Source organism: Pristis pectinata, chromosome 28 (assembly GCF_009764475.1).
Source record: "Pristis pectinata isolate sPriPec2 chromosome 28, sPriPec2.1.pri, whole genome shotgun sequence".
Lineage (NCBI taxonomy): Eukaryota > Metazoa > Chordata > Chondrichthyes > Rhinopristiformes > Pristidae > Pristis > Pristis pectinata.
The window spans coordinates 25,494,286-25,566,374 of record NC_067432.1 but is presented as its reverse complement, the minus strand read 5'-3'; the positions used below and the strand labels follow the sequence as shown (position 1 = coordinate 25,566,374).

The following is a 72,089-nucleotide window of genomic DNA, read 5'->3' as shown; positions in this document are numbered from 1 at the left end:
GTGGTTTTCCAATCCAAAAAGAGACACAGAAGACCGCAGATGCTGGCATCTAGAGCAACACACAATCTGCTGGGGTCAGACAGCATCTGTGGAGGGAAATGGACAGTCGACGTTTCGGGTCGAGACCCTTTAACTTTGGAAGATCACAACCAATGCAAGCATCCTTTTCAACACTCCAAGATGGAAATCACCGGGTCCAGTGTACTTGCCAGCCTTTGGTCCCATTAGTCTGCTAAACTCTTTACTCTGGTAACAATGATAGGTCTAAGTTCCACGGTCCCTTCTGCTCTTGAATTTCTGCTACTATTCCGATGCTTTTAATGTCCTACCAAGAAAAGAGTTGAAAATATTGCTCAAGCTCGCTACCATTTCCTTATCTCCCATTATTAATTCCCCAGTTTTATCCTCTAGGGACCAATGTGTACCTGAGTTACCTTATCCTTTTTTTATACCATGGAAGCTCTCACTAACTGTCTATATATTTTTTGTTTCTCTTCCTTGCAGTCTATTTTCCCTCCTCTTTCTTATTTTTAGTCATCACCTGCTGGTTTCTGAAATGTTACCCATCTTCTGGCCTATTTGTCCCTTCTTTCAATTTGATACCATCTGTAACTTGCTTGGTTAACCACAGATCACCCTTCTCTAACCTTTATTTCTCAATGGAAAATACCTTTACTGAGAATTGTGAAATACCTCCTTCAATGTCTACTACTGCTTTCCTTGCACCCGAACTTTTGTTTCATTTTCCCACTTCACTTTAGCCTAATTCTAGTTCCATAACTTTGTAATTGAGCTTAAATAGATCTACACCCTGCAGTGAGTGGAAGTTCTTTAGAGGATAGATTGGTTTACAAAAATAAAAAATTACAGTGCTTGAAGCATTTATCCGGAATGGCATTTCACTTATTAAAATAAATACAGTAGCCTCCAATTTATAAGCCCAACAAAACCTTTTAATTTTCTTCCAATTAATTTTTTACAGAAGGACTTCATTATCAGATTTCTGCATAAGTTCTCATGCTGTGTTAAAACCATGCACTGCTGAACAGTGGCGATGTCGCCCACACTTTCTCAGGCAGTCCTGAGGCTGGTCATGCTGCAGGTGTCATTTTGAAATTGTGTTTTCAATTCTTGAGCCATTTTTTTCCTGCAAATTGTGAACCACTAACCCCTGCACTCCAGCCAGACTGAGTTCTTACATTTATCACCTGCTCTCTGCTTCTCTGTTGCAGCCAGCTTGTTATCTGTTTGACTAATTGTACCCCCGATGAGAATTATTAGCACATAGACTCATATGAAAAGCAGAAACCCAAAACTGATGTTGTATTGATGAGATCGACAGAGAGAATAAACATAATAGGAATAGAGAGAGAGAGAGAGAGAGAGAGAGAGAGAGAGAGAGAGATGAGAGGGAGAGAGGAAGAGGGAGATGAGAGAGAGAGAAAGAGGGAGATGAGAGAGAGAGAAAGAGGCAGATGAGAGAGATAAAGAGGGAGATAAGAAAGAGGGAGAGGGAGATAAAAGAGAGAAAGAGGGAGATAGATAGAGAGATGAGAAAGAGAGGGAGATGAGAGAGAGAGGATGAGAGAGAGAGAGAGAGAGAGGATGAGAGAGAGAGAAAGAGGGCGATGAGAGAGAGAGGGAGATGAGAGGGAGAGAGAGGGATATGAGAGAGAGGATGAGAGAAGGATGAGAGAGAGATGAGAGAGGGAGATGAGAGAGCGAGAAAGAGGGAGATGAGCGAGAGAGAGAGAGAGGGAGATGAGAGGGAGAGAGAGGGAGATAAGAGAGAGAGAGGGGAGAGAGAGAAAGAGAGACAGTGGCGGTATGGCAAACACAACAGATGGAAGGAATGAATGAGGGAAGTGAAAGAATGGTGCAATAATCTGGAAGCAGGCTCCCTCTGACAGATGAGTCGTCCACACCACTCTTCAGCAGAACACTCTTTTATGTTCTTATCATAAGTAGAAATATGATGAAACTCTCCCCAAAGGAATTTGTTTGATGAAAGTTAACTGCTTTTTTGAGATTGTAAACTGGAAGCTCCTGTAATGACTTTATCTAATGGAATGTCAAGTTCAGGATTAAAGCAAAGCACTTCAAGCACTGCAGATGTTTTAGCCCTGTAAAGCAATCTATCCTCTGTCACTAGTTCCTTCTCCAAGGACAATCTCTGAGAATGTATTATGCACTGAAGACCAACGACTGACTCAGGAACACTTCTCTATGACTAACTCCACACTCACCCAAGGCTGAAAATATTTTGTTTTAAGAACAAAGAAATCCACTGCAGAAGTTACAGGCCACCTCATACTGCTGGCTGGCCAGTTGTCCAAGGGGAACCACCAGCTGGCTGCAGTGAGGGTGTCAGCGAATTCCTGAATCCCATGCGTGTGCATTGAGACGTGCAAGGTCAGGAAGATGCTGGAGATCAGATACCAGAGCATCTGTGCTCCTCTGCACTCCTGGATGCACAACTGTCTTTCTGCTCTACCCCAGCCACGTCTGGTGAATCTGGCAAGCTCCCTCTTATGTTAATGTGGGCACTGATCTGGCTGCAAAAGGTGTGTTTTTTCTTCTTTTTATTTTAATTAATTTAGACAAGATAAATAAGCTTTGAAATATTTTTATTATATTTTTAAAAATTATTTAAATCTACTTCAATGGTTTTTAATTGTCTCCAGTTGTCAGAGAAAACTAGAAAAAGTCTTTGACCTGTCCTGTCAAAGGGTCATCGGTACAGTCTGGGGCAGAACACTGAGCTCCACCTCAGGCCAAGTCACCACCAGTGAACCACTCTCCTTCGCAGGGCGACCATAGTAACAAGGTCTTGAATTTGCTTGGATCTACACAGTTGGAAAAGGTTAAGGCAGCTGTGGTAAAAGCATGGGGGTTTGGGGGTGAGCTTAGGGTGGGAGCTGGATCGAGTAAGATCCATCTCATTAAACTGTAACTGTGGGAAAGTCTCCTTGTCTAGGTTTCTAACAATATCAGAAGAGACACAGACAGATGATTTGGACTAACTGGATTAAAGAGATCTTGTTTTAAGAATCTTTAGAAATACTAATAAAAGCCCTCAAATTTGCACTGTTTGTGATTGCTTTTAATGCATCTGAACCCAGTGGCTGACAACTTACACCACATAGTGGCTGTTTGCACACATGGAGGAGTGCTTCAGGTCCTCATTGGTCTGAGGCATGTACGGTACACTGACACACTCTGCATGCTAAACCAATCAGATTCCCCTCAAGGAGACCCATTGCCAGCACAACTGGAAACCTGACACCTGGCGTTGAATTGCAATTAGTGGCTGCTTGCAGTGTGCAACCTGAGGCCACTATCCCAGGCAAACAGCAGCCAAACCAGAAATCTACAAAGGGCCACTGGAAGCGACCTGTAAAAACATAAATACAAGTGTGTTTTGACACTGTGTGCCCTTGTCCAACCTGTAAATACAGATGACGGATTCGCTTGCTCCATTAATGATGTTTAATTCTGCATCTTCTGTGTCACCAACCTGCTGTCTGGTGGATGCACTGGAGTTCCCAGTCTGCCTGTCCTTTCTGGGAGTGCACTGGTGTTTCCAGTGTGCCTGTCCTCTCTGGGGGTGCACTGGTGTTCCCAATGTGCCTGTCCTCTCTGGGGGTGCACTGGTGTTCCCAATGTGCCTGTCCTCTCTGGGGATGCACTGGTGTTTCCAGTGTGCCGGATCTCTCTTGGGGTGCACTAGTTTTTCCAGTGCACTGGCCCTCGCTGGGGGCGCACTGGTGTTTCCAGTGTGCTCGTTCTGTCTGGTGCTTCAACAGCATCACTTTTGTGCAGTCTGTTTGCTGGTCGGCTGTTGGCTGTTGGGTTTGTGCCCAAGGTTAGACACCAATGAATTCCAAGGTCAATGTTTTAGTGAGGATCATTTCAACCAAATCATTGTGTTTCACAGACCATACCCCAATCACTCTGCTCAGTTCTCACCAACAACTTTTTCTTCTCCAGCCCTGACACGGTCCAATTTTCTCTGCAGCTGAACACCAGCTGAATTTGAAACAGGATGATAGCGTCACAGCTTGAATGCTCGGTTAATGAACGCAAGTTTCCCTGACAGTGGAACATTTCTGATCTATGTTAAAAACCTGACAGCCAGTAAATATCTTCAGAATGATTAAAGTGTGAAAAGTGTAAAATGTATTTATTTACAGAAGAAACTGCAAATGAGGATTGTTGAAAAGCTTGTTTGTTTCGAGCTTTTCCTCCAGGCGGGAGCTATTGCATCAACACATTTAAATGTTGCTGTTGATATTCTGCCTGTGTGTTTCTGAATGCTTCAGGCTGGATGGGAATCATTAGGAGTTTCCCAATGGGTTCCAGAGTTGAAAGAATTCCTACCCTGCAGCCGGTACTCAGGTTGGAAATGTACTTGGAACTGTCAGGAACGGTCAAACTGATCAGGAACGGTCAAACTGATCAGGAGGAATATGGGGGAGCCAGGGTTTATGGGTGGCCTGGAAGTTCTAATAAGTACCCATTTATTTCTACAGAAGGAAATTGCTATTCTCAGACTGTACTGTGTGAGGCTGAGACCGAGAGTGGGTGCTCACATTACTCTCTGGCAGATCGTTGATGGGTGTGATACACATGGTGCCCATCCCCACTGCCGTTGCTTCTACTTTCCCCTGCTGCCCCTTACGTTATTGGAGTGTTGGAGGCTGAGGGGTGACCTTATAGAGACACAGAGTTCTACAGCATGGAAACAGACCCTTCAGCCCAACTTGTCCATGCTGACCAATTTGCCTACCTGAGCTAGTCCCATTTGCCTACATTTGACCTGTAGCTCTCTAAAACTTTCCTATCCATGTATCTATCCAAATATTTTTTCAATGTTGTAATTGTACCTGCCTCTACCACTTCCTCTGGTGGCTCGTTCCACATACCCACTGCCCTCTGTGTGGAAAAACTTGCCCCTCAGGTCACTTCTAAGCTTCTCCCCTCTCACCGTATACAGTATCTATGCTGAGGTTCATAATATTATAAAGGGCATAGGTAGTCAACGGCAAGGGAGTCTAGAACTACAGGGGACAGGTTTAAGGTGAGGGGGGAGAAATTTAAAGGAGATCTGAGGGACAAGTTTTTCACACCGAGGGTGATGGTTATCTGGAACGAGCTGCCAGGGGAAGTGGTAGAGACGGGTACAATTATAATATTTCAAAGGCATTTGGGCAGGTACATAGATAAGAAAGGCAGAGAATGATATGGGCCAAATGCAGACGAATGGAACCAGTGTGAATCGCCATCACAGTCGGCGTGGGTGAGGTGGGCCAAGAGGGCCTGTTTCCGTGCTGTATGATTCTACCACTCTATGATTCAAATGGACGTAGGAAGAGGCCACCCTACTCCCTCCCTTTAGCCCCGTGCTTGCCCTGATGTGTCTGAGACCTGATAAGGAAAGTCTGATGTGATTCAATACAAATGTTGGATTTGTCTTTCTCAGAATAATTGCAATCCTCCCAGTTATCAGACTTGAAGCACTCAGCAATCAGGCAGCACTTATGCAAACATTCATTGTTTCTGGTCAAAGACCCTTTCTCACGAGCAAAGACCCTTCCTCACAAGGGTCTTTGACCTGAAACATTAATGCTGCTTCTCTCTCCACAGATGCTGCCTGACCTGCTGTGTATTCCCAGCACTTACTGTTTTTATTTCAGATTTTCAGCATCTGCAGTTCTTTCTTTAGTTTTTCACCTTCTATTCCCAATCTCCCCTCACCCCCAATTAAACCACCCAGCAGTTTATCCCATTGGAGTCATATAACAGGGAAACAGGCCCTCCAGCCCATCGAGTCTACATTGACCATCAAACTACCATTTACGCTAATCACATTTTATTCTCCCCACTTTCCCATCATCTCGCCCTAGATTTGACCACTCACCCACCACCATTCTCTTACCACTCCACAGAAGCTTCCTAGCCCATCCAGAATATCACCACCCTTCTCTCAATCTCCATACCCATTCATATCTCACATAATTCAATCCCACTCTCCGCCTCGCTTTATTCCTCAGTATCCCACACTGACTTCCTATTGTGCCATCACTCACAATGCCTCTCACTCAATGGACCCTTCAATATCCCATCCAGTCTAATTGCACCCTCCCTTCCTTCCCTTTCATTGTAGTATCCATTCTGGTATAATTCCAGTCCCAGTGTCCAATCACCCACGTACCTTTCAATATCCTGCCCAGACTAATCCCTTGAGCCCAAATCCTTCAGTTGCTCACCCAATCTTATCCCAGTCACCACTCACATGTCTTTGCTGCCACATTATTTAATACACCAGTGATTTCACTCTTCCTTCACCCTCCATCTCGTTTAATATCCCACCCAGTTTATTCCCAATCTCTGCTCACCCTCTCTAATATTTCAGCAGTCCAATCCCACTGTCCCCTCAAACCCTGCATCCTTCAATATCCCACCCAGTCTAATTGCACTGTCTCCTCGCTCCCCACTCCATCCAATCTCACAGACTTCCTACCACCCACAGGATGCCTAATCCAACTCTCCCCTCAACCCCAGACCCTTGAATATTCCACCCCATCTAATCCAACTTTTCCCTCACCCCTTGCACCTTTTAATAACCAATCCAGTGTAGCTCCACACTCTCTCCCACGAACCCTGCCATATCCCACCCACTCTCATCTCATTATCCCCCCATACCCATTAGAATCACTCTGAATGTAATCCTGGGCACTGCTCACTCCTGATGTTCTATGATATCCCATCGTCCAATCTCTCACACTCTCATTCCATGTACCCTCTGGTACACCATCCAGACCAAACAGATCAGGAGAGATTTCTGGAGTGGTGAGCCTGTGGAAGTCTCTATCAGGGGGGGCACAGGAGGACAAATCATTAAGTGTATCCAAGGCAGAGGTCAGCCTATTTCTTAAAGCCAAACGGATCAAAGGACGTGGGAGAAGGTGGGAACAGGGAACTGAAGTGGATGATCAGCCATGATTGTGCTGAATGGTGCAGCAGGACAGAAGGGCTGAATGGTCTTCTCCTGTTCCTATCTTGTATGTTCCTAAACCCACTGTCTGTTCCCTACCGTATCCCACCCAGTTTAATCCCACTTTTCTCCGACTCCCCCTTCCCTTCACTGTCCCACCCAATCTAATTCCAGTCTCCCTCCCTCTATGCATCCCTCCCATTTCCCATCCAGTCTCAATGCACTTCCCCTTTTACTCCCTTTAATATCACACCCAGTTTAAATCTACTCTTCCTTCACTCCCCACTCACTCCAATATCCCACCCAGTCTCCCGTCATTCTCCACACAGTCTAATCCCTCCTGTCCTTGCTCTCTCCATACAGTTTGAGATGAGAGGAGGCAGTTCCTTCATCTCACAGGAGCCTCTAAGGTCCTAGCGCAGCCTCCCAACCCCTGCTCCTACTGCAGCTGCTTCTTACAACAACGACTATAAGGCTTCATTGATCCACACTCAACTATTTCTGAACAGGTTCTTCCCCTCCACCATCAGATTTCTGAGCAGTCCATGAACCCATGAACACTACCTAATTTTTCTTTTTTTTTGCACTATTTATTTATTTTGTAATTTACAGTAATTTTTGTCTTTGCACTGTACTGCTGCCACAAAACAACAAATTTCGCATCATAGAAGTCAGTGATAATGAACCTGATTCTGATTCTGGCACCTTGGGATGTCCAGGGATTGTGACTGTACCACTCAACCTTCCCTTGCTCTCCATCATCTAACTAGTTACAGCATCTGTGCTGTGAATGAGGTCTCAGGGCTCAGCACCTCGGACAAATGGAGAGTACCCTGTCCTGGAACCCACAGGCGAGTGGGGACAAACTTCTGTCCCACTGTAACTGTAAAGCAAAGAAACTGCTGGAAATCTGATCCCACAAGCAAGGCTTCAGTGATCTGACTGGTGCAATGGTGGATTGAGGTGGATCTCAGGGGCAAATCTCACTATTGAATTCTATTGCATAAACTTTGCAATAGGGAGAGCTGGCTGGATGACTGATCTCACTAACCATTGCTCAACTGCTAACACACTTCCCTCTGAGTTGTGACATTGTGAGTTCATGTGCAGTTCCATGAGCTTAAACCTTGGCAGTTCTGAAGAAGTGCTGCACTGCGGGAGATGTGGTGTCAGGAGTGATGCTAAGATAGATACAAAGAATCCCATGAAACCATGTCGAATAAGAGCAAGGAAGATAGCTACAGTGCCCTGACAGCACTAATACAAAAAGCTTTTTGCTGCTTATGGAAGTTTGCCCTGAAGCTTGGTTGATACATTTCTACTTACAAAACGGATCTGCCTTTGGTTGTGTTAATTGGCCATGGTGCACCACCATCCACCATTGCACCAATTTAGATCACAGGAGCTTTGTTTGAGAGATCAAAGTCCATAGGACAGAAATAATAACCAGAAATTTCTGGGGACATTCAGGCTGTAGAGCTAATCTTTTCACACAGAGAGTGGTTGATATCTGGTACACACTGCCAAAGGAGGGGGTGGAATCAGATACAATTAGTACATTTAAGAGGCATTTAGACAGACTAAGGCAAGGACCTATCCAGGTAAATGGGATTAATGTAGAAGGGCAGAAAGGTCGGCATGGACGTAGAGGACCAAAGGGCTCATTTGTACTGTACGACTCCATGACTTTACAGTAGTCTGGGACTCACTGGCATCATGAAAGGTTCAATAGGATAATATAAAGTTGGGTGCCAATGTGGGCTGTGAGGATGATGAAGAGAGGATTGGGAAGATATAGAGAGGTTAAGTGAATGGGCACTGACATGACAGATGATTGCATTGTGGAAACATCTGAGGTTATCCACGAGAGGAGAAAAAATAGAAAGGCAGAGTGCTTTTTAAGTGGTGAGAGAACGAAAGATTCAGAGGGGTCCAGCTGCCCGTGTTTACGAATCACTGAAAATTAGAATGCAAATTCAGCAAATAATTAGGAAGGCAAATGGTGTGTTGGTGCAAGTGAACTTGAATATAAGAGCAGAGACGTCTTACTGAATTATTAAAGGGCCAGTGGCGTGATCACACCCGGCATATGTGCACAGGTCTGGTCATCCTACCTAAAGAAGGGTGTACGGAATACAAGGAGTGCAACAAAGGATACCGCATTAATTCTTGTGATGAAATGCAAAAATATAGCTGCTAGGAATCCTCAGCAGGTCAGGCAGCATCTGTGGATGGGGAAACAGAAAGGCTCTGATAATGCACTAACTCTGTATTTCTCTCTCCACAGTTGCTGCCTGACCGGCTGAGGACTTCCAAGATTTTCTGATTCCTGGCACTGGGGTTGATGGTGGTGGGGGAGGGGCTGGTGGTGATTGAGCAGAATGGGCCCAAACTCTCACTTTACAAAGTGATCTTGTTGTTACAAAATCCCTGCGGTGCTTGACAAATTACTTGCTGAGAAGATGTTTTCCTGAGCTAGGGTATCCAGAACCAGGGGCCATGGGCTCACATAAGGTTTTTGTTTAATTTACTTTTTGGATCTGGCAACCATGCCAAAGCCAACATTTGTTGCCCATCCAAATTGGGGACGTGCCACCTTCTTGAAACCGCTGCAGTCCTTTTGATGGAAGTGTCCCATAGTGCTCTCAGGGAAGGGACTTCTAAGATTTAGACCCAGTGATGATGAAGGAATGGTGATATATTTCCAAGTCAGGATGGTGTGTGACTTGGAGGGGAACCTGCAGATGGTGGGTCTCCCATGCCCTGCAGCCCTTGTCTTTCTTGGCGGGATAGATCACAGGTTTGGAAAATTCTGTAGGAATAGCCTAGGCAAGAAGCTACAGTGCATTTTGTAGATGGTTACACTTCAACCACTGTGCAGAGTTTGGAGGGAATGATTGGGAGGTTGAAGGGATGCTAGTTAAGCAGTCTGTTTTGTCCTGGATGGTATCAAGTTTTTGAGCGTTGATGGTGCTGCTCTCAAACTCTGATTTGTGTCATGTGGTGAAATACTTTAGGGTGCTAGGGGATTAAGTCAGTCACCACATGGTATCCAGCTTCTGACCTGGTCTTATAACCGTGACATTTGTGTGGCTGGTTTAGTTCTGGCCAACGATGACCAGTAGAATGTGCAGGACTCAAGTGCTGGTCGTACCATTAAATGTCAAGGGTAGGTGGTTAGCACTCACTCTCAGTGGAGATGTCATAGAACAGTATAGCACACAACAGGCCCTTCCGCCCACAATGCTGTGCCAACATAGCTAATCCCTCTTACCTACACAATGCCCATATCTCACTATTTTCCTCTCATTCATGTGCCCATTCAAAGCCCCTCTTCAATGCCCCCAATGTACTTGCCACTTATCAACCCATGCCCAAATGTTGTCTAGGTCTTGTTGCATGCAGGCATGGACTGCTTCACTTACTGAGGAGTTGCAAATGGAATTGAGTACTGTGCAATCATCAGGAAACATCCAAGACCATTCAGGCTAATGAGGCTTTGCAGCATGCAGTGAATCAATGGTAACTGACATTTGTAACTTGTTCCTCATCTCCAACTGCAGTACTACGCTGTTCATCCAGCACACTTGGGAATTTGGTGGTACCAGACTTACAGATTTTATTTTATTAATACTCCAAAACATTTTAATTCACATTTATTACATATTAAACAGAAACATTCCAATGAACTGGAAAGTCTCAAGTGAGAATGGGAACTGGGACTGCAGCTAGTGGACAAAGAATGTGGCAAACATTGGCTAGTGAGCCAGATTCCGAACCATTGGTTAAGTGGTAATTACTTGATAAGGACAGTGATATTATCAGAGACAAACTCCATTTTCTACTAAGCTAAGGTTGGTCTCAGCAAAGAAAACAAACATTGTTGAGTCGTCATCAGATACTTCGTCAGAGCTGTTTCTGGACTGGTAGGAGAAGAGGTGGGAAGGGGGATGTTCGTATTTATGCAACAATGATCTGGCTTCAATAGTAAATTTTAAAATAATCAGGACATTGCAGAGCTGGACATCTGAAATAAAGACAGAAAATGCTGGAAACACTGTTCTGTTGAAACATTAACTGTTTCTCTCTCCACAGATGCTGCCTGGCCTGTTGAATGCTTGCAGGATTTTCTCCTTTTATTGAAATTACATTAGGACCCTGGTAGATTGACAGGACCTTGTCTGAGGTGCTGACTTGAGGGGTGGTGTCAGTGCTGTTGTTGGGAATTTACATGGGATGGAAGGAGGTGTTGTGGCAGCTGGGAAAGAATCCTCCAAAGGGCTTCTGCGGTGCCTGCAGGAACAGCATTAACTAAATTAACTAGGGCAGTGTTAACTAGGGCAGGCACGGTAGTGTAGCGGTTAGCGTAACGCTATTACAGTGCCAGTGACCCGGGTTTAATTCTGGGTGCTGTCTGTAAGGAGTTTGTACATTCTCCCCGTGTCTCCATGGGTTTCCTCTGGGTGCTCCGGTTTCCTCCCACATTCCAAAGACGTACGGGTTAGGAAGTTGTGGGCATGCTATGTTGGCGCCGGAAGTGTGGCGACTCTTGCGGGCTGCCCCCAGAGCACTCTACGCAAAAAGATGCATTTCACTGTGTGTTTCAATGTACATGTGACTAATAAAGATATCTTAAATGTATCCAGGGAGGATGTGGGGCATTTTCCCAATCTGCTCTGTACCTATCCTGTGGATCTGCAAATTTACAGGTGCTCTGCTGGAGTGAAGTAGTTGGTTTTAGTTAGTTAGCTCAGGAACAGCCCCGTGCATACCTCATGGTCCCAAGACTTAGAGTCATAGAGGCACAGAGCATGGAAACAGGCCCTTTGGCCCATTGTCCATGCTGACCGTCAAGCACCAAGCTTCTCTGGTTTAACTGTAAACTCGCTGGATTAAGTCAAGAAAACTTAGTGTGAGCTTTCAGGGCCAAGGCTTCATCGTGGAGGTGATATCTACAGAGGTTTGAATTGTGAGCCTTCAGAAGCAAAATAGTATACCAGAGTTACCACCTATCAACTCTCTTAAGTGTAAATATGTACAGCAATAGCATTAGCAAGTAATTCTCTTAAAATAATCCAGAAGGTAAAGTATGAAAAGATCAGAAATATTTCCTCCCGTGATGCTGTCACTGCCCATTGATAACAGAGGTGTGCAGGTTGGGGAAGTGCTCTCCATCATCAATGGACTCCACCAATGCATCCACTGGAGTCTTGCAGTCCCATGGTCCAAGAGAGTTTGTTAATGTTTCTTCTTGGGATGCTGCCACTGTCCATTAATATCAGAGGTGTAAACGTTGGAGAGGTTGAAAAACAATGTTCCCCTAAAGATAAAGCATGTACTGGGAAGAAATACGACAACTTGTGAAGCTCTCAAATCAGGAAAATAAATCGCATTAGTTTCTTTCCAAAATGACATTTTTACTTCTGGTTTTCTGCATACGGGGGAATGGGGATAGAAATTAACCCATATCACATCACCGTGTAGAGATAAGTATGTTTCTTTGGAGATTGATTCTTTGAGGGAAATTATTTCAGGTTAATAGTATCAGTTCTTCTCCCCTGATGCTGATTGTTATCTAACTGGAGCAAAACTGCAAATGAGTGGCATACAGAGGGATACAGTTGTTCTTGTGGATGAATCACAGGAGGATGGCAGGCAGGTGCAGGTGAGAGGGCAATTGCCATCCTGACCTTCATTGCAAAGGGGTTGGAGTTATGAAATAGGGAAGTATTGTTCCATTTGTACAGGGTGTTGGTGAAGCCACACCTGGAGTACTGCACACAGTTTTGGTCCCCTTAGTGAGAAAGAATATAGTCACATTGGACAAAGTCTAAGGGAAATTCACTAGGCTCGTTCTTGGGATGAGAGGGTTATCCTATCAAGAGAGACTAAACAGGTCACATCTATATTCTTTGGAATTATGGTGAATGAGGGTGATCTCATTGAAACAGCACATTCTAGGGACCATGGTAGAGTAAATGTCTCCATATCTACCTTAGCATGGCCCCTGGAATATGCTGTTTCAATGAGGTCACCCTCATTCAAATGATGGGATAGCCTCAAATGAGGGCACAGAGTTACAAGGCTGGTCATAGAAATTTCCTTTTGCAGAGGATGGTGAGTCTCTGGAATTCTCTGTCCTAGATGAGTGTGGAGGCTAGATAATTGGAAGTATTTAAAGTGAAGGAAGATACAATTTTGAAAGATCAGGGAATTGAGGGCTATTGGGAACCGGCAGAGAAGAAGAACTGAGGCCAGTGTGGATCAGCCATGATGATATTGAAAGATTGGGCAGACTTAAGGGCGCAGGTGGCCAACTCCTGCTCCCATTTTCTTGTGTGTTCTTGATGTGCTGGACATCAAGACCTTGCTGATTTGACAAGGTGATCAGTAGCAGCAGGCCCTTGGAAACAATAGCAGTCGGGGGGAGAGAAGAGTGGATGGAAAAGAATCAGGACTGTAGCTGCATTGCCTGAGCTCCTGCAGAATTCCCAGCCTCAGGATGTCCCTGGCCATTAAATGCAGAGTTATCTGTGGAGACACCACCATGATCAAATCAGTCATGGGAACAGAGGCAGCAGTTTCCCTGAAAAATCTGTACCTGGCATCATAAGCAGACAGAATGTCCATCAAAGTTTCAGGATTTCGACCTGAAAGATACAGGGTTTCAAGCTGAAATGTCAGCAGTTCCTTTCCTCCCACAGATGCTGCTTGACCCGCTGAGATCCTCCAGCAGATTGTATGTTGCCCCTTCAAAGTTGGAAAACTGTAAATCACACTAATTAAGAAGAAAGATTGATTTGCAAAATGAAAGATACCGGCACGTGTGCCCAGAAATTCTATCATGTAACACCATTTCTTTCAGTGCTCTGTGACTTAGCATTGACTTTATCCCTGGGAAACACAATAACAGCTATTTCTGGGTTGTTCCACATCACTCTGGAAATCTGACAAGACACTTCCTCACACATCAAATATGATTTCCATATCATTCAAGATGACATCACTCCCAAGGCAACTAACCTTTCTGGACCATTGTGGGAAAAATTACACCAAGCTGCTTTGGAAATGGCTAACGTTGGGCACTCCCTGTACAACTGGTTTTCAATACTGTCTAAAGATCCCTCAGGGCCCAGGCAAGATTCCCAACCCTCTGATTCAGTCTGATGGTCCAAATTTTGACTGCAGGCTATGACCCTGAAGAGCCTGATCAATCTCCAAGACCACCAACCCATCCACCAGCTACCTAACTGATCACTGCCCCTAACTCTTGGCCTTGATCCTTCCAGCAGGCCCTCTCAGTAGCTCCTACCCTCTTTGCAGATCTCGCCCATTTCCCTGCCACCAAGCTTGCTTGCCGATCTGATCCCAGCACCTATTCCCAGCTGGAGATGTCTCTGTCCTGCTGAAGACCCAGACTTGGCTGGTGCTGGCCAGCACACTTTCAGCAGCTCCCTGGTGCACCACCCATTGAGGGTAGGTGTTTGGGTTCACAGGAATGTCTGTCTATCTTTATGGTCTTCTTAATTGCAGTGAGACTGACAATGGAGGCCTATAAGGTCTAAGGCAGCCTGGAAGGTCACCTTCTCACCAAGGGCACTGGAAGTGAGGCAGGTGTGGGAGCATGACTGCTGTCACTCTGAGGGACTACAGTTGATTTGTGCTCTGCATTGTCTCTGCCATCTGTGGCATTCTCAAAACCCTTTGGATGCTGGTATCCAAATCCATTTTCAGCTGAGCTGAATTCTCTGCATCCGACCAAATAATTACTGATTGTTTAGTGTCGCCAGGCAGCAGACAATCAGAGCAAGAGCCAAGCCTGCAGGAAAATCCTGCAGTGTCCAGGAATGCAAGACTAACTTCTGGAATGCTGCAGAGAGAAATCCATGGGGAAAATAACAGAGCGTTAAAATGCCATCCACTACTTTTCCATTGTCCTTGAATATTACATTAACCAAAATAATATTGGTGAGGAGGAGGGGCTGTTTGATTAAGTTGGACGTGAATGAGGTCTCCATAATTAAATCCAATCCAATTGGTGACTCTCCTTCAGAACCCAGCTGGCACACTCATTTGGAGTTGATTCCCTGTGTAATTTTACATAAAATAACCACTTAACTCTTTTCACATTCAAACCATAGAAAAGCTGCTGCCGTTGAGGTCTCAATACAGGACTACTGGCAAGCATGTTCTGGAATAGACCCCAATCCAAACCACTGGAGTTGGGACTGGGTCACAGTACATCCAGGAGAGTGGAGGGGAGTGCTGGGTGGTGCTCACTGATCTGAAGGGGAGCCTCAAACTCCAGGAAGGGAAACGCTTTGGTTCTGCTCCTCTGGGAGCTCTGGGTTCCCGACCTTGACCCTTTCATCCCCACCATTCCGGGACTTTCCAATGTCCTAGTGCAGTGTGTAGAGTCACCTGCTGAATCTGTTGGATGGGTGTCCCAGGATCATCCCTGGACACACCCTAGGTCTGGCCGGGGTGGGGAGGGGTGGAGGACTCTCTCTGCCCCACCCAGCCAGGAAAGATCCCACCCCTCACACCACACACACTCCAGCCCATTCTGCACTGCCCCCAGAGGTTGCCTCAGAGGAGGTACGCCCTCACTAAGCTTCCCACTTCCAGCTAGGCAGGGCAGGGCGGGGTGGCGTAACCCTGGGGTACATTTCCACAGCTGATGACCGGACACAGCGTCTTCGGCACCCTGAGTTCCTGTCCCAGCAACAGAAGGAATTACAAACTGGCATTCTTCCTGTTTTGTTACTGGGTAGTGTGAGTCCTGATGTAGGGTACTAGGCTGACCCACATTCCCCTTTTCCATGCTGGGTTGCAGGGTAACCTTGTGGGGTTATCCCCTGAGCCAGAAGTCTGTGGGAACCACCAGCACAATGGACATTCCCATCTGCTCCGGGCTCCCAGGTTTGCTCCACACACTTGTTTGAATCCTCAAGGCTGATGCTTGTTGCTGAGGGCAGGTGGAACGTTCACCCTGGCAAGTAATGGAACTCACGTTGATCTCAGCTGAGGGACAGTTGGGTGTGCAGGGTGCAGCTTCACCTGAGCCACACTGCCCCAGAGCACAGGTTTACCCAGGCCCATTCCCGGCCATGCTCAATTGTGCCAAAGTGCTGTTCATCTTTCTTGGAAGAGTTGGATCTTTCCAACCAGTGTAGAGTTTGAATTGGAATATAACTAATATTTCAGCGCATTGTCAGTTTAGCTATCCTAGAGCAACATGACTGGTGATAGAATTTCCTTCAAGTTTGCTTGACAGACTAATTTGCTCCTTTTATCAGCCTGTCACCTATTACTCTGATGTTTTGCACAGATAACATACAATTTCAGAGAGGCAGTTGGCATAATTTTATACACTTTAATGCCCAAAGTGATATTACATTCAGCTGTTTATTTTATGATTATATACAAAATTATTCATTTTAATTGTAATAGATCACAGTTTTCACATGTGGGATTGCAGGACCGAACACACTTTATAGTTCACAGCTAATGATCAATAATTATGACGTATGCATTTATTCTGTGTTTGCACATATTAAAGGGGCAATTTCACAAACCCCGTACTGATGACATGAAGTCTCCCTCTCCATGTCACGTTGATCCAGTCATAAATGAGATAGGACTCAGAACTGACGTATTTCAGGTGGGATGTCCAGGTGATAAAGGATGACTTTAGTCCTTGGGTCAAGAGGTTACCAAAGCTCTCCTGTCGGTCCCAACTCAGTTGTAGACTGACCGATGAAGAGTAATTGCCAGCTTTGGTCAGCTTGCCTTTTATCCTTGAAACTCATGATCACCAGGACAGTGCAAGTCGAACCAACTGGACTTGTTTCTTCTATTCAGTTATTCTTATATTCCTCAGGTTCTACGTTTCCATGGTCCTTTTGTTCTCATACTTCCTGCAGCAGATTCTGGAAATTCTAGTACTCTCCCCATAATTTTATGGCCAAATGGTGGATGTTGCCTGGACCAGTCAGTGGAAGTTAAGAGTACTGGCACGGACAAAATGTGGGAATGCTGGAGCAGCCCGAATGTAACCAATGGACTATCCTTCTGTCCTTAACTTTAATGGCAGGAGGAACGGACACACTTTGTTACAGTTGCCCCACCAGTTCTCCTCTGGTTGCTCCACCCATTCCAGGAAATAGAGTCATAGAGTCAAGTAGTCATGGGGAGATACAGCAGATACACAGGCCCTTCAGCCCATCAATCTGTGCCGACCATCAACCACCAATTTACACCAATCTTACACTAATAAACTTCTCCTAGATCCTGCCACTCTAGGGGTAAGTTACACTGGCCGAGTAACCTACCAATCTGCATGCCTTTGGGATGTGGGAGGGAACCAGAGCATCCAGAGGAAACCCATGCTGTCACAGGGAGATCGTGCAAACTCCACACAGGCAGCATCCGAGGCCAAGATTGAACCTGGGTTGCTTGCAGTGGCTCTACAAGCTCAGCCACTCTGCTGCTTGTCACCGTGGACCAGACTGCACCGAGGAACCAAAAGGCAGAGGCTGAAGCTGCTGAGGTCGCCGACCAGTGTCAGACCTGGTGCGGGGGTGGAGTCGCTGTTCAGTTTAAATCAGGATCCCCAACAGGAAGATCAAGTAAAAGCCCAGTTAAGTCATTTATTTGACATCCTTCTTTTTTAGTCATTTATTAGGGTTTTAATATGTTTTGATTTTACTCTTTATTAAACTTTCTATTAAAAAGATTATTTATAGCAATCATAGAGTCACACAGCACGGAAACAGGCCCTTTGGCCCAACTCATCCATGCCGACCAAGATGCCAATCTAAACTAGTCTCACTTGCCCGGCTTTTGGCCTATATCCCTCTAAGCCATAATATTTTTAACATATCTGTGAACTTGTTTAAAAACTGTTACAAAGCCCCGACATGTTGGCAGGAGACGAGGCTTTGCTCCGGCCTTGCTTCCAGTCTGAGGCTCTCGGGGCATCTAGGAGGGTGAGGAGGGATGGAGGGAGGGCGCGTGGCTTCGCTGCATCTCGCAGGAGCTCACCCTCGGGTGTGGAGGTCAGCTTGCCTGGTGCACTGCTCCCAAACCACGTGAGCACGGGTGGCATGGGACTGCAGCACACTGAATTCAGCCTATAATCTTCTATCATATAGTTTCCTTTTCCTTTTCCCCCTTAATTATTTTAATTTAGCCTTTCTCTCCATTTATTTGTTTTTATTTAATGTGTCTCTAATTCATTGGTTTTCATCCTTTCCGTTTTCACTTCACCTTTGCTTAAGTTTCATTGGTAACGGAAACAGAACCTTGGACCCAGCAGGTCTCGGGTTTGTCCAGGTACCAGCTACACTCCCAGGTACCAGCTACACTCCCAGGTACCAGCTACTCTCCCAGGTACAGCCACACTCCCAGGTACCTCAGGTGCCATAACAATCTGAAAGAGCAGGTAACAAGTCCTGTTTTATGTCCACCTCAACAAGTTCAGTATGTCTGGATATCGGGGGTGTATAACAAACAGTTCTGTTCCTTTGCAGCTATTACCAGTGGAATGTAATGGTCTGGCAAGAGGGAACACAATTTAATGGTTTTATTGTCAGATTAATTTCTCTCTGTGTGACAGGTCCACTGTTTTCACTAATGTGCACAAACTGGCCCCATGAAGTCTAACTCCATTAGCACTTAAACCAGGTGTGTCTGTGGTTGATGCACAGTTCTGGAAACCAAATAAATCCCGGCCTCATGCCCCATCATCATGGGAAGTGAGCTGCAGAGTGACTGCACTTTATTGTCCTTCAAGATCAGCCTGTGGAGAATGGTGGTTAGTCCACACTGAGGTTTGTAGGGGCTGCTCCCACCAGGGCAGGTCAACTCAACTCCCATCATCAGAAGAAATACCCAGAAAAGATAAATATGAAATATGGAGGCTCTGCTTCAATTCCTAACATTTGCAGAACAAGCAAAAGGCAGCCAAATACATTCTGCTTTAAATTCTGGTGCCAAATCATAACTGAGCTCAAACACTGCTATATGTCGCAGTTATCAGCACTTTGTTATTTTTCCAGTAACCTGTTTCACTTTCATCAGGTTCATTTTAACATCCCATAAACATTTTGACACTCAGCCTGCAGACTGGGTAACTCCTTCCAGCACAGTGCTGGCATACATTGTTTGATGGAGTCATCTGTCTGTATGTTTTCAGTAATTGAAGTAAAACACTGCACAGAGGAAGATTATGCAAACATTTTAACTTGTTGCTCACTGGTGAAGATTAAAACCTTAGGGTCTGATCCTGTGAACCCATTTATAGAGCACACAGAAGGTCAAAACAGTGATAAATATCAGTCCCAAATGCACGTACTGATCTGAGACTTTTGACATTTATTCAGACTCTTTGATACAAGTATTATAAAAGCATTAGGATTTCATAGTGCAAATTGGGACCACAATGACCAAAACCACAGTGCAGACTGCTGCTACAATTAAGGCAGCGATCTTACAGATTTTTGCCCTCCTGAATTCTGCCTCTTTCCGTTTCAGCAAGGAGTCGTATCCTGGGGTGTAAATATCCTCCATCCAGTATTCTAAGTTATTAGGATTCAAAGATTCTTGATTCTGTAAGGAGACAGAAAGTCCTCTTAATGTCATCTCCAGCTGACTGTACAAAGCAGAGAAGTTTGCCTCAAACAATAGCAACTCAATTCCACTAAATCCAAATGAAGATAAATCCTGATGGATTAATGGCAGTTATATTGTTTCTCTGGCGATGAGTCAGTAACCTCAGGACAATGGGAAGCAGGGGTAGAAGTGGCCTACTCCGGTATTCAGTCTTCTAACTTGCTCGCATTCCCCCTCCCTGCTTGTAGACATGCTTGTCATTTTCTCTGACTTCATTAACATAAAACAATCAGTTCCTTCCTTGACTGAGCAGCCATCACCCTCTTAGGAGACAATTCCAAGGATTTACAACCCCTGGCATGAAGAAATCTCTAAAAGCAAAAAATCAAAGCTGCTGGAATATAAATATAAAAAAATATAAGGAACAGGAGAAGGCCATTTGGCCCTATCAGCCTGATCAGAAAGGCTGTGGCTGACCCTGGGCCATTCCCCAGTACTATGCCCACATCCCTCCATTCCCCTATGTCCACATATCCATCGAGTGAAGTCGGTGACTGAGCAGCCACAGGTCCCAGGAGGTAGAGAATTCCGAAGGTTCACCACCCTCTGAGGGGAGAAATATCACCCCATCTCAGTCCTAGATTGCCTGCCCCTTGCTCTGAGACTGTCATGCCTAGTCCTAGTCTCACCAGTCAGGGGAGACACCCTCCCTGCATCCAGCCTGTCAAACCCTGTAAGAATTTTGTAAGATTCAATTAGATTATGTCTCATTGTTCTAAACTCTGGAGGATACAGGCCAAGGTAACTCAGTCTCTCCTCATTTGGCAGACCTGTCATCACTGGAACCAAACATGTCAATCTTTGCTGAGCTCCACCTACGGTAAGGGACAGAAACTGTATAAAACATCCAGCGTGGTTTCACCGAATTGCAGTAAATACTGTAATCTGAAAGGGAACAGAAAATGTTGGAGCTGCTCAGCAGATCAGGCAGCATCTCTGGAGAGAATGTGCCAGGTCCGTGGCCGTTCTGATGAAAGTTTCTGCTCATCTCCCTCCTGAACGGTTGACCCCCACGTTTGGAAACTACACCCCCCCAATTCTCGGCTCCTCAGCCAACAGTTCCTCAATATCACCCTGGCAACCCTCTCAGATTCTTGCTCATCTCAATGACACCATCTCGTTCATACTTGGCAAAGAGGTAGGTGGCAAATGGAGGTGAATAATTTCAGACAAGGGTAACATCTGGAATGCCCTCTTCTGAAAACGTGGTGGGATTGGATTTCACAGAATCATCTAAAGGGAGACAGGCTTGAAAAGAACTTAGATATCAGTGACCCCCGATTTACAGCTGTTTGTTTTACAGAAATTCGCCCTTACAGAATTCACAAATCGCTACATAATGACTACGTAAAACTTATGTGAGAAAAGTAATTAAACACAAAATTTATTTCTTTTCAACTCGCATTTCTTGGCACATGTGTAGGTAATATGGCTTTGCGTTACAGAAAATCGTGATACAGACCGCTTGCTAGGCATGCAACCCTCTCTTAACGTGGAGGTTGCCTCTACTGGAGAGAGGGATTACATCGGGGAAATGGGACAGACATAATGGGTGAATGGCCTCCCACATTACAGTCCTACAACACAGAAACAGGCCCTTCAGCCCATCTAGTCCATGCCAACTTGATCTTCTGCCTAGTCCCATCTACCTGCACCCGGACCATATCCCTCCAAACCCCTCCCATCCATGTACCTATCCAAATTTCTATTAAATGTTACAAATGAACCCGCATCCACCACTTCCTCTGGCAGCTCGTTCCACACTCGCACCACCCTCTGAGTGAAGAAGTTTCCCCTCAGATTCCCCTTAAATATTTTACCTTTCACCCTAAACCTATGACTTCTGGTTCTAGTCTCACCCAACCTAAGGGGAAAAAGCCTGGATGCATTCACCCCTCATAATTTTGTATACCTCTATAAGATCTCCCCTCATTTTCCTGCACTCCAGGGAATAAATTCCTAACTTATTCAACCTTTCCCTATAACTCAGGTACTCAAATCCCAGCAACATCCGTGTAAATTTTCTCTGTAGTCTTTCAAGCTTATTGATATCTTTCCTGTAGGTAAGTGACCAGAACTGCACACAATACTCCAAATTCGGCCTCACCAATGTCTTGTACAACTTCAGCATAACATCCCAGCTCCTGTACTCAGTGCCCTGATTTATGAAGGCTAATGTGCCAAAGTGCATTCTGTAAGATTCTAGGATTCAATTCAATAAATTCCGTTGATAATGAGTTTCATTTTCTCATTCGTATGAAGATCTCTTCAGCTGGAAATAAGAAGTATAAATTCCGTAAGATAGTTTTGTCAAGGAAGTGATGGTGAGCAATAACACCAAGCAAGGATGCTCACAGTAAAGGATACTGGTGGCTGAGGAATGGGAAGGTGGTCAGACTGAATGTATTCCTCAAATCCACCAGCAAGTCGCCCTCTGGAGACAGGGGTTGTGCTGGGGTGGTCGGATTTGATGACTTCATGCCAAATTCCATCTGGAGTTTAGAGTTGATTTTTTGAATCCTTTTGAAAATTGAGGCAGAGAGGGTAGAGGAGGTTTGGGAGGAGTGTTGTGTAAACTGGTGCTCACAAGAGTTGTGAAGGAAGGCAACTTTTGTAACTGCCAGCAATGTGAAACCAGCAGGAACTTGCCCTGACCAAGGGAGAGGAGACACAGGAACACGATTAATACAAAAAAAACTCATGTTCCATTGTGTAGGCCCGTCAATGAGTCGCACATTTTCCACTCCCATTCCTGGTCCATATACCTGCAGTGATCGCCTCCTCGACATGGGTCAGGCATTGTCAGCCCTGGGTGCCAGGAACTGCAACACTTTAAGAATTAACTCTGTTGTTTATAAACTTGTTTCAGAGTAGAGGGCACCAGAAAAAATGAGTACCCCTGTAGAAGATTCCAGAAGCTGTCTGCCTCTGTAGAGAAGGCCACTGTCAGAAATGCTGCTTACCACAATGTAAGTTATTTTATAATAAAGCACATATACTGTATTTTGTTAGCTTAAATTACCAGCTATCCTTCAGTACCTTACAGAGAGAGGCACTGGGACATGGTGTCAGGAATATGGTCAATGAAACTAGGAGTTTAAACACTATGCCTGAGTTGAAATGTGACACACCAGCTGGGATCCCTCCTAAATGCAATAATATGCAAACGTGCTTGGTGAGACAGCGAGCTGTGTGATTCAATTAAATAAATAAGATGGTCTGAGCTACCGGACTTCCAATTTGTCTACAGACTGGAGACAGTGAAGGAAGAGTTTGTGCTGTATTGACTACAGCCAATTAACCAGGACAGATGAAAGTTAACATGTACCTCATTGGTGTCACGGGAAGAGGATCGTACAATAAAACCCTCAAATGAGCTGCCAGGTAATGTTGCAGATCTATAAAACTCTGGTTAGCCCACACTTAGAGAATTGTGTTCAGTTTTGGTTGCCTCATTATAGGAAGGGTGTGGAAGCTTTAGAGAGGATGCAGAGGAGATCTACCAGGATGCTGCCTGGATTGGAGAGCATGTCTTATGAAGATAGGTTGAGCGAGCTAGGGCTTTTCTCTTTGGAGAGAAGGAGGATGAGAGGTGACCTGATAGAGGTGCACAAGATGATAAGAGGCATAGATCGAATGGACAGTCAGAGACTTTTTGCCAGGGTGGAAATGGCTAACATGAGGGGACATAATTTTAAAGTGATTGGAGGAAGGTATAGGGGGGATGTCAGAGATAAGTTATTTACACAGAGAGTGGTGGAGGCAGATACATAAAGGACATTTAAGAAACTGTTAGATAGGCACATGAGTGATAGAGAAATGGAGGGCTATATAGATCTTAGAACAGGATAAAATGTCAGCACAACAGCATGGGCCAAAGGGCCTGTACTGTGCTGTAATGTTCTATGTTCCATGTTCTAAATGAGACCCTGGAGAAGACATAAGGTGCATTTCACACACCCTGCATCCTGCCTAGAACTGAAAGAGTTGTTCATTACCTGTTCTTTATAAAGAATCAGGAGCAGGAGAAATCCTTTGACACTTTCTGGTAGCTGACCATTAGCAGATAAGTACAGGTTTGGAGATTTGAAGGATTTGCTCATCAGAGATGGATTGTTTGTGGAATTTGGGGGTCCAACCTGGGGGAAAAGCTACAGCACCAGACAGATTTGACTCTGGAAAAGTGCACATGGACCTGCAAAGTGTGGGAGGTATCCACAGCTAGGTGAAAAATGTCAGATGTCAAACCTAGGCTGTGAAGTGCAAGGCAAAAGGCAAAATGGGGAAAGGAGAGCCATGGTGCATAGTTGTTACCAATATTGGGATGGAGGAGTGGGTATCTTTGAGCTTCTGCTCTCCTTCCACCATTGACGTTGGTCTTTGTGCCTTCCCAATACACAGTTTCAAGGTTCTCAGTGCTGTTTCTTCTCCACTCTGAGCAAGGGATTCCCCAACGGTCAGTAGGAGTGTCGCAGGTTTTCAAGGGGGATTTGAGGACATTCTTGAATCTTTGCCTCTGCCCATCTGATAAGCTTTTCTCATGGCAGCGTTCAGAAGAGAGCCCCTGTTGCAGAAGTCTGGTGTCAGACAAGTTGTTGGCCTGTGTAAGGACACTGGTGTTGTTCTCATCTTTCCAGTGGATTTTGAGGTTTTTGCAGAGAAGCATGTGAGGTATCATTCCTGAGGTCCAAGTCTCAGACCTGTATAGGAGGGCAGGGATCATTGCTGCCCAGTCAACCATGAACAGTGTTTGAGATCTTGGTTTTCCATAGATAGCCAGAGGCTGCTTTGCCACACTGAAGCCAGTGGTAACTTTAATCATTGATGTTTGCCTTTGTGAAAGGTGGCTCCCTAGGTTTGGAAAATAGTCCATATTTTCCAGGGTGTCACCATAAACCTTTATTGTTGGCGTACAGTGTTGCATGACTGGGGCAGATCAGTAGAGGACCCTAACCAGAGAACAAATCGCAGATGTTGAGTGTAAGGTCTATCCACTCATATGCTTCAGATAACTTGAAGCTTGGCCTCCCAACGTGTGCAAACACAAGAAGCATTTGCATACTATAGCTCTACTACTGTGTTTAAGCTGGCCTTTGCATTGCTGTAGAGGTGATGTCGGTTGAACAGGTTCCCTTTAATCCTACAGATTAGCACAATTGCAGGAGGAAGTTGATTGGAGGTGAGGTGCAGCATTGCAGTGAGACAGGTTGAAAATAGTGTTGGGGTGATGATGCAGGCTTTGCTTGGCATTTATCTGCATCGAGATTTGTTCTGTTGTAGACCCACTAGTTAGGATCATGGCTTGCATGTGGCCTCCAAACATAAAATGGAGGCAAATTTTTGAAAGCAAACAAATTTGAGGAGGGTGTTCCACATTTGGTGAGTGTAAAGTTGGAAAAGGCTGTGTATAGTGGCTGGTGATGCTCCACACACTTTGCTTGGAGTTGTCACATGATGAAGATGATGACTATACATCCACGATTCATAGTGCAGCTCTTTGGTCAGTGGGAAACTGTTGAGGAGGACACTGCCGATGACTTTCCCTGTGGAGGCAGCAGGGAGACTCCTCTGGTTGCAAATTCATGACTGAAGTTGCTCAGTAGCTGTGAGCCAGAGTGGGCAAGGAGCAGGGACACATCTGTTGCCAGAGCACATCCATGTACAGAGCCAGATGTGTGACCAGAACACGCAAGTTCATACACAAAGCAGCTGAAGATAACTGGGCCTAGGACCTACAGTGATGTCCTGGGGCTGGGATGACTGATCTCCAAGAACAATAACTACTTTCCTTCAGCTGGGGGAGGTATTTCTGCTTTATGCCCATTGACAAGGGTATCAAAAGCAAATAACTGCACCTCACCTCTGGATTTCAGGGCCTTTGTCCACGTTGGAACTAAAACCGTGACAAGCTCTGGAGTCGAGGGATTCTGGCACAAAACTGAATTGAGCAGGGGTGGGGAGGTTATTGGTGAGTCAGTGGTTCTGGCAATACTTCCAATATTATACACAATCACAACCAGGCACACCATCAAACACGCCATCATCTGCCCAGTGTGGCCCTGGCAGTGGTGAAGTGGGGTGGCAGTGGGTTGGTGGGTTTTCAGCCTGCAGTGACCTGGGGTTTGTTGCTGTGACCCTAGGTCTCCAGTAACTATCAATAACCAAATTTAAATTTAAATTTTTATTTTTATTTACAGCGTGGTAACAGGCCCTTCCGGCCCAATGAGTCCGCGCCGCCCATTTTAAATCCCCAAATTAACCTACCTGTACATCTTTAGAGTGTGGGAGGAAACTGGAACACCCGCAGGAAACCCACGCAGACACGGGAGAACGCACAAACTCCTTACAGACAGCGACGGGAATCGAACCCCGATCGCTGGCACTGTAATGCTGTTGCACTAACCGCTACGCTACCAGAGACTGCCCTGGTTCCTTGATATATCAGTGGTGGGGAGCCTGAACTCTGCAGTCTAGAGTCTGTAATAGGTACTTGGCATCTGCTACTGATGTTCCCCGGCCCTTCTCTCTCCCCGGTGAGCTCCCCAACCAGGGACCACTTCATAAGTGTTACTTAAGATGAGCCTGAAAGATTGGCAGGGGCCAGCACTAGACCAGACTCAAAGCCTGTGTGACACCGCTGGACTGCCACCGAACTGAAATTCCCTGTGATTTAAATCATGGACAAGCAGGAAAAAGGTTGAATTATTTGAATTATACTGAAATGGATGGCAATGAGCAGAGATTTTCAGGTGGTTTTCAGCCGCATATGTTAACATAATAAATGCTTAGAACATCAATGAGCATTTTATTTTGAAACGTAATGTAACGTAATGTAAACGTAATGTTGGTTGGCTGAATGTGAGTTTTTTGGGCAAAAACATAAACTGCAAGCTTGCAAGGTCTGAGATCACTTGAGCTTTGCACAGGCTTGGGACAGTGAAGGGCAATGGGACTAATTGATAGCTCTTTCAATGGGACAAATGGATTGGATCATCAGCTACAAACAATGTCATTGCTGCAAGGAATCAGATGAATTTCTCAGTGGCTCCATTTTGTGAATAATTGTTACCTCTCTCTACATTTTCCCAGAGTAATTGATGTGAATGAGAGGTAGTTGAGACTGAATGAGAGTGAAGTCTGGATCATCCAATTAGCATTATTTTAAGAAGTGTGAATGAAAAATCTGCCAGTAGTTTGATAGTTTGCTGTTCAGTCTGGTCTTCACAGTCTGTCTGTAATTAACTTTATGTAATAAACCTAAAAATTGTTGTGGCCAAAACTTAAACAGAAACTTCCAGACTGACGTTGATAGATTTTTGTTAGGGAAGATTTTTAAAGTTACAGACACAAGGCGGATGGACGGAGACACAGATCATCCATTATGTAAGGGTGAACAAGCTCAACAGCCTCCTCCAAGTCTGATGTTCCTAGATTTGATGGACCTCTTTAAACCCAGTCCTACTAATCCTCTGCAGGCTGAGCCTGACTTCAGAAGAATTTAAAAGAAGCTTAAAGGGCAATAGCAGAATGAAGCCACTAACACTGGAGCTTACCTGGATTTCCAGAGTTGTTAACTTTACCTTTTCACTGGTGTTCCTGTTGTACTCCTCAATAGCCCATGATGGCTGAGGCTGCTTCTGCTCCAGGACCTCAGTCAGCCGGAGATCTGTGTACAGAGGGTTATTCTTCATGTGGGATTTCATGGAATTGGGGTACACATGAGGGCTGAAGACTTGTTCAATTAAAAGGGAATCTTTCCCGGGCTTTGATGGCCGATGTGATTGTGAGATGATGCAGTGACGATCTGCCTAGAAAAGAATTTAAAGGATTGAAGTCCAATGCAAAGAAAAGTCGTAGTGACTCAAATAAAAACAAGACCATGCCATAAGTAGAATATCTAATAGCCCCAAAAAGCTGAAGTGAGTTCCGTGGGGTCTTTGTTTCCAGACAATCAGGTGAAGGCCCAATGGAAGATTTGGACTGACTTCAGTTTCCCTGGGTGAAGGGTGAAAGATTTTAAGATTGTTACATTAAAGTCTTGAAAAGACATGTGGGTGTACAGAACTGCAGAATTCATTCTGAGCTACTTTACAAACTGTGTTCAACCAGAATCATTCAGTCTGTTGAAATTGGAAAAATAAATTGAGTTCATGATGCACATTATTGATGCAAATCGAGCAACAGGTTCAGGGCATGAAGGGGTGCACTGTGAGTTGTTGATGATCAACCAAAATTGGTGCACTATTTGCTTTGGAAATGTTGGGCAAAGATTATCTCTAACAAAAAAGAGCCTAATCACCTACCCCTGAGCTTCAATGGCATTACCTTCACCAAATCCCCTACCCTTTAACATCATTGACCAGAAACTCAGCTGGACTTGCCACATAAACACCATGGCTGCAAGAATAGGTCAGAGGCTGGGTAATAACATCTCCTAATACACCAAAGGGTTTTCAAAACCTACAAGTAAAGAGCATGATAGAATAGTCTCCACAAGCCTGGATGTGTGCAGTTCCAATAATACTCAAGAAGCTTGACACCATTCAGGACAAAGCAGCCTGCTTGACTGACATCCCATCGACCGTCCTAAATGTTCATTCCCTTCACTGCCTGCACACAGTGGCAGCATTATGTACCTTCCACAAAATGTCATGCAGTTACTTGCTTTGGCCACTCACAAACCCATGATCTCCACCACCAAGAAGGACGAGGACAGCAGATGTATGAGAACCTGTAGGCTCCTCTCCAAGACCCACACCTTTCTGACTTGGAAGTACATTGTCGTTCCTTCATCATCGCTGGTTCTAAATGTTGGCACTCCCAATCTGACAACTCTGTGGGAGGACCTTCACCAGAAGGACTGCAAGGGTTCAGGAAGGTGACTCAGCACCACCTCCTCAAGGACTGTTAGGGATGGGCAATAAATGCTGGCCTTGCCAGCGAGGCACACCATCTTGAATAAGGACAATTGCTTCTTGCCCTTGATCTTCCCTTTATTTTTAAGATTATGATGGATTATCAGATTAAATCCCAGTTAAATTTGCAACAGGAAGTTAACACTAATAATTTGCTACATCTTGACCACTCCATTGACGGAGTGATAGTTGTTAATGCAATGCCAATCAAGCTTTCTTATTGAGAAAAGGAACAATTTAAACTTGGATGCAATATTATTCTTACAAAGTTTAAGCACTTCTAATTTTAACAGGTTTACCCCCTTACTCTTACTCTCTCTCCTCTCCCTTAACCCAATCTTTCCTTTTTTCTCTATTCTCCTTTCTGTGTCTGATTTGAATCCCACTTGCCCTCGTACTTCATTGCATTAAATTTCTTTTCCATTGGTGAAGGAGATAGGCTGCTTTTCACTGAGTTTCCACGGCCCCTTGCTTGTAATCAGATCAAGTTTGTGTCACCCTGTATCACTGTTCAGTTTGAGTGGTTATCCCTTTCATAAATGCTGTGCCCATTGGAACCAGGGATGCTCAGGTACCAATCCAGTCCCAGGACTGATACTATTGGTTTGGAGTTCTGAATAATACTCTTGTGAACATGGTGACAATATAAAGAACAATCAGTACATCCATCAGTGTGCAGAAGCTTGGATGTAAGGAACAGCAACCTTGTATGACCTGGCAGTGTGTTAGTTTGTGCTTCACACCAGTTGTCACTATATGTGGCAATGAGTACATATTATCTCACGTGACATAGAAGGAGGCTGTTTGGCCCTTTCGAGTCTATGCTGTTAACTCATCCCACCAGGAAATCAGTTCCCCCACACCAGGCTAACAACATTGGCCAATGATTACTGGCCTTTCAGGAAATGAATACGTCTACAAAAGTAGAAAATGCTGGAAATACACAGCAGGCCAGACAGCATCTGTGGAGAGAGAAAGCGGATTACTGCTTTGAATCAAAGACCACAGAGCGAAAGGTCTGCATGTTTCCAGAGTTTTCTGGTTTTATTTCAGATTTTCAGCATTTCCAGTTTGTTGACTTTCATTTACTGGCCATTTCTTACAGCTGTATTTTTGTGTGTTATAATCTAAATTCAGAATCTGGGCTTTTTTCTCTGGCCGAGTTTGTTTGTAGACGAAAGGTCAACATGAATGTGGAGAGTCCACTTATCCCAAGGGTTACACTTCTGTGTAAGTGCAGCAAGAGCAGCCAATGAATGGCCTGTTCCGTGATCTGCTTCATTTCCATTGGCCAGGTACAGATTTAATGGTCCGTCTGTTTAGATAAAGAGTAATGGACCAATAATGAGACTACTTTGAGAGCTGGCAGAGACCTGATGGGCTGAATGGCCTCCTTCTATGTTATTAGAAAATAGGTAATATGGGGGTAAATCAATCCACCAGGGTTTAGGATATCTTCATCAGAATGTTCTTTTATGCAGTCTATTAATCTCACAGGTGTGGTGATCAGCATGAGCTATGCAAACAGTCTTCCTTAAGCATCTCATTCTGATGTTTGTATAAAAATGAGGCAATAGGTAATTATAAGTGGCACACAGTGCCAATTAAAATGAAGCAATAGCCAATCAATAAAAATGAGGTGATTCCATTCTATGGAATGGAGCTCTCAATTTGAAGTCTGAGGAACAATTCTTAGAACGTGTACAAGACCATGGATATCCGTAGATGGGTTTACTGACTTTCGATGAAACTTACACAATAGCCCATTACATGGTATATTAATGAGCAATTTGACACAATCTTAGTGTGTGCCTTACGTGTTCATAACTTAGGAACTGTGTGCTTGAACTACTAGCAACGAAAGGCAACTCCTATCTGGATGGCCCATATCCCACAGGCAGCCAGTCACTGCTTTGAAGTTGAACAGAAAAAGACTATTTCCAATGTAATTCTATCAGCCTCAAGGCTGATTTTTGTTTCATGATTCGAATCTGTCTCTAAAGTATTGTGAATGAGCGCCGATCTCACATGAATAGTAATGTCTTAATCACAAACAATTTTGCCGGCTTATATCATTTCAATAATTATTCTCAGTCGAAATGGGAAGAGTGAGAGAACATTTTTCAGTGACCATGACAAACTAAAATATACAGTCGAGGCAGTTACATTTTACAGTGTTGTGAGTCAATCAACAGTGTTTACCAGGACTAATGAGAGGGGCTGGGTAATGATTGGAAAATGAATGGAATGGCTCTACGCACGAGTGAGGGTACAGCTTATTGGGTGGAGGGATGGGTCTACAGGTGAGTGATGGGTTCAGGAATGGATGTACGGATGGATCTATGGTTGAGTGATTAGGGAGCTCACTAGTGTCGGGATTTGTAGAGGTGGTCTGGTGTGGTATGTGTGCATGGGCATCATTCTCAGGTACCTGTTGCGCTGTAGAGCAGAGATTTCCAGGATTGCCAGCACCAATCTGAGGTGGTCACCGAGAAGCCAGAGTGACAGGTGGAGGTCTTGTCCAGTGTTTCTACCTTACATGATGAGTTTATATAATTTACCTTTTGATGCCATGTGTAACCAGCACATGGCATCAAATAGCACAAAACCCACCAAAGCAAACGGATAATTATTTTTGCATGATTAGCTAAGCCAGCTGGTGAACGATTATCCCTTCTTTCAAGAAAAGCCTCAGAATTTAACAGCTCGCTGGCCGACTGGTAGAGCATTGATGGAACGTTTTCAACAACGCAACATTCCTCAAAAAACGTCAGGATGTCAAATGTTCCCTTAACCTCTGCATTAAGAAAAATAATTTCACTTCACCTGCTCTCTCCATGTAACTGACATCCTCATCCTGGTAAAATTCTGGTAAATCTCCTCTGCTTCCGAAACCCTCCTAAAGCATCGTGCCCACAATTGGACAAAATGTAGTCAGTGGTTTATTAAGGAATCCCAATATTGAATCCTAAAAATTTGTTTTCTCACTGCATGCCTCTAAATTAAGTCAGTGACTAGAGATCCCGTCTGCTTATCAAAAGCTTCATAAGCTTCTATCACCTTCAAGTCTTGATTGTGTACACCTCCAGGATGCTCTGCTCCTCTAGATGTATAAAATTGTAGTACTTAATTTATGTTTTCCACTCAAATTCTTTCCTCCAACGCACATCACTTCTTTGTACAATATTACGCTTCCAATTTAGTACAAGGCTGATGTGGTAATGGGTCAGTGATTGGAAACGTAACTTTCTAACTCAGATTAGGAGCATTATGGAGCCAAGCTGATATTTGGTGGCAATTATCATTGAAGGTCACGATAGCTCGGAAAGCAGCTCTGTGAATTCTGCTGGCTAGCTGTCTTAGCCTCATATTAAACAGAAGCTTAGTTTTGCACAATGTGTGTTGGAAGAATTAATTTGAGTAGAAGATATAGATTAAATATTACAATTTTAAATGTCTAGACAACCAGAGTGTCCTGGAGTTGTACACAATCAAGACCTTGAAGGTGGTGGAAGCTGATGAAGCTTTCAAAAAGCAGAGGGGATCTTCAGTTAGTGACTTTAGTTAGGGGCATGCAGTGAGAAAGCAAATAAGTTATGGAATTCCTTAATAAACCAATGACTACATTTTGTCCAATTCAGGTCACAATACTTTAGGAGGGTTTTGGAAGCAGAGGAGATTTACCAGAATTTTACCAGGATAAGAATGTCAATTGCATGGAGAGACCAGGTGAAATGAGATTATTTTTTCTTAAAGCAGAAGTTAAGGAAACATTAGATAGAGAACTGTTTTCATTGGTTGGAGGGTCAATAATAAAGGGTCCTAGTTCTGAGATTCTATGAACCAGGGAATGAAGAAGAGAATTTCTTTTTTTTTACTTACAGCGTGGTAACAGGCCCTTCCGGCCCAACGAGTCCGCGCCGCCCATTTTAAACCCAAATTAAGCTACCCGTACATCTTTGCAATGTGGGGGGAGACCGGAGCACCCAGAGGAAACCCACACGGGAGAACGTACAAACTCCTTACAGACAGTGATGGGAATTGAAACCCGATTGCTGGTGCTGTAATAGTGTTGCGCTAACCGCTACGCTACCATGCCGCCCTATTCATTGCAGTGCAGATTGTTTTTGTCGGGAATGCATTGCCTAAAAGAGTGGAGGCTGCAGAATAGAAGTAACTTTTGAAAGAAAGTTTGATATATACAGTACGTGTAAAAGATGGAATTGCCAGAGCTATGGGCAACAGCAGGGGAGTGGGACAAGTTGTACAGCCCTTACACTGAGTCAGTGCAGGCACTTTGAAAATGCATCACTTCACATTTTTCCGCCTTCAATTTCATCTGCCATCTGTCTGTCAATTCACCAGTGTGTTTATATTCTCCTCAAACCTGCTCTTGTTTTTCTGTCTGGTGCATTATTGTGTCATCTTCAAACTCCTGCTTTTGCCATTAATATTGATGAGAAGACCAGTGACGTGAACACCAATCCCAGAAATACTTCTCTGCAGTCAGAGAAAACAACTGCTTACTACTCCTCTGCTTTCTGCCGATCCGTCATTCACAGTGCCCCTTTCAATCCACTGACTTCAATTTTGCTGACTTCATCAGATGTCTTATTGAAGTTCATACACACAAAAAATCTTACTAACCTCGTCAACCCTCTCCATTAATTCATCAAGTAACTCACTCAAGTTTGTCAGATGCAATTTGTGTTCAATAAATCTCTGCTTGTTGTCAGTTATTAATCCATGCTACTACAAATCACAATTAATTTAGTTTCAGATTATGAGCACTAAAACTTTCCCCACCACTACTCAAAGATCAAATTCACCTTATTCATCTCTTTTTTTTCGACAGAAGTGTAATACTTGCAAAATTCCTTGGAAAGATAACCAGGACACTGTAGCCAGAACCTCTGCTGTTTCTCACTTCCCTCCCTCAATAATCCCATCCACATTGGGTAACTTCTTCTTGAAGGACTGCCCACCTTTTAAATATTTCCTCTTTATTGTTGCCTCTGCAAAATTTTTTTTTGTTGTGACATAAAGACAAAAGCAATACAAAAGCCATTCAGCCTCTCAAATCTGCCAGGCATTCAATAAGATCGGGTCTATTCCATTAGTTACATTACCCAACGGTGTGGAAAATGTGGAATATTGCCCAGAGATATCCAGTTCACAAAAAGCAGGATAAATCCAATCTGAGAGACACAAGAGACCGCAGATGCTGGAATCTGCAGTAACAAACAATCTGCTGGAGGAACTCATTGGGTTAAGCAGTATCTGTGGGAGGAAAGGAATTGTCGATGTTTCAGGTCGAAACCCTGCATCAGGACTCAATCTAATCTGGCTGATTACCACCCAATCAGCCAACTCTCAGTGACGGAAGGTGACATTGACAATGCTAATAAATGGAATTTACTCACCATAACTGCTCACTGATGCACAGGTTGGGCTTCACACAGCACCAGGTCTTACCACAGCCTTGGTCCCAAAAGAGCTGAGTTCTGGAGGTGAGGTGAGAGCAACTGCCCTTGACCTCAGGGCAACGGTTGACTTCATGTGCATCAAGAGCTCCTGAGGACTGGGTATCAAGGGGGAAATACTCCAATAGTTGCAGTCATTCCTCACACAAAGGAAGGTGGTTCAGGATGCTGGAGGTCAACCATCCCAGCCCCAGGATGTCCCTGCAGGAGTTCCTCACGGCAGCGTCCGATGTGCAACCATCTTCAGAGGCTTCACAATGGTCTTCCTTCATCATAAGGCCAGAAGTGGGGATGTTCACTGATGTTCGATTCCATTCACAAATCCGCAGTGAATGAAGCAGCCGTGCCTATGTGCAGCATGACACAGACAACACTCAGGCACGGGTTGATAAGTGCCACAGATGTGCCAGCCAGCAATGGCTATCTCCAACAAATAAGAGTCTTACCAGCTTTCTTGAAAACCTTTGGCATTATGATGACCAAGTCCCTGACCATCAATATCCTGGGGGGGGGGGGTGGTTATTCTTGACCAAAATCTCAGCCGGAACAGCCACATGATTGGTGGGGTCTACAAGAGCAGGTCAGAGGCCAGCCATCCTGCAGTGAATTGTTCACATCCTGACACCTTACCCTCATCTACAAGGTACACATCAGGAAGGTTAGGGAATACCCTCCACTAGCTTGGATGATTGCAGCTCTAACAACTCCCAAGAAGATCAAGGACAAAGGACAAAGCAGCCTGTTTATTTGTCACCCCATCCATCAAATAAAGTTTCATTTCCACAACCAGTGCCGCATTGTGTCATCCATGAAATGCATTGTAGTTACTCAACTGTCCAAAGGAGCGCCATAATCTGCAAGTTCCCATCCAAGTTACACACTATCATTCCTTTATATTCGTTGCATCTAAATCCTTGAACTCTCTTGCCCAACAGAACTGTGGGAGTACATTCACCAGGAGGACTACAATGGTTCAAGAGAGAGCTCACCCCCACCTTCTCATGGGGCAATTGGGGATGAGCAATAAATGCCATCCTTCACGAGATGCAACTTAATCCTGAAGACTGTGAGGTGATGCACTTTGGGAGGATGATAAGGCTGGGATATACACAATGAAAGGTAGGTCCCTAGGAAGAACTGAATGGAATTGGTTCTCTGCTCTGTTCACACCAACATTAGCAGTGGCTGTTGGCTGTCTTTCCCCATAGATTGATCATTTGAAATCCCGAGAGTCACACGGAGCTGCGTATGTCAGCAAACTGTGAGAGCAGGATGAGCAGAGCCAGTACCTCTGAGAATGGACACTTCCTCAACAGCACCATTAATGCAAGGTTCTAATGCATTCCTTAAGCGGGCATGCATGGAGGCACACTGATTCATCAGCTGAGGGAGGATGGGAGGTGGTAATCAGGAGGAGATATCCTTGCTCACGTTTGACCAGATCTCTGAGACTACTGTCTCCCACCACACATCATCACATCATGGTGTTCTCCACCTCTGATGTACCTGTTCTCCTAATGTTGGGAGTGGATTGTGATGGAGGAGTCTGGCACTTTGTCTGTAAGGTATGTTTTCTGTCAGACCTTGGCATGACTAGTCAGTAGGACATCTCTCCCAATCTTAGGCACTAGTCTAAAAATGTCTGTGAGGAAGACTTTGCAAGGTCCATTGGTCTGGAGCAACTATGCCATGCGCAAGTTAGGTGCCTGGGCAGATATTGGTTGGTCTGTCTGGTTTTCCAACTGCACCATGAATCATCACACTAAGACTGGATGGCATCAGCAGCATCCCCTTGTGAAGACAGGAAAATACACTGCCTCGCCCTATCACAGCCATTTCCTTTGTCCTATCCACTCCTCCTCCACCTTCTCTGTAACTTAAAGCTAACTTTATCAGTTTTGACAAAGGTTCTCAACCTGGAACATTAACTATACTTCTCTTTCCAAGGAAGCTGCCTAACTTGTTGAGGACAATCAACATGTTTTGCTGTTACTTCAGACTTGCAACTTGCAACATTTTTTATTTTTTTTCTATTTCTATTGAATGCTTTCTCTTAACCTCTCATAACTGGTCAGGTGTTGACCAACAAAAAGCACATCCAGCCTCCAACAACAGCTCCACTTAAAGAGACTCTCACCACATGTAGACTTGTTGTTGTTTCATCTCTACAGGCTATCCCTGTTCTAGCACAGGGGTTTAGGCACTTAATACATAAATTAAAAATAAGAGGGTAGATCAGAAAAGGGTAGGTCCACTCAGGGACAATGGGAGGAATTTGTAAATGGAGCCAGAGGAAGTGGGTGAGAGCTAAATGAATCCTCCTCATTGGTATTCACCAAGAAGATGTACATGGATGACGGTAAGATTAGGGAGGGGCATGTTGATATTCTAGGGCATGTCAATATTAAGGAGGTACTAGGAGTCTTTAAAATCTTTAAGGTGGATAAGTCCCCAGGGCCTGATAGAATCCATCCCAGGATACTGAGGGAGGCAAGGAAGGAGATTTCTGGGGCCTTAACAGAGATCCTTGCATCCTCTTTAGCCACAGGCAAGATCCCAGAAGACTGGAGAATAGCCATTGTCCTTCCTTTGTTTAGAAGGGCAGCAGGGATAATCCAGGAAACTATAGACCAGGGAGCCTTACATGAGGGGTAGGGAAATTATTGCAGAAGATTTTCAGGGACAGGATTTACTTGCATTTGGAAAAGCATGGACTTATTACAGAAAGTCAGCATGGCTTTGTGTGTGTGTGTGTGCATTTGTGTGTGTGTGTGTTTGTGCACGTATGTGTGCATGTATATGTGTGCGTGTGTGTGCATGTGTGTGTATGTGTGTTCGCGTTTGTGTGTGTGTGTCTGTGCGTTTGTGTGCATGTGTGTGCATCTGTGTATGTGTGCACATTTGTGTGTGTGTGTCTGCATTTGTGTTTGTGTGTGTGTGTGTGTGTGTGTGTGTGTGGTGGGTGGGGGGGACAACTTCTGGTCTGACAAATTTGAGTTTTTTGAGGAGGTGACAGAGATGATTGATAAGGGTAGGGCAGTGGATGTTGTCTACATGAAGTTCAGTAACACATTTGACAAGGCTCCTTGTGGGAGGCTGGTCCAGAAGATTAAGTCACATGGGATCCACTGTTGGTAAGTTGGACACAAAAACACCTGGCCATAGAATACAGAGAGTAGTGGTGGAGGGGTGTTTTTCTGACTGGAGGTCTGTGACCAGTGGTATTCCACTGGGGCCTCTGTTTGTAATATATAAATGATTTGGATAAAAATGTAGGTGGTCTGGTTAGTACGTTTGCAGATGACACATAAATTGGTGAAGATGTGGATAGTGAGGAAGTTTGTCAAAGGATACAGCAGGATATAGGTCAGCTGGAAGTTTGGGCGGAGAAATGGCAGATGGAGTTTAATCCAGGCAAGTGTGAGGTGTTGCACTATGAGTGGTCAATGTATGGGGAAAGTATGCAGTAAATGGCAGGACCCTTAGGAGCATTGATATACACAGGAATCTTGGAATGCAAGTTCATAGCTCCCTGAAAGTGGCACCACAAATGGGCTGGGTGGTAAAGAAGACATCTGGCATGCTCGTCTTCATCGGTTGTGTTTAAAAGTTGGCAATTCATGTTGCAGCTATATAAAACTTTGGTTAGGCCACATTAGAAGTACTGTGCACAGTCTGGTCACCACACTACATAAAGGATGTGGAGGCTTTGGAGATGGTGCAGAAGAGGTTCACTAGAATGTTGCCTGGATTGGTGCGTATTATTTATAAGGAGAGGTTGGACAAACTTGGATTGTTCTCTCTCAAGCGTTGGAGGCTGAGGGGAGACCTGATGGAAGCGTATAAAATTCTGAGAAGTATAGACAGGGTAGATAGTCATTGATCTGAAGCATACAGTAATTCTGTTTCTTTCTCTGCAGATGCTGTCAGAGCTCTACTGGTGTCTAGCATTTTCTGTTTTATTTCAAAAACGTTCATTATCTGCCCCAGGTCCCTTGTAACAAAAAACACTTTGTGCAGCTCTCTGCCTGATTGAGTCAACTTCTGTGACTCCTCTGTCCATTTTGAGAATGCAACAACAAGAACTGGTTCAGCTAAATGAACTAACCTGGAGAAACGTCATGTTCACTGGGCACATTCAAACCCGTAAAGTGGTGCTTCAAGGACAATAACTTCATTTAGTTTTAATTCTCAGACAACGTTATTAATAATTCATGTGAAGCTGCATAGTTATTTCACTTCTGTTACCAAGCTTCCCTTCAGCTAATCTACAGCTGTCACCTCATTTGAATCTTGAGTATGTTTATGCAGTGATGCCACCCACAGCAGGATCTTAATTGAGATTAACCTTGTCCAACCAATGCAGTGTTGCAATCAACACACTCAGGAGATTGGCACATTGAATTACAGAAAGATTACAGAGTAGAAACAGGCTATTCAATCCAACCAGTCTATGTTGCTGTTTATTCTCTATGTGGCAGTATCCTAATCCCATGCTCCCACCCTGCTCTCATGGAACATTATCTCACTCTTCTGCCTAGTCTACACTCAGTTGTTAACATGCCCTCTGAATTGACACTGACACTCATTATGCAGATCTGTATAAAACAGACTTGAAATTCAATTGGTTGAGCGAGCTAGGGCTTTTCTCTTTGGAGAGAAGGACGATGAGAGGTGACTTGATAGAGGTGTACAAGATGATAAGAGGCATAGATCGAGTGGACAGTCAGAGACTTTTCCCCAGGGTGACAATGGCGAACATGAAGGGACATAATTTTAAGGTGATTGGAGGAAGATATAAGGGGGATGTCAGGGGTAAGTTCTTTACACAGAGAGTGGTAGATGCATGGAACACACTGCCAGCAAAGGTTGTGGGGGCAGATACATTAGGGACATTTAAGAAACTCTTAGATAGACACATGAATGATAGAGAAATGGGGGGCTATGTGGGAGGGAAGGGTTAGATAGATCTTAGAGTAGGATAAAATGTTGGCACAATGTTGTGGGCCGAAGGGCCTGTACTGTGCTTTAATGTTCTATGTTCTAATCGCATTATGCTCTTTGTGATTTCTGGATTGAAACGCACTGATCACAATTTCCAATTCAGAAGACATTACTCCAGAAACCCATCCGGGCACTTCGAGCTCTGATTCACCCTTGTGCTTTGATGTGGTTTCTGCACGGGACCATATCATTTCCCCATGTCAGTGATCCTGCTGGAACTTAGTCTGAGGTGTCCTGCAAGCGACCATTGTTGGTCACTCCTAGGACAACCTGGTCTTCCCATTGCAGCAACAGAGGTGATTCCTTTCAGCAAAATCCCTCAGTTATTTTGCAACCTTCAGGCTACAGCTCACCCTCACCCTGTTCCCTCTGCTCTCCACAGGGCACCAATCCCACCCCATCTGTGCTCCCATATCCTTGCCTCCCCACGACATTACAATTGCTGCCCCCTGACCCTACAATACCCTGAGGTTCAGGCCCCGACCTCCCAATTTGCTGCCTTTCTCCAAACGTCACCACAAGTGCCTGATGTCCCAATCACTCCCTGATCCCACTGTCGGTAATCGGAAAAATTGCAGATGCCAGAAATGTGAAACAAAAACAGAAAATGCCGGAAACCAGGCAACACCTGTACAAAGAGAACCAGAGTCATTATTTCAGGTCAATGAGGAGGCATTGATCTGAAACTCTATTTCTTTCTCCACAGATGCTGCCTGACCTGCTGAGTGTTTTTGGCACTTTCTGTTTTATTAGTTCGACACAACATTGTGGCCCAAAGGGCCTGTTCCTGTGTTGTACTGTTCTGTGTTCTCCATGTTCTATGATCCATCTATCAGTGCTGAGCTCTCTCCAATACCTGTCTCTCCACCACCATCCCAATGCTTCTCGACCCCAAGGCTCCCTCTCTTTGGGCTTCCTCCAGTCCTCTCACCTTGACCATCCATTCATGCTGGTGATTGGGACTACCCAACACCAACCCTGTGAATGAGACCTATTCTGATCTCCCTTCAGTAACAACTGAAGTTTGCAGTGAGGCCAGTAAGATGCCCTTAACCCATCTAACGCACCATCTGTGTGTGTGCTGGAACCTCAGTTTCCTGTGTTGTATCATAAATCTCAAGTTTAGTCTTATATCCCGATCTTGACTTTCCAGACCCATCAGACACTGAAACAAAATTATTTCTGACCTACATCTTCATAACTTTAAACTCTCTGTACCAAACCACTCCTCGATGTCCCCAATCCTACCAAAGACACCCTAAGATGTTGCAGAACAATGCATGCAGTGCTGAGCACACTTGCATACAACACTGCAGCACCATGCTTCCAGCTGTTGGCTTGCTTTGTTGCACAAGTGGTTTAGCATCAAACTGAGAATCTGTTGTTTTCACTTAAACTGAGATGAGTGTGATAAAACTCAAGTGACCAATCACCTTTAGTAATAATTTTGAGTTAGAACACATTTAGCTTATGTTCCAAACTGTGTAAATCTTATAGACTAGACAGAATTCCAAGCACAGGCAAGGCCATTCAGCATTACTAGCCCTGCTGGTGTTTGAGGTTGGCAGAAGGCTCCTCCCATCCTGTCCCCATATCTCACCAATCCTTCTTCCCTCCTGTGTTGGTAAATATATAAATGAACATTGCAGCCACATCAATCTCTCTGCCTCAAGCTGAAAAGCTTCTTGCTGGGCCTGAAGTCACAGCTGGGTTTGTTTGATATTTTTGACAGTGAAATCCAGCGGAGCGGGTCTGGTTTGAGTTAATTCAGAGAATCAACATTCTCCATCGATTCATCATTTAGCAGAGCATGATCGCCAAATTCAACTCTCTGACAAGATATTTGGATTAAATTACCATGTAGCATAAGCTGTTGAACATCCTGTTGTCGATGATGATCATCACACTGAGAGGGGCTTCACTACCTCAGGGCACAATAGTAACGTTTCAGGAGATTTATCCACACTCCGGCACAAGTTTTGAACAAAATGTTGCCGCTGGAAGCGTGGCAACACTTGCGGGCTGCCTCCAGAACACTCCATGCAAAAGATGTATTTCACTGTGTGTTTCGATGTACATGTGACTAAAAAGATATCTTATCTTAACTCATCGACCTCAACAGACCACAGTGTATTTCATTCCTGTTACTCTTCTCCGAGTAAATCCTTACCAGCAACAACTTCACATCTATCCACCACAAACCATCCCAACCCAGTTTTGAATCGGATGAGGACCAAGTCACTGAAGGTCCTATGGGCTGAAAGTTCATGACTGAAAGCATTTGTTTCCTGCTACTAGCTTGCTCTTGCTAAGGAGTCCTCACCATCTATACTCTGCCCACTTGAGCAAATCTCGAGTCCATTGATGAACAAATACCCAGTTGATGTCCAGCAAGATTTTGGGGGGGACCAAGATAACGAAGAATACTCCTCCAATGAACATCTGGTGCCAGCCCACTTGAGGCCCCTCACCTCTAGTCCAACCTCCTGAGTTCAACCAACAATCACATTAAACCTTCATCCTTCACCCAGGCCAAGGGAGGTGGAGGAGCGTTTCCAGGACTGCTTTGAGTTGGTGGACTGGACCATATTCAAGGATTCATCGTCAGATCTAAATGAATATGCCACGGCCATCACTGACTTCATCAAGACCTGCGCGGATGAATGTGCGCCGTCAAACCAGAAGCCCTGGATGAACCAGGAGATTCGCAGTCTGTGGTGTTCAAGACCGGCGATCCAGAACCCTACAAGAAGTCCAGGTACGACCTACGGAAGGCCATCGTGAGAGCAAAAAGGCAATTCCGTGTGAAGTTAGAGACACAATCGGATGCACGACAGCTGTGGCAGGGTTTGCATGTCATTACTTCCTATGAGGCGAAACTTAAAGCATAAATGGCAGCAATGCTTCACTCCCTGATGAGCTCAATGCCTTTTATGCACGCTTTGAAAGGGAGAATAACAATACACCTGTGTGAATCTGCACAGCATCTGGCAACCCTGTGATATCTCTCTCAGAGGTCAATGTCAGAAGATCCTTCAAGAGGGTGAACCCTCGCAGGGTGTTGGGCCCCGATGGTGTACCTGGCAGGGTACTGAAAATCTGTGCTGACCAACTGGCTGGAGTGTTCAAGGACACCTTCAACCTCTCACTGCTGCAGTCGGAGGTTCCCACCTGCTTCAAAAGGGCATCAATCGTACCGGTGCCCAAGAAGAGCAGGGTGAGCTGCCTCAATGACTACCACCCGGTAACATTCACACCTACTGTGATGAAGTGCTTTGAGAGGTTGGTTATGGCTAGAATTAACTCTTGCCTGAGCAAGGACCTGGACCCGCTGCAATTTGCCTACTGCGGATGCAATCTCACTGCCTCTCCACTCAGCTTTGGAGCATCTAGACAACAGCAATCAATTACAGCCTGGCGTTCAACACCATCATCCCCTCGGTACTAATCAACAAGCTTCAAAACCTGGGCTTCTGTACCTCCCTCTGCAACTGGATCCTCGACTTCCTTATCAGGAGATCACAGTCAGTGCAGATCAGTAGTAACCTCTCCTCCTCGCTGACAATCAACACAGGTGCACCTCAAGGATGTGTGCTTAGCCCACTGCCCTACTCTCTCTACATTCCTGACTGCGTGGCTAGGCACAGCTCAAACACCATGCATAAATTCACCGATGACACCACTGCTTGGCAGAATCTCAGATGGCAACGAGGAGGCGTATAGGAGTGAGATAGATCGGCTGGTTGAGTGGTGTCGCAACAACAACCTCTCACTCAACATCAGCAAGGCCATGGAATTGATTGTGGATTTCAGGAAGGGGAAGTCAGGAGAAGACACAGCAGTCATCATTTGGTGGAAATGGTGAGCAGCTTCAACATCTCAGAGAATCTATCCTGGGCCCAACACGCCGATGCAATCACCAAGAAGGCACACCACCAGCTCTACTTCATTAGGAGGAGATTTGGTGTGTCACCAAAGACTCTTGCACATTTCTACAGATGTACGGTGGAGAGCATTCTGACTGGTTGCATCACTGCCTGGTACGGAGGCTCCAATGTGCAGGATCGAAAGAGGCTACAGGGGGTTGTAGACTCAGTCAGCTCCATCATGGGCACAACCCTCCCCACCATCGAGGACATCTTCAAGAGGTGGTGCCCCAAGAAGGCAGCATCCATCATTAAGGACACTCACCACCCGGGACATGCCCTCTTCTCATTATTACCATCGGGGAGGAGGTACAGGAGCCTGAAGACTCACACTCAATGTTTCAGGAACAGTTTCTTCCCCTCCCCCATCAGATTTCTGAACGGTTCATGAACCCATGAACACTACCTCGTTATTCCTCTTTTGCACTATTTATTTATTTTTTGGTAACTTACGGTAATTTTTACGTCTTGCACTGCACTGCTGCTGCAAAACAACAAATTTCACAACATATGTCAGTGATAATAAACCTGATCCTGATTCAGATTCTGAGTCCAAACCTCAAACTGACCCTGATACTCACTCCGAGTCCCCTTCATTCAGAGACCGACAGGCAGGAAGCCCAGCCCAAAACCAAACCTCTGGTTAATATAAACCGAGAAGAGAGTGGATGGTTAACTGGCAAATGGTGACAATGAGGGTACAGAATACCCTACCCTCCTTGCACCTCTGTTCCAGACAGAGTCAGAGTTGTACAGAATGTCCATGCTAATCTATTTACCCATTTACCATAATCTCCTCAGCTTTGTATCCAGCTATGCCTTGCCTATTCAAGTGTCTGTCTAAATGCCTCTTAAATATAGTGACTGTATCTGATTCCACCATCTCCTCTGGCAGCAAGTTCCAGATATCAACCACTCTCTGTGAAAAAAAGCTGTCCCCTCAGATTCCCTTCTCACCCTAAACTTATGCCCTCCTGTTCTTGATACCCCTTCTATGGGAACAAGATTCTGACCATCTACCCTATCTATGCCTCTTATAATTCTGTATACCTCTAACAGGTCACCCCTCAGTATCCTTCAGTCCAGATGCTGAAAGCCACCTGTCACTGAGTGAGTGAAGAAGCTGTCTGTTTCAGGCAGTAAGTCCTTGCAGTAGATCAGCTACCGACCCAGGTGCCAGCACAAGGTTGCATTCTTCCTGTGCGTTGGAGGATTGTGCTGGTGCGGTGTTGGATGGGGGACAATGACTGTGCAGGGTGGATTTTAGGGAAGTCAGTCTCTGCCTTGGCAGCTGAAATGACCAGAACACAGGAGGTCAATTAGACAGGGAGGGAGAGAAAGAGAGCTCCAGCAGTACAGGCAAAATACTGCAAATAGCTGGAAGAGGAATACCAATGAGGAGACCCCCAGGACTGTGGCCTAACTCATGGATGGATGAGCTACATGGACAGGAAAAGTTCAGAGCGATATGGGTCAAATGCAAGCAAATGGGACTAGCTTAGGAAGGCACCTTGGTTAGTATGGATGAGCTGGGCTGAAGGGCCTGTTTCTGTGCTGTATAACTCTACGAATCTAACTTCACTGGAGAAAATCCAACAGTCATGAGGACCAAATGACAAAGGTTTGTCGGTGCCTGAAGAGTTATGGCCCATAAAAGGGACTTAAGTTGGCTGGGAAATGGCACTGGTGATCAGTGCCAATCTCAAGCAACTATAAATGGATATCCAAAGCACAGAATACTTCGATGACCTTGTCAGATCAGCCAACAAAAATGAAGGTGCTGAGAATCTGCTGGAAACATGACTCATTCCACTCTATCCAGGAGCGTGCAGTATAAAAACAGAAATTAAGGTAGTAATCATAGGAGACAAGAAAGCACCTCGATCACTCCTTGTACCAAGATCATATTTCCTGCAATGTTTGAACAGAAATGAAGAGTTTGTTGCTTTATCTGATCTCACATCCCAAGCGAACATCGTAGAGATGCCTTGCTCATAACCTCACAGGATTTCCTTGTGAAATTAAAACTCCTTCCACATCCACGTCAAGAACACCCAGAACAACGCCCACACATACACACAGCACCACTCACACTCCCTCTTACACCCCCACTCACTCCCCCTCGCTGCCCCACTCACTCCTTCACAACCCCTTCACACAGCCACTCACTCCCCTCACACCCCCACTCACACTCCCCCTCACACTCCCCCTCACACCCCCACTCACTTCCCCCACACTGCCACCCATACTCCCCCTCACTACCCCACTCACTCCCCCACAACCCCCACACCTACACTAACTCCCTTCACACCCGCACCCACACTCCCCTCACACCCACACTCACTCCTCCTCACCCCCACTCACACTGCCCTCACACCCACACTTACTCCCCCTCACACCCCTACTCACTCCCCTTACACCCACACTCACTCCCCTCACATCCCCACTCACACCCCCACTCACTCTCCCCCTCACCTCCCACTAACACCCACACTCACACCCTCACTCACACCTCCACTCATACCCACACACACTCACACAGACCTGCAATTACACCCACACTCACACTCACACCCACACCAGTACCTCACCCACACCCACACAATTCCATGTCCCCCCCCACACACACACAGAGACACACACACACACACACACACACACACACACACACACACACACACACACACACACACACACAACCACACATAATAACACACTCCACATATCCACTCCCATATTCACACTCACACCCATTGCAACACTCACATGTGTATATATTACACACCCACACTCACTACACTTCATGAGTATTTAGATGTGCATAAAAAGTCCAGGGCTGAGGGCTGAAAAATGGGATTAGTCTGGGTAGGAACTTGATGGTGGGGCAATGAAACCTTGACTAAAGAGCCTATTCTCATGCTGCTTGACTCTATGACTCTGATATATAGAATGAGACACTGAGTTTGAAAGTGATTTTGTTCATTGCAAAACTAGGGTCCTAATCCTACACAAAGGAATCCTTTAAGGCATGAGAGGAGAGTTGGCTATGTTGACTGGGGGAACACATTGAGAGTGATGATAAAGAAATCATGCAATTTTTTTTTATAAGGAACAAAACCCCAACAGGTGAAATGGTCCTCCGGGGCTGACAGGAGAAATTAAAGATAGGATTGAATCCAAGGAAGAAATGCCAGAGTTAGCTGGAGGCCTGAGGATTTGGAGCATTTTAGAACTCAGTGAAGAACCAAGGATGGCAAGGTAGAATATGAGATAGGACAGGCAAGAAAGACAAAAATGGACTGAAAGAGTTTGTATGAATACATAGAAAGGAAAAGACCAATGAAGGCAAGAGACTGAGAGAGAAGAATTTATAATGGGAGATAAGGAAATGGCGAGGAATTAAACAGCTACTTTGCATCTGCCTTCACAGAAGACACACAAAACCTGCCAGATATATTGGAGAACCAAGAGGACTGAAGGAACTACGGAGTAGTACTGGGGGAGTTGGTGAGCTTGAAAGCTGATAATCCCAAGGATCCAATGATTTACATGCCAGAGTTTTGAAGGAGGTGGCTTTAGAGTGACTGGATGCTCAGGTTATCACCTTCCAAAGTTCTATTGATCTAGAATTGTTCTTGTAGACTGGAGGGTAACATACATGATCCCACTATTAAAGAGAGAAGGGAGAGAAAAATTGGGGATCTACTGATCCGTTGGCCTCATTTCCGTGGATGTGATAGGGTGGCAGAGCCTTGATCTGAGCCGTTGGTGGTGGGATCGCTTAGCTTAGTATATTGCATGCTATTCTTGCTGCTTATCACTCTGAATTGCAATTTCACCTGATTGGTACCTCATTTTCAGATGTGCATGAAGCTGCCCCCCCCAGATGCCCTTTGCACTCTTCACTGAACCAGAGCTAATCCCCAGGCTCGATAGTCGTGGTAGAGTGAGGGATGTGAGATTACTGGTGCTGTACATTTCTGCTCTGCTCTTGGTCAACAGTGCCTTGTGAACGATCAGCTTCGAGTTGTCTGGCAGTCATTCCGGACATGGTCAGAGACAATGACAACAGATAGCTTGCTGAGGATGAGGTCCAATATTTCCTGCCTTGCACTGGTTCACTCAACAGCTGCTGCTGTAATGTGAGGCTTTCTAAAGTTCTTACTGTTGCCAAGTGGTTACAACACGATCGAGATTGGTAATTAAATGTTCCATGATGCAAAAGGAGGTGGGAAGAGCCCTGATATTAAAACATGACATAAGGGTTGTGAACAGTGATGCCTTGGCTCAGAAAATCAAGGAATAGGATTAGTTTGGGTGAAGCTAAGAAACGGCCCGGGGCAGAAAATATTACGGTCTCTAAAGGGTAATAGCGATGTGGAACAGAGTATAACAAGGAAATTAGAGTTGCATGTAACATGGGTAATACAATAGTCATGGGGCCATTAATCTACACATAGATTGTGCCAACTAAATTAGCAGCAACAGTGTGAAGAACAAATTCATGAAGTGTGTAAGAGACGACTGTCCAGATCTTTATACCAAACAGCCACTGAATGATCAGACGATCTTAGAGTTAGTTTTGTGCAATGAGAAAGAGTTCATTTTAATCTGGTAGCTAAGGAGCCTTTAGGAAAGACTGATTATAATATCATAGAATTTAGTATGAAGATTGAAAGTGTTTTAGTTCAAAGGGTCTTAAATGCAAACAGAGTGAACTCTGAAGGTGTGAGTCATGAGCTGACTGTGGGAGATTGGGAAACTGCACTAAAAACAAGCAAAGGCTAACATTTAAAAAATTAATGTGTAGATTAGAACAAATAAATATCCCCTTAATGTACAATATCTCAGCAGGAAAACTGGTCCAACTGTGGCTAACAAGAGAAGTTGATTAGATTGAAGAAAAAAGGCTTTAAGTGTTGCCAAAAGGGAGAAGTAAGCCTGAGGATTGAAAACATTTCAGAATTCAGTAATAGAGGCCTGAGAATTTGATAAGGAAAGGGAATGTCAAAGACGGGAGTAATCTAGTGAAAAACATAAAGACAGATTGTAAAAGCTTCTATTCACATGTAAGAAGCAAAAGATCAGTAAAACTTAATGTGAGTCACTTCTGGACTGAGACCGGAGAAACTATATCAGGGAATAAAGAAATGGAGAAATTAAACAAATATTTTTAATCTGTCTTCATGAAATAGCAGAGAACTACAGATTGTGAGCGAGGAGCTAGAAGAAGTTAGCATGGATAAAGAGGAGCAGAGAAATCAATGAGATCAAAAGCCGATAAATCTCCAGGACCTGATAACTTGCATCCCAAGGTTCTGAAAGAGGAGGGTGACGGAGAAAATAGATGCACTGATGTCCTCTTTCAAAATTCCATGGATGCTCGAACAGTTTCCACAGACTGGAAATAAATATGACCGTCTCATTAAGAAAGTGGGGGAGACTGAAATCAGGGAACTGCCTTGCATTAGTCATCAGGAAATGTTGGAATCTATTATTAAGGAAGTGTCAGCCAGGTATTTAAGCAATAATAATAGGATTGGGCAGAGTCAACATGGATTTATGAAAAGGATGTCATGTACGACAAATCTATTAGAGCTTGTTGAGACTGTAACTGACAGCACAGGTAAGGTAAATCAATGGATATGGTGCATTTGAACTTGCAGAAAACCTTTGATAAGATGCCACTGAAGCTGGAAGTAACTTAAATTTCTTACTGGCGTGGTTGAATTGGCAACATTGCTGAATAAGCCTGCTTGTATTGATTACATTGGTCACTTCCTTATCTGTATACAGTGCTGGCCTCTCATCACTCAAAAAGTCTTGTAACAAAATTAAGATTTGGGGTAACGTACTGGTGTGGACAAAAGGTTAATTAATGGACAGGAAGTAGAGAATGGGAATAAACAGGTCAGTTTTAGGTTAGGATACTGTGACTAGTGGGATGCATGGATCAATCCTTGGACAATGATTTGGATGAGGGGAATCAGGTGTAAGTTTTCTTTTAATTATTCTAAATTGGGTGGTAGTGTGGCTTGTGAGGAGATTGCAGCAGGGCTTCAAGGAGATGTAGACAGGGAAAGTGAATGGGCAAGGGCACGGCAAATGGGATATGATGTAGAAAACTGTGGGGTCGCCCACTTTGGTAGAAAACATTAGAACAGTGGAGTTCTTTTTAAATGGTGAGAAGTTGAAAGTTATTGGTGTTCAGAGGGACCTACGTGTCCTGTCCATGCATCAATGAATATCAGTATTCAGATATAACAAGCATTTCAGAAGGTAAATGGTATGTTAACACCCAGTTGATAAGAGCAGCGGTGTTTTACTGGAGTTAATAAGGGCCCTGGTGAAACTGCTCCTGAAATATCATGTGCACCATTCTGGTCTCCCTACCTAATGAAGGATATACTTGTGATAGACAGAGTATAACAAAGGTTCACCAGATTGATTCTGAGGATGGGGAGTCTGTCCCATGGGGAGAAGATAAATGGATTGCATTTATATTCTCTTGGGTTTAGAAGAGAGAGAAGTGATCTCGTTGAACTGTGCAAAACCCTTACTGGCTTGACAAGGTAGATGTGGTGATGGTAGCTTCCAGCTGGAGTGTCTAGACCAGTGGTCACAGTCTCAAAATAAGGGTCGATGATTCAAGACTGAGGTGAGAAGACATTTCTTCACACAGGGGTTTGTGAATCTTTAGAATTCTCTACTCAAGGGAGTTGTCAAAGCTGCATAGTAAGCATATTCAGGTCGGAGATCAATAAACGTTTAGGAATCAAGGGATATAGCAGAGAAGTGACACTGAGGTAAATGATTTTATTGAATGGCAGTATATCTCCAAAGGGCCTAGTGATGTGGTTGGTGCCAAAGGTCTTTGTCTCAACTTTAAGCTTCTGAACAAATGATCTACTCCCAGGAGATGCTTGAGGAAGCAATCCCCTTGGAGTACAACACAACAGGAAAGATGAGTAGACAGCACAGACTGGGGCATGTTTCTGGTAAAGGGAGGGGGAGGAAAGACCTCTCAGTGGGAGACCAAAACCATGTAATTCTACATGGAACAATTCCACTTGCTAAATCTCAAGGAAAAGTGTATTTCAGTTCAGATGCTTCTGAAGAAACACACCACTTGCTGAATAAATGCAACTATGGCCTAGCTGGGTTGGAGTTCTTGGCTATCTGAAGTTGGGAAAAAGGTGCTAGGGCAGGGTTGGAATGGGGTGAGAGAGGTGGAGAAAGTGAGCAGAGGATGCTCAAACCATTGGAACTGATTGTGGCTTGAGGGGAAGTAGGATGTGAGTAAGAGGATTGGGTATGAGGAGTTCATCATCTGCACTGATTCCTGTCCTGCCCTTGGCTATAGATTCTAGAATTGGTCCTCGAGATATTGTAAACATCATAAACTCCATGGGAGAAGGCGATGAGCAACTCTGACTGCTCCGTGCCAGTCAAAAACTGCTGCCTGTGTACCACCTTGTCCTGTTAGAGAGTGGGTAGTGTGTCACTGAGTGCCATGCAATGTTTGGGTGGCCTCTCCATCATGGTTAAATAGCTAGCACCATGTGCAACCTGTGAGATGTGGATGTGAGTCTGACAGGAGTATAAAGTGCATCATTCTGTGGTGGAATGAGCCAAGGGTAACGATTGGTGTCGATTATTGACATATGGATGATGAGGGTGTGAAAGATGTGAAATTAGGCATTTTTACCAGAGCAGTGTTTCATCTTTAGGCACACTGGCAGCAACATTTAACATCTGAATTCAGTGTTGAGTCAATGGCAGGTTTTATTCTTATTGTAACACATTCAGGTATTCACTCCATGCCTATTCATGGGTCACTTTCTTAAAATAAAGAGCCTTCCCCAAAAAGAATGGATTTTGAAAATTAAAACCAAGGCATCATCTTTCTCACTAATCACTTCTTTTAAGATCCTTGCAGAAAGCCAACAGGACCTGAGAATTGCCAGCCCACGGCTTCAGCTGTTTGTTGGGTGTCACTGCCCTAGGGATTGCGATTTCACTGAGTTCCTCCCCCCTCCCCCTTCCAATTCCCATTTCTATGATCCACCTCCAAGTACACAATGCTGTCTGAAGCAGGGACAGGACTGGTCCAGTGTGTGGTTATTTCCAAACAATGAAAAAAGTATTGATTTTATACCAGCAAATTGTTATTCTCTGCTCTCCAAAAGCAATTATCATTTTATCAGCCTTCTTTACTCTAACTGCAGAATAGTCACTGCTTACCTGCATCCCAAAGTCCCATCCTCATAAACTTCAGTACTCACCCCAGTCAGTTCACCCTGCATGATAATGAGAGCTGACTGAATGCACTGAACACAACAAAGATCGCTGGACTGACAGAGACTCCCATATCTCAGGAATGGGTATATTTTTATAATCAAGATTCCTGCAGTCACCATATCTGGCCACCATCCAGCAAAGACCATCGTTCGATGGGAAGATTGTGATGTTCAACATTTGAATATTGGGACAGTAGTTCCTAGCCCTACATTTTGAACTATTTTGCCATTCCATTAGATCAGAGCTGATCTGCACTTTCTCCCATGGAGTTGATGATGTTTATAATATTTGGAGGACCAATTCTAGAAACTATAGCCAGGGGCAGGACAGGAACCAGTGCAGATGATGAACTCCTCATACCCAATCCTCTTCCTCACATCCTACTTGCTTCTGTTCCTTATTCCCATGCTCACACTCAGAACATTCATTTGACCGAGGTTTATGGAGAATGTTCTCCACAGTTAAACTACCCTCAGTGTGAAAGCACCTCAATGGTTATCACAGTCTGGTCCTGTCATTACATCTCCTGCTCTGAATTTCCCCACCAGAGGAAATAGTTTCTCTGTATCTACCTTATCAACTTCCTTTATTATTTAAAATGATCTAATTAAATCACACCTCTGCCTTCTAAACTTGAATGCCACCTGGCCTTACAGTTTAACCCTTTAAACTTGACTGTGACATGGTGAACACCTCCAGGAACATCATTTTCTTAGAATCATAGAGTCATTCGGCATGGAAACAGGCCCTTCAGCCTAACCTGTCCATGCCAACCAGGATGTCCACTACTGAATCCCCAGTCATTCATAAATTTGAGAGGCAGCACTGATTGGAAAGGAATTTAACCAGAATATTTATATTAGTATTGGTACATACAGAAGTTAGGTAGAAGGTGTGTATTCTGCAACAAAAGAACTCTCACCTTCTGAAACCTCAGTTCGACTATTGGGAAGGCTGGTCTGCAGTCTGATGGAACCCTCACCAGTTCTTGAGAGTGAAACCACAACGCTCAGGAATCTCACCACCATTCAGAACTGAGCTGCGAACTGGCACTGGACTCAACAGCCACCGCTTCCATTACTGGCACAATGTGGCTGCAGAACATACAACCTACAGTAGCAACCCAGATGACATTGGAAGTGACGTTGTTCTTATTTATCTCAGTAACAGAGAAAAATAACAGCAAAAATATCACCTCCAGCTCTCCCTCTGAGGCTGGTATCATCCAGACATGGACAGGTCCCTGTTCTATTATTGCTGGCATGAACTTATTGAATGTTGGATCAAGTGTGAGGGGCCGAATGGCCATCTCTTCCTCTTATTCCTGACGTTTTTATGTTCAGTTTTATGTTCAGGTCACTCCAAGCACTTTTTGCAAGGATTTGCAATTTTCTTACTGGTGACAAATCTGACAGTGTGCTGAGATAACACTGATTCTGTCTCACACCAATTGTCATACAGCTACACCTAGTTCAATGCCCCACTGTTCAAACTGAAAACTAAAGTCAGGAAATGATTTGATGGATTTTGGGATGAAGATATCAGGGAAGGGATATCTGAATATCCGTGCCATTAATTCACTTCCAACTGTAAGTATTCCAATTGTAAGGATCACATTTTTGGACGCTGATGTATTTGGTACAATTTTCAAACAATACCTTCACCTTAACTATTAGCCTGGAAAGACCGAATGTGAGGTTCTTTCCCTCAGGGTCTATTTATGCTGGTTTATAATATTGGATGCAAAATGTACCCGCTAGGATTCACTCTTTAGAACAGGTCAGACGAATCTACTCCCCTCTTCGGTCAGAACCCACATTTCTGACACCGGGAGCATTGAGCTACCGACAGCCAACCACCGCTGGTCCGTCTGTCAACCAGTGATGCCAGTCCTGGGCCAGCCCGTGACATTCCTGGGTAAGAATGTGAGGCTGGCGGCGCGGTGACAGAGATGCCCCAACCTGGAAGGGTTGCAGGAAGCCGGTGCTCGGTGCGCTCCCGGCCTCCATTCCCGCTCCAGCAGCAGTTGCTTGGTAATTAGAAAATATTTAACTTTACTTTTGGCATGCACTCTCTGTGAGAGCTCTATGACTAACTGTTGATTACACATCTATTGTTAATATTTGAACACCGTCCATCTCTACAAAACTTTGTAGCGACTGGCCATTGACTTGGATTATTAAGGAACTTCATCTCCCCATTGACCATGCGAGGGTTCTAATGGCAGGTTAGGGTGATTGACACACACGAACCGTTCCCAGATGCCTGGAGCTTGCTATAGACAATTCCCAACCCATTTGCCGATGAGCAGCTCCGGGGAATACGGTGATAATGGAGACAGAACCGGGCGGCAGAACGTGATGCAAATACCTCTCTGTGTTTGCGCTGCCAATCCTTGCTGTCCGCGGTGCCCTGGCGTTTGCTCTGGCCCGTCTCGCCGGCGCAGCCTAGCGCCCGCCAGTCCCGGGGCGAGTTGGCGATACTGGCGATCTTGGACTCGGTCGCACTGTTCTCCTCGGTCAGGGACTTGGAGGATCTCCGTACAAACAAACTTTTCCTCAGGGCTTTGACGCGGAGACTGTCCGCATTGCTGTCGGGGGAGACTTTCTCTGCTGCCGGCTCCTGGATCTTCTGGTCGAGGTGATTGAGTTTAGCCAGGACCTGGGAAATCTCGTCCCGGACCCCGGACAGAGTCTCCAGCTTCTTCTCAATCTCGCCCACCCTCAGCACCAGCTTGCACACACTGGCCTTCAGCTCTTCATCGGCTGGCTGGTTGGGACGGTGCCCCTGGACCGTCTCAGTTTGAGGACCCCCTCCTTTGGCCGGAGTCTTCTCGGGACTGCCGCCGTCTGCCTTGGGGAGCCGGGACAGAGAGCCGCTGCTGTTGTAGCAGGACTGTAGGAGACCCGTCGAGCCGCTAACACTCATATCATCCAGAAACCTGAAAATGTCGCTGATGTCGTCGCTCAGACCCTCTGAGTCCTCGTCTGACTGCCGGACGGCCGCCTTCTCGCCGGGCTTGGGGCGGGGACACCGGCCGGTCGCCTGCCCCCTGCCCCGGCTGCCCTGCTCCGTCTGAGTGCCCACACTAGCCGTCTGCTCCAAGCTCGGTGCCTTGCAACCCTTCTCCTTTATTTTCCTGGGGTTGGAGTGGGGGGCGGGCTCGGCGGCGGCCGGCGGGAAGTGCACGCTATCGTCCGCCTGTTGGAAGTAGGTCTGAGCCCTGTCCATGGTGCTGATAGCTTCGGCCGCCGCCGCCGCCTGTCGCTGGCGCGCCTCGGCCACCAGTTCCTCCTTGGTGCTGCCCTGGTACTGGTGACCCATCCCAGGACGCTTCCCGCCCCCAAAATACTTCTCCCCGTCCTCTGCCTGCTCGGTGTTGAGGCTCCAACTCTTCAGGAGCCAGGAAGCCGGCTTGCTCTGCTTGGTCAGGTTCTGGGGCTCCTGTGATATGGTGCTTGGGCCAAAGTAAGTGGTCCCTTGTAGGTCGTCCAAACTTTCATGCTTGACGTATCTTTTCTCGTGATTACTGGACGGGATGGTATCGCAGTACGGATTACTGTAGGGCATCTCAAAGCTGTTACTGAAAAAAGTTGAGAACCTCGACGAGTTGTTTGGGATGTGCGGCTCATTGTCCTCATCTTCCGACTCCTTGTCCATCGAGACCAACTTTCCCACACAAGGAAGCATGTCCTGGAGCTCGCCGTTGAATACCGACGTGGCCTCGGCACAGGGGCTGATGGTGAACGCTTCGTCGCTGGAATCAAAGGTCCCATTCCTGTCTGCCTTCCTGCTAGGGGAGTCTTGGTCCGAGTTGGATTCCTGACCCGGATCCATAGGGAAATATGTGGACTGCATGACGCAGTCCTGGGGGTCGATCCCGTTGAAAGTCGGGGAAGCCTGTAACCTGTCCAGGGACGTGGTCCTGCCGTTATTTCCCGCTGTCCCTTCATTCCTGATCCCGAGGAAAAAATTGGGGTCGGAAGTGCAGATGAAGCGCTGGCAGTCCTTGCAGTCGGACGCCGGGGAGCTGTTAGGACGCCTGGAAGCGCCGTGTTCACTGCTGGCCGGGTCGTGGCTGCAGGCATAGACAGGGGAGCGGATCCGACAGATCTCAGTGTCTGATCGACACGACTCAAAGGATTCGTTCTTCCTCACCTTCTGCTGGTGCCGGTGAGGCAGCCTTTCCTTCGCCACCCCGCCGTTCATCTGAATCAGGTTAAACATGGTCACGATGTCGGCGGCAATCATGATCTTCTTGGACTGTGTGTTGTCCACATTGCACCGCAGTTTCTCTTTGAAGAGAGTGGCCGGGAAATTGGGATCCAGGCAGGCGGTGTAGAACAGAAGGCTCCTCAGCTTCGCCAGGTGGGTTAAATCAAAGCGGGCACACAGCAGTTTGCACAGGTCCTGGTAGGAAACTGTACCGCGGTTCGCATCCAATTCTTCCAGTATCCGAACGAGAAACAGTGAGTATTCCGGAGCACCTTCCATTTTCCTCGTCCGCGATCTACAGAGTGAAAAGAAATTGATTTCCACCCTTCCTCCAATGAATTACACATCGTGCTACTCCGGATTATAACTCGCTCAGATGTTTTTAGCAAAGCACACATTCTGAAACAATAAATGCTCTCCTCTCTCTGTGACTCGGTCTATATCTATTAAGGAGCCCGGAATTGTGTGCACCTTGCAGAGACACTATACAAGCACAATTACACGCCCTGTATATACCCTGCACGAATTCTATGCATTCTTGATACATGTCCAGCACTTGCTCTACGCAGAACCTGTCCATACCATGCAGTTACCCCAAACGTACCCCCGCATACCATTTCCACACCGTGCATTTACCCCCGAGGGCACCCTGTACACGCCCGGTACATACACTGCCCATACAGTGTACTTGCCCTTAGATGATCCTGCACAGACCCTGCACAAAGCCGGTACATACCCTGTCCATACCATACAATTACCCCGAGCGCACCCTGCACACGCCCGGTACATACACTGCCCATACCGTGTGTTTACCCCGAGCTCGCCCTGCACGAAGTCGGTACATACCCAGTACTTGCCCTGTACATACCGTGTGCAGTCTCTGTAGCTGCCTGCAACCCTGCTTCACAATTCATTCGCAACCAATAATGATCAATAACTCCCAGGAAAAGAGCCAGCTAGCCTACACTCCTCCTCTCGTCCCCTTCATCCCCAGGCGCTGAAACACAATGCGATGTCCTGCGATGAAAATGAAAAACCCAGGACCGGTCAGTGGCATGTTTGTCGGAGGGAGCGGTCACAGGCTGGGGGAGTGGATGGTGCCGAAAGATTCGGAATCACATTGTTTCTCTCTCGCATTACGTCATTGACATTCAATCCAATGGATTGGCTTCAGGGAGAGAGGAAGGAGCGGGGCTGAGCACCGGGCTGCGGGCAACAGGACACCTCAAACTTACTCTTCGAAAACCCAGCCAGCGGGACCACAACATTGGAGAGGAGTCAAAGAAACATTCGGTCAAAGGGAGATGCACTGGTCCCTGCACCGCGCCGTTTGTGGTCCCGGGATACCCTCGGATTCAGATTACTTTCAAAGCCCATTCACCGTTCTGCTGTGGGGAATGTTCTGGGGAGTTTGCCCAGAGCGACGTACCCGGGCACGGGATGAGTAAGGCGGGGAGAGGGGTGACTTTGGCTAAGACACCGGGAGAACGGCCCGGTGTGAAGGTTGAACTGGGAGGAGGATACGTTCCGCCTTTCAGCTCCACCTCGCCCGATCTGTAACTTCCCCTCCCACCTGCCTCGGGTCCAGAGCTCACACCTCTTTCCGCTGACCAAACCCCACTTTGGACAAAATTACCTGAAGTCCGCCTCGCCGGGAGGCGGTTCCCTTCCGTCTCCCCTGGCGAAGAAACGTTTCCTATCATCACAGCCCAGTATACCTCCGTTCAAGTTGTTCCCTTGTTTCGGATTTCCCACACAGGTTCAGTTTCCACATACTTAATCCATTCATGAATCATCTAAGACACCTCAGTTAGGTTCACTCCCACACTCAAGGCAGCACCAGCCTATTGGATGGGACCTCTCCCAATACTAAGTCTCCCAGCTCCAGCTGATGGATCAGCACCCACTGTGTCCAAGGCCAGCTCTGCTTCATGAGTTCCACCACTCTGGATTGAATGTTGAATGCTTAACAAGGTCTAATCAGGACTTTCACTCACTGTGGGAGCCGGGCTGAGGCAAGGGTGGGCACTCAAAGCGGAGAGAGTCAGGGATGGGTGGGATTGAAGGTGAGAGGGGTCAAGCTGAGAGTTGAGGGAGTAAATAAGGGGTAGTGGGCAAGGACTTGAGTCCGTATGTGTGTGCACATTTGTGTGCGGGTGTGTGTGTATACATGCATTTGTGTGCACGTGTGCTTGTTTGTGCGTGAGTGTGTGTGCATGTGAGCATGTGTTGTGTGTGTGTAGATGTGTGTGTGTTTGTGCGAACATAGGTTTGCCACAATACTTCACCTCACCTCCATCAATCTTTGTACCAGTGTGGAGCTAACCTATAGCACTAATGGGAGACTGTTCAACATGTTATCTCTGCTCCAGAACCAAGGGCACCCCAGACTCAGTGACCAAGCTGTAGTATGCAGATAACACTTGCGTATGTGCATATTCAGAGGCCAAACACACAGTCATCGACAACTCATTCACTGAAGCATTCGAGAGAAGAGTCTTCCATTTAACATCCAACCTGCCAACCTGATCCTGTTGTAACTACTGCTCTCCAACATTAAGATCCATGATAAGACTCTGGAAAATGTGACCCATATCCCATATCTTGGGAGCCACCCCTCAATGAAAGAAAACATTGATAATGAACTTTACCATCACCTTCATTGAGTCAGTACTGAGGAAAAGGGTGCTTGAAGACTGGTTGACCAGCCCCAGAGATATTTGCCCTCCTATATGTTTCTGAAAATTGGACTAACTTTTGGAGGCATCTCAAGGCACTGAAGAAATACCATCAAAGCTGTATCTGTGAAACACTGAAAGGACAAGTGAACCACATCAGTGTCCTCTCCCAGGAAACATCTCCAGAACCGAGGCCCTATTTCACTCAGAAGGCTCATCCGGCAGACAACATCATTTGCATGCTTAACATCTGAGTCGAAACCATGCTCTGTAACAGCAAGGGATTACCAGGTGGACACAGGAAAGGATTCAAGGATGTGCTCAAAACCTCAGAATCAGAATCAGGTTTACTATCACTGACATACATCATGCAATTTGTTGTTCTGTGGCAGCAGTACAGTGCAGGACATAAAGGCATAAAAATTACAAAAGTTACAAAAATAAATAAATAGAGCAAAAGAGGAATAATGAGATAGTGTTCATGGGTTCATGGACCATTCAGAAATCTAATGGTGGAGGAGAAGAAGCTGTTTCTGAGATGTTGAGTGAGGGTCTTCCAAGAAGTGCAGCATCCCCACTACTCCTTGGAGTACCTGTCCCATGACTGCTCAAGGTAGAGAAGAGTAGCACTGAGAGCCGAGAGCTCTTGCATCAGGAGCACACAGAAACCCAGCATAAACAGAGGAAGGAGTGCACCGCCTTCCAAACTACCCACCTACCTCTCCCCACCATACACCTCCTGCCCCCATCTGCGGTCAAATCTGCAGGTCTTATAGTGGACTCATCAGGAACCTCAAAGCCCACAGAACTGGAGTTGAAGCAAGTTATCGACAACCCTGAGGGATTACATAAGAAAATATAATTGTGACAGTATTTCATTGGATCTTTAAAGGCCTGGCATCTCTGAAACTTCATACTGCACTAAAGTGTCAATCTATATTATTACTTCATGTCTCTGGAGTGCAATGTGAATTATGTGAATTGTCTGAATTAGGGGTCTGTGTGCTCACTGTAAGATATGCTTGACCTCTAGTTGTTACTTAAGATGAACATATAATTAATTCCAAGGGCACAGCTACACCTGACACTAGGGTATCTTGAGGAGAGGGGTGGTTGTGGCAGAAAAAGGATAAAAGTGCACTCGGTAAACATCATGTACTGATCATAGTGGAAATACTGCCACACTTGTAGTTTTATGGGAAATGAGGTTGACATGACGGCTAAACAAACCTTTACTGTGATGGAATTGAAAATCACTCGTCCAGTTTATCATCAGAAAGGTGTAAACAGTAACAAACAATCTGGTGGAGGAACTCAGCGGGTCAAGCAGCATCTGTGGGGGGGGGGGAAGGAATTGTCGACGTTTTGGGTCAAGACCCTGCATCAGATGCTGCTCGACCCGCTGAATTCCTCCAGCAGATAGTTGCACCGGATTCCAGCATCTTGTGCCTCCAGATATAAACAGTGATTGGAACTCAAAACTTTTAAGGCAAAAAGAAAATGTACTTGAACACTGCATTAATGGTAAATGCTAGACTTTTGACTAAGTTGAGAGCATGTGGAGGCTGCGACTTTCCGCAAGGATTGGCAAGTCGCTTGTGGAAGACTTGCCAATCTTTGTGGAACCAGAGTTGTTTACAATTTACATTGAAGATTTGGACTCAGGAATCAAGATGCTCAGACATCAAAATGAGAATGAAAGTTAGTAAATGGGATTATAAGAAAAAATGAAAAAAATATATTCATAAACTTGAAGAATGAGCATGCAATTAACCGTGAATTTTAATATAGATAAATGCAAGCTAGGAAAAATGAGGAGGCTGCATGCGCTTTAGAAATTAAGAGTCTAACTGCGTACTTACAATAATATATATGGTTAAACAAACAACATTAACAGTGCATGGTTAAGCACGTGGAACTAGAGTATATAATTAAAAATACAGCACTAACTGTGAACAATTAAGTATGTAGTTGGACAAATCAAACACTTCCAATGGCAGCAAAAAATAAGCTGCCGGAGGAACTCAGAGGGTCAGGCAGCATCTGTGGAAGGAAAAGGACAGTTGACATTTTGGGTCCAGATATGTCAACTGTCCATTCCCCTCCACAGATGCTGCCTGGCCCATTGAGTTCCTCAAGAAGCTCGTTTTTTGCTTCAGATTCCAGCATTTGCAGTCTCTTGTGTTTCCATTTTACTGCCAATTACAGTTTTAACAGGCTATTCAAAATAATCAGTAAAGTACAGAAAGAATCACCAGAAGTGCTATGAAGAGGCACTTACTCACCAATAACCTAATTACAGATGCTCATTTTGGGATTCTTCTGAATGACTTGGCTCCATGATGCGCTCATTACTGTCTTAGTCCAAATATGGACAAAGGAGGTGAATTCCATTGATGAGGGGTGAGTGACAGCTCATGATATCAAATTCTGACCAAATGGGACATTAATGAGACTGAAGTCACTGGGGATCAGGGGCAAAAAGTCCAGCAGTTAGATCATTCCCTTTGCAAATGAAGATGTTTTTTTGTTGTTGGAGGCTGATCATTAGTTCTGGGAGGTTGCTGTAGGAATGAATCCCAACCATCATCAGCTTTTTCAACAATGATGTCATCACAAGGTCAGAGTTGGGCCTGCTCACTGATGATTACACATCATTCCATTTGATAATGAAACAAGTTTGGCTGTGCCTGAAGATCTTAGAACATAGAACAATTACAGCATAATTCAGGCCCTTCAGCCCACAAAGCTGTGCCGAACATGTCCCTACCCCAGAAATTGTTAGGCTTACCCATAGCCCTCTATTTTACTCAGCTCCATATACCGATCTAACGGTCTCTTGAAAGACCCTAACGTATCAGCCTCCACCACCGTTTCCGGCAGCCCATACTACGCACTCACCATCTTGAATGATTTTCTTTGTGAATGTTGTCTAAAATAGTGCACATGGAGCTGCCTATGGATGATACTACTTGCAGAAAGTATTTGATAAAAAAAACCCATAAGGAACTGCTAGCTAAAGTTAATTTAGGTTTTGTTGACAATTATCACCCTAGTTAGAAATTGGCTGAGAACAGGAGGCAGAGGGTTAGAACAGTGGGGACCATTGATGCTGTGCAGGGTTCACTGTAGGAAGCACAATTGTTCACTGCAGTTAAAAACAACTTAACTGAGAGGAGAGAAAGTGCCATATTTTAATTAGCAAGTGACACCATCATAAGCAGGGTAGATGGAAACATAAAATTTATGGAGATACAGATGTATTGGAAACTGCAGGAATTTGCTAGCACTTCCACATGGAACTTCCACAATTTCTACAAATAAGTGACACCAGGTTCAGAATCCCAATGGAATAAACAAGTTCCCAACTTGCTGGCCACTCTTCACTGGCAATTTCTTGTTTTTGCTATAATGTTGTTTTTTGGTGTCTTACCTTTCTTTTAAGTCTTAATAATTTTTAATTGTTTAAATTGTTTAATTCATTTTCAATAGTTTTTTAAAAATATTTTTGACTGATTCTGTAATCAGGGACATTGAAAGCCTTGACTGGTTTGACAGCTGGCTAAGCTAATTTGTCATAGAGTGATAGAGTCATACAGCATGGAAACAGGCCCTTTGGCCCAACTCATCAATGCTGACTGTGTTGCCAGTGAACTAGTTCCATCTACCCATGTTTGGCCCACAGCCCTCTCAACCCCTCCTATCCATGTACTTATCTAGATGGCTTTGAATGTTGTTAATGCGCCCACCTCAACCACCATATCTGGCAGCTCATTCTAAATATGCACCACCCTTTGCGTGAAGAAGCTGCCCCTGATGTCCCTTTTAAATCTCTCACCTCTGATCTTAAACCTATGCCCTTTTGTTTTTCGCAGCCCCTCTCTGGGAAAAAGATTATGTGCTTTCACCCTGTCTATGCCCCTCATGATCTTATATACCTCCATCAGGTATATCTATAACAACACTATCTACAACACCGCCTATCTTAGTATCATCCACAAACTTACTAACCACGCCTTGTACATTCACATCCAAATCATTTATATAAATTACAAACAAAAAAGGTCCCAACACCAACCCCTGTGATACACCAGACTATGAAAATAACCCTCAACCATCACCCTCTGCTCCCTACCACTGCGCCAATTATGAATCCAATCTGCTCTCTCCCCCTGGATCCCATGCGACCTAACCTCCCAGACTAGCCTGCTATGAGGGACTTTGTTAAAGGCCTTGCTAAAGTCCATATAGACAACATCCACTACCTTACCCTCGTCTACCCTCTTGGTTACCTTCTCGAACAACTCCAAGAGATGTGTCAGATACGACTTCCCATGCACAAGGCCGTATTGACTGTTCTGAATCAGACCCTGTCTCTCCAAACGTTGGTAGATCCTGTCTCTCAGGATCCCCTCCAGCAATTTACCCACAACCAATGTCAGACTCATCAGCCTCCAGTCTCCTGGCTTGTTTTTGCTACTCTTTTTAAACAATAGTACCACATTAGCCACTCTCCAGTCCTCCAGAACTTCACCTGTGGCCAGAGATGAAGCAAAAATCTCTGCAAGGGCCCCCGCAATTTCTGCTCCAGCTTCCCACAAGGTCTGAGAATGAACCAGATCAGGCCCTGGGGATTTATCCACCTTAATGCACTTTAAAGCCTCCAATACCTCCTTGCTGCTAATTAACATGTGGTCCAAGACAACACCATTTATATTCCCCTATCTCCTTAGCTTCCATCGTTTTCTCCACAATAAAAACTGAAGAGAAATATTCATTAAAAATCTCACCCATTTTTTTTGATTCCACATTTCGACATACAGATGACCATACTGATCTTTAAGGGAACCTATTCTCTCCCCAGCCACCCTTTTACTCTTAATATACTGATAAAACCTCTTGGGCTTCACCTTGCCTGCCAGATCCCTCTCATATCCTCTTTTTGCCCTCGTAACGTCTCTCTTAAGTGCATTTCTACACTCTTGTCGTCATCACTAGTTCCCAATTCCTTATGCGCAGTGTATGCTTCCCTCTTTTTCTAAACCAGAGCCTCAATATCTCTTGTCAACCAGGGTTTCTGAAACCTGCCAGCCTTGCCCTTCACCCTAACAGGAACATGCAGGCCCTGAACTCTTGACATCACACTTTTAAAGACCTCCCACTTGGCAGATGCTCCTTTCCCTGAAAACAATCTTGCCCAATCAACCACTGCAAGGTCCCACCTAATGGCTTCAGAATTTGCTCTGCCCCAGTTCAGGACCTTAACCTGTGAACCAGCAGTATCCTTCTCCATAACTATACTAAATCTAATAAAATTATGACCTCTGGACCCAAAGTGCTCGCTGACAGACACTTCTGCCACTTGCCCTACTTCATTCCCCAGGACGAGGTCCAGTATTGCACCCTCTCTGGTAGGTCCCTCTATACGTTGATCAAGGAAGCTTTCTTGGACACATTTCATAAATTCCACTCCATCCAAGCCTTTCACACTATTGGTGGCCCAGTCCGTATTAGGGAAGTTAAAATCTCCCACTAACACTACCTTATTATGTTTACAACTAGCTGCAATCTCTCTGTATATCTGTTCCTCTAATTCCTGCTGACAATTGGGGGGGGGGGGGTGGTGATAATACAATGCCATCAGAGTGACCATCCCCTTTCTATTTCTAAGTTCTACCCATATGGTCTCACTGGGTGATACTCCAGGAATATCCTCCCTAAGGACTGTTGTTATGTCGTCTTTCATTAAGAAATCAACTTGTCCTCCTCTATGACCTGCACCTCTGTCATGCCTGTGTCCTGGAACATTGAGCTGCCAGCCCTGCCCTTCCCTCAGCCATGTTTCTGTTTATGTCTGTGATATCCCAGTTCCCAGAGCAAATCCCCACCCTGAGTTCATCCGCCTTACCTGTCAAGCCTCTTGCATTGAAATAAATGCAATTTAAACCAATGGCCTTTCCTGTCCTTTTACTGTGCTCCTGTCTATCCTGATGACTAAATTTGCTCTTATTGGCTACAGTATTAACCGCTGATTTCTCAACAGCCACTCTACTGCTCAGTGTCCCACCCACCTGCCCCCTTGGTTTGACCCCTCCCAAGTAGCACCAGCAAATCCCCCAGCCAGGATATTGGTCCCCCTCCTAATTTGTGTGACTATGCTGGCTGACATTTTTTGATTCAGCTGTTTCAGGGCCAAGGCTTGCTCTGCTCTAAAGCTCCTTCCCCATCCCATCCCCAGTCTGATGGCATCTACCTGTGCTTCACCACTGATGACTGGGCTTGTACTTAGCAGTAAGTTGACAATGGAGGATCCACAGAATGCAAATATGGACCTCTTTCTTCAGTCAGTGGCAAGCATAAGAAGAAATCTTTGGTCTAACAGGTTAAGCAATTTGGAAACAAGCAGAGGTAAATGAATATTAATGCAGGTGAATGCGTGGATATAAAAAGGCATGCTTTCCAATCAGTGGAAATCTAAAAGTGTTGGTCCAATGAAATTTGTGTGTCTCCATACATAGAATGTTAAAAAGGTCTGGAAAGGTACATAAACATGAACGTGCTGCTGGAACGCTGGGCTGTTGCCAATCTAGATCAGGATTGCCAATATTATTGTTGGTTTTATCTTCCTTCATTCTCAGATACTCAAGATCATTTTCTCCCAAGTCTGATATTACCCTGATCTTCACCATGGTTTTGTCTTATTATCTCAAGTCAAATTGATTTTATTGTCATGTGCACAAGTAGGGTAAGGTACAGGTACAATGAAAAACTTGCTTGCAGCAGCATCACAGGCACATAGGTACAGACAACGTAAATTATACAAGACGGTGGAGAAAAAAAAGACTGTGCAAAACAAGACATTAATGCAAAACAACCCACAGAGACATGTCCGTGGCAGTGTAAGAGGTGGTCCATAATGTTCCGCCGTGTATGATTTTATGGTCACCACTTCTTGGGTATTCCCCTTTTATCATCTGTTGTTCATTCCTCATTACTAGATCCAGAAGCAAATCCACTTTTTCCTGTACTTTTGGATTAGAAAGGTATCCTGTACTCATTCTGCTGGAGGAACTCAACGGGTTGAGCAGCATCTCAACCTGCTGAGTTCCTCCAGCAGATTGTTTGTTGGTTCAGATTCCTGCAGTCTCCATTGTGTACACACTATTCGGATGGATCACAACTTGGTACAGCAACTGCTTTGCCCAAGGCTGCAAGAAACTGCAGAGAATTGTGCACACAGCTCAGTCCATCATGAAAACCAGCCTCCCCTCCATGAAGTCTGTCTACACTTCTCATTGCCACAGACAAGCAGCCAACGTAATCAAAGACCCCAACCACCCTGGATATTCTCAATTATCCCCCCCTTCCATCGGGGCAGAAGATCCAAAGCTTGAAAACGCACACCAGCAGGCTCAAGGACAGCTTCTATCCAGCTGTTATAAAACTATTGAATGGACCTCTCGTACGTTAAAGGTGAACTCTTGACCTCACTATCTACCTCATCATTGTCCTCTCACCTTATTGTCCACCTGCACTGCATTTTCTCTGTAACTGTAACACCATATTCTGCATTCTGTTGTTCCTTTTTGCTGGTACTACCTCGATGTACAGATGTTTTGAAATGATCTGCATGGATGGCATGCAAAACTAAATTTTACACTTTAGCTCGGTGCATGTGACAATAATAAACCAAGTACAGTTCCTAGTCCAATTGTAAGAAATCCGTCCCCCTATCCATTGATCTCTTTATGGCCAAGTAATTTCAGAGTAATTGATATCCTCCATGAAATCCATGCAGGGCTGAGACAGATCTGCACTGACGGAGATGCTTGTCTGCTCTCCCAAGTAATTATAAAATAATCCCATGCATAAATTTGAAGAATAGTTTGGGATTTATTTCTGATGCTCTGACCAAAGTCGATCTTTTAGTAATAAAAATGGTTCATCTGGTCATTGTAATATTGTTGTTTGCAGGCTATTACTGTGTTGGATTTCCTACGTTACAACTTTAAAAATATACTTTATTGCCTTTAAGTGCTTTGGCACGACTCCAAGCTGTGAAACAGCACCATAAGGGAAATCTTTTTCACTTTATTATTTTACCTAATTTTGCTAATTTGTTTGGATATTCTTCCCTTCATTTCCCTCCCACTATTTGATGTAAACCACACATTATTATCAAGCATATTTATCCATATGGATTCTAATTGTCAGGTTGACAGCTGCATTACTTTTTCCTACTGCTCCTATGAAACCTCTGTGAAGTACCACCTCCCCTTACCCTCTCACTCTTGTCCACTTACATTATACCGACAATGTTTAATTTTCAGTCCTGATTTCTCTGTAAGCTCAGTAATCTCAGCAATATCTGATTCCTCATAATTTTTATTGCCTTCCATCCCCCCACATTAATTATTTAGTTTGTGTCGCTGTACAAAGAGTTTTACAGCTGCTTGTACACCCAACACCAGACTCCTGTGAGTCTATCACAGGAAGAGATTACCTGATGGCCAGAGAAAGACTCTCGGTTGTTCTCAAAGCTTCCTTATAAAGATCCAATGTCCTCATTGATTCCTGGGAATCTCTGGCCCATGATTGTTTGGGAAGAGGCATTCAAGAAGGCCTTAAGGCCAACTCAGTATGAACAGTGGAAGGAGTGCCCAATCTCATTAACTACCCTCCCACTCACACTATAGGGGACCTCTTGCCCCACCAGTGGCAGAGTCTGCTGTTGACACATTGGCCTCAGAACCCACTCTCACTAGAAGTCATCCTCAAACCCATAGACAGGCAGTTTAACCACTTTTACAAACAATTTCTCTCACTTCACTTTCCAATATCTTTTAACACTCCTGTTCCGCACAATAGAGATGTCTTAACAACCAGAGGGTATTGGTTTGAAATGAGGAGTAAGAGGTTTAGAGGGGTCTGTTTAAAGATTTTTTCCAATCTGGAACACAGTGCCTGAGAAAGTTGTGGAGGCAGGTGCTCACACATTTAAAAGTTACCTGGATAAGCACTTGAATCGCCTGGAAGACTACAGACCAAGTACTGGCAAGTGGTAAGGTGACCAGGAAATTGTTGTAAGCATCATTTCTTGAAATAACAGGTAAGAGTTTCAGCAGCTGATGAGTTGAGTCAGGGGAAGAGACAAACAGTGTTAAGGAGAGGGAGTAGGTGTTGTTGTTAGTTGGTGTAGATATGTGGTTCTAGGCTCAAATCATCGTCAGACACAGTTTCCAGGTTGTGCACTGTTTGGTTTTTCCTCAAAGTTTGGACAATCAAAGGAGTAGAGATTTGGTCCAGGGATTGCAGCTACCTGGAAAGGAATATAATGGCTTTAGTCATCTGCATACCAGGACCACATCTCTGTTCATCCACTATAATTAGGTACACAGTGCCAATGGTATATAGCTGATTGTTATTAACTGGGTACACAGCACTAAATGCTTAGAGCTTGGTGAACATTAAGAATTGTTTATAACTACAGTGGCATACATAGAAGTAATGATTTATAACTAGGTGTATTGGCCTGGGAATTTATCCCCTGGCAGTGACACTAAATGTGCCATTATGGCAGTGGAAGCAAATCTCAGGCCTAGAGTATAATGAACTGCTGGTACTTTGTAACACATCTGGTGCTGCTGATTGCTAAACACTGAGGAATTCCTGGTCAACAATACGAATGATTTACAGCTGAGCATGAAGAAGTAATATCTGATAGATTGAAAGATACATGATAGAAATGTTTTATTACAAGTCGACAGTCCTAATGATTTTCATTTAGCACTAATTCCTAAGATGAATGGCCTATTTTGTGAAGTGATATTGAGTAAGATTGGCCATAATCACTGGAGTTTAGAAGGATTAGAGTTGATATCTCATTGCAAACAACTGAAAAGAGTGAAGGCAGAGAGACTGTTTCCTTCAGTTGGAGAGTCAGGAACTAGAGGCATAATCTCAGGTAAGGATGGAACCACAGTGTGGAGAAAGTCCTTCAACCAGATGGTTGTAATTTGGAACTCTATCCCCTATTGCGGTGTCTGGTTGTTGAGTTTATTGAAAATGAGATAGATTTTTGAGCAATAATGTATCCAAGAGGGGTGGGGATTAGGCAGGTAAGTGAACAAGTGCAGGATCAGCCATGATCTCACTGAATGGTAGGGCAGGTTGGAGGGATAAACACCTGCGTCTACTCCTGTTCTTGTGTTAAAGTTGCCCTGTAAACCTGAGCTGATAGAATGCAGTGATGTGGGACATTCTGGAGGACAATGAGCTGAGATTTCTCTGGTAAAATGGTTTGCTTGGTTTTACAGTAAACATGCAGGATATTTTTTAAATAAGATGTCATTTATATAACCATTTAGACAACCAAAATATTGCTTTCCACAATTATTGAGCTTTTTATATTGAACTGCTGGGTGAGAATTTTTCCATGGTTCTATTAAGGTATGTGTAGAACTCTGTCCAGGGCTGAACAATCAGGGTGTAAATAGGCCTTGTCTGTCTGTACTCAGCACTGCAGCTGCTTATGTGGGTCTGGGACTGCAGTGTAATTTCAGAATAAGGCGTGCAATATAGTTGTGACATTTTCACACAGTCGCCAGTTCCAAGCAGGATCTCAGCTTCATATGTATTCAAGAGGGATAGTTGGATGAGTATCTTAAAGTGCGGTATACTCCAGGCTATGTTACTGACATATTAAGTGTTGCAGTGAAGCCCATTTTGAGAAAGATTCCCCACAGGTTTCTTGATCACAAGTATTCCCCCACCATGAAGATAACCATAAGCTGGAAATCTCATCATGGTGTCCTCAGACATGATCTTCCTTTGTATGTCCAGCATCTTGTGGGCAATATGTTTCCTGTCATTTTTTTAAAGTGCAGGATCAGCCTTGATCTTACTGACAGGGCAGTTTAGAGGGGACATGTACCTTTCTAATCGTAGGTTTGCACAATGCACAAAAAACCTGACATAATAATAAAGCAGGCGATCTAATTAGAGTGTTGGAATGACTGGAAACACATCAGTGTATTGGAATAATGATCCTTTAATTTTAATGCTGTTTGTGTGCTACATGGGCTGGTGAAAATAGTCAGTTTGACCTGTGGGGTAGGTAAATATTTGAATGTCAACCTTGTAAATGTTCTTTCACCATCTGACCCTTAAGGTTAATGGTGCCAATCCTGGAGTCTTCATTAATCTGCAGAACAAAACCCAGGGGCATAGCAAAAGAAGTGAAACATCTGGCAGAGATTTGAGAAAGATTGTTTGAGCAAATGGGTTGGTAGAGGCCAAAGTCATGTGATGCAACCTTCAGTAATATGTCCAACCACAGTTGGGATCCTGAATATGATTGCTTGTTGAGCGTGCGTTAGAGAAACCATCATCTCCAGGACTGGATAAAGCCATGTCCAGGAGGATGGTTTCCATTCCAACTATGAGAATGGCCTGGAGATGTGGGAGAAATTGTATCATTTATGGTAGAACACTTGGATGAGACATTAATGGTATAGTAGCAACTCTGGACAGATATGGACATCCGGGAATGCTGTTGTCGAATAATATCTTTTTCCACATGATAATATATTTACATCTAATGGTTTCTAGGAGGCTGCAGAAGTGACAGTAATAAGACAAAGATTCCCATATTTGTCACTAAAATTTCAATTAAAAATGACCCATGTCAGAAGATTGGAGAAGGACAAATGTAAAAGTGTCATCTTTAAAACATGAGATTGAATCAACTGAAGGAACTATTGTTAGCTCATCTTTGAGAACAGAATAAACACTGGAATCTTTAATAAAAGATTTGAAAACAAAACATCAAGAAACAGAAATATAATTAAAGATAGTCGGCATGGATTCCAAAAAAGTGATGCCATTGGACTTATGGCTGAAGAAGTAACAGCGAGAGTGACGGAAGTCAATGAAGTGAATGTGGCCTACGTGGACTGTTGGAAGACTTTTGTTAAGGTATGGCGTTTGAGACATGACAAAGATTGGAGTATTTGCAATCAGGCAGCAGAATGGATTGGAAGTCATTTACTGCACATAACAACACACAAAGAATAGGAGTTAAAGGTTTTTTTCTCCTCAATATTTCATCAAAACATTTTCCCATCAAAAAATGTTGTGCCGTACAGATTTGTGGTTTGCTGCAAACATAAATTATTCTGACTGTGAAACTAGAGGTATGGTTTTAAGTTGTGCCTAATAAGGGTACAAAGACTGAAACAAGATTGCAGAGTTCAAAATAAATATCTCCAGCCTCACACCAGAATGGTTAAGTCTCATTTCCCCTCTGAACTGGTCTGAACCGGTTGTAGTTTATTATTAGAAAGAATAACAGTATCATGGAGACAAAAAATGTTGGAAACACTTGGCAGATCAGGGGGAAAGAGAAACAGAGCTAATGTTTCAGGCCAAAGATCCTTCAAAAGAACTAGGGAAAGTGAGAAATATGTTAGCGTTAAGTTGCAGAGAAGGTTGGGGAGGAATGAGATCGAGGGGAATATCTCTGGTAGCATGAGGTCAGGCTTGCTGAGATGATTCTGCTGTTTGTGGAGCTGTCAAGTTCATAGATTAATGAGGGGAGTTAAAAAACAATCAATGAGACAAGTTGAAGCTCTGTAATAACAGCTATAACGTGTCCCTCTGTTTTCCCTCTCTCTCCTCCTCTCTCTCTTTTTCTCTCTCTAACTGAATTTTCCAACTGCAGGTAAACTGCTCTGTCATTGTTTCACAGTACTGGGCTTACCTTGTTTCTATAAAATGCCCCTCCCCCCCCCCCCCCCCCCCCCCGGTGTCAGTGCACATGCTCCTTATCACCCGATCGCTCTTAACCAATCTCCCTGTAGTCTTTTGTCTTACAGCTCCTTCCTCTACCCAGCTCTGCTTTGAAAACTGTAACCCCTCCAGTCTCCCCCCACCCAACTCCCACAGTTCTGAGGCAAGGTCCCTGACCTGAAACATTCATTAGGTTCTCTCTCCACAGATGCTGTTTGACTGGCTGAGTTCTTCCAGCGTTTTCTGTTTTTGTTTCAGATTCCAGCATCTGCAGTTGTATTTGTCTTTCATTACCAACCAGATGGTTCCATATAAAGCAGGATCGCTCGGGCAACCCTAACCTCCCCCGATCAGAGATGTTCTCTCTGCCCTATCCATCCTTCCGCACCCTTCCTGCAACTTACAACTACTTTTCTCACTTTCTTGGTGAAAGATCTTTGACCTGAAATGTTAACTCTATTCCTTTTTCCACAGATGCTGCCCAACTTGCTGAATGTTTCCAGCATTTTCCTTTACTTTTAATTACAGATTTCCATCAAATGTAGTTCTTTGATTCTCATGTACCCTGAGACTGCATTAACACCACTGACTGAGCTATTTTAAGAAGAACGCCCACTGCTCTTTTACTGAGGGCAACTAGGGATGGACAATAATTGCTAGTCTTGTCCTGATCCTAAGAAAGAACAAAACAAAAGAACAATGAAAATTTTGAAGGAGCCAACCATCGATCTACCCGTCTGCACCATATTTAATGGTGTTGGATAGTATGCATCAATGCACACTGTGTTTTAATAGGCAATTTCAAATGAAATAATAAGCATTGGATTTTTGATAAGCTGCTGAAATAATTACCTGGAAGCAGTCAGTGAAATTGTCCCTTTCCTGCACACTTCAGCAATCTATTTTAGAATGGAACCAATTTCCATAATGAAGAAGCATAAGGAAGCATAATCCATGGATTTTCTACAACTTGTAGAAACCTACATTGGCATATTTTTAAATGATTAGTTGGCCCTTATTGCGGTCTGCAGCAGGGGAGGACCTGTAACCAATACACTCCACCGTCCTGGTGTACAGACTGGGTCCGTTTCTAATGAGCTTGAATC

At 44.7% G+C, this 72,089-nt stretch overlaps 1 protein-coding gene across 2 annotated transcripts; it reads right to left on the bottom strand.

Moving 5' to 3' along the window:
- Window positions 1–16,358: 16,358 nt before the first annotated feature.
- Window positions 16,359–56,611, bottom strand: minar1 (membrane integral NOTCH2 associated receptor 1). Of its 2 annotated transcripts, XM_052040694.1 has the most exons (4): window positions 56,385–56,611; window positions 53,672–55,811; window positions 27,253–27,480; window positions 16,359–19,609 (listed from the first exon to the last, which is right to left on the bottom strand). In XM_052040694.1, exons 2-4 carry the CDS (start codon window positions 55,793–55,795, stop codon window positions 19,412–19,414), a joined length of 2,550 nt encoding a protein of 849 aa, XP_051896654.1. In that variant the 5' UTR covers window positions 55,796–55,811; window positions 56,385–56,611; the 3' UTR covers window positions 16,359–19,411. The 2 variants fall into 2 exon arrangements, with proteins under 2 accessions (XP_051896654.1, XP_051896655.1); XM_052040695.1 differs by lacking the exons at window positions 16,359–19,609; window positions 27,253–27,480 and adding an exon at window positions 52,289–52,411.
- Between the last annotated feature and the right edge of the window lie 15,478 nt (window positions 56,612–72,089).

Bases quoted from the DNA above. Each gene is read 5' to 3' on its own strand.
- minar1 (XM_052040694.1), bottom strand. From the start codon at position 55,795: ATGGAAGGTGCTCCGGAATACTCACTGTTTCTCGTTCGGATACTGGAA. The intron at 27,481-53,671 runs GTATTTGCATCA...ATTCTTTTCTAG, and splicing joins GGCAGCGCAAACACAGAGAG to GCAGATCGTCACTGCATCAT. The intron at 19,610-27,252 runs GTAAAGTTAACA...GTCTCCTTACAG, and splicing joins ACAGGAACACCAGTGAAAAG to AATCAAGAATCTTTGAATCC.